Genomic DNA, 70,893 nt, shown 5'->3' with positions numbered 1-70,893 from the left:
GCTACGGGTCCTCCCACTCGCTAGACCTCGTCGGATCCGCTCCGACAAATGATGCACCGGCACGTGAAATAGGGTGCGCTCGTCCCAATCAGGCATGAGACCCAGCCTGGAAGTAGAAGGCACGTCCTCGCCCTCGCTGGTGGGCTCGTCCTCTCGACGCGTGTCCCTCGACCGAGAACCAGAACCACGTCGTCTAGCCATGCTAAAGTATGTAAAAGTAATTAAGCTTAAGTTTCTACAGTATCTAAAGTTCGCCTAGGCCGCATGATACTATGTTCGCAAAAAACAGAGTACGTAGTACTAAAACAGAGCAAAATTTCAAACAAGCATGGAAGTGTTCTTTAAGCAAATAAACAATTTCTTGCAAACATATGATGAATATTGTGACAAATTGTACAAGTAAAAGCAGTAAAAATGCAAAGAAAGACCCACATTGTTCTTCACGACCTTAAGAGGTCCAACAATGGTGAATCCTTCATTTCTTCACCAAATTGAGTCAAACAAGTCTCAAAATACTCCCAAGGCAATATAAAAGCATAATTAAACAAATTCAAGGCATAAAGTTCAACGAAAAAAGCAAATTAAGCAAGAACATTTTCGAATTTTCGGAAAAAACGCGAACAAGAACGGACAATTCATCAAAAACCGAGTAGAGTTTGAGCAAAACTTACATAGATCCGGAAATAAGGTGAGAAAAGCTTCGATTTGCAACAAGTTTGAACGAATTTGGTTGAAAGACGAGCAAGAACGAGATTTTTGAAGTTTTTTGCGAAAAACTGAAGTAGAGCAGCGAAATGAGAAAGAAGAGGAAGACGGGTTTAAAACCCCGATTCTGTCGCCAAACGACAGAATTGTCGCGAGGCGACAGACTCTGTCGCGCGGCGACAGAACTGAAACATCGCGACAAGCGTTTCTGGTCAACGCTGGAGTGGCGACAGAGTGCTGGGCCCCTCCTTATAATTTTGTGAGTCCAGTTTAGTAATTTGGGTTCCTTGGTACGCCAGTTAGCCCCGTTAAGTAATTGACATGATTTAGTCAGCTTGGTCAAAATGCACTAAGTGATCGACTCGATGAAAGATCGTCTCACTTTAGCTTAAAGCGCCTAAGCATTGGCTCGTAATAAGGCACCGAAATAATGGTTCAACAAATAAGGCACCCAAATAATGGTTCAACAAATAAGGCACCCAAATAATGGTTCAACAAATAAGGCACCGAAATATTGGTTCAATAGATACACCAAAGTAATGGTTTACAAAGGCAAAAGCACCAAAGTACTGGCACAAATATAAAAGCAATGATGAATAATGGTATTAAGAGTCAATAGGTAAAATGATTCTTTGGCAATGTCTCAACATAAAGAGGAGTTGTTTTAGCGGCGAAGTACGGTCGTGACGAGGTAGTGTCACAAATAGTGGAGATGGCGAAGCAAGGCCACCTTCGGCGGTCCCTCAAGGTAAAGAAGAGATTGTCTATAGCGGCGACATACTGCCGTGGTGACATATGGCCACACCCAGAAGATGACGACATACAGTTATTTTCGACGATGTTCCCGAAATACTGTGGAGGATTGTCACCAAGAATATTGAAGACGACGACATATGGTCATTTTCAATGATGGCGTTCACGAGATACTGTGGAGGTTGTCACAAACAACAAAAGCAACAGCAAAACGGTTACTTTCAGAGACGTGTGCTCGACGGTGCAAGATACGCGTTTCTCAACTCTTTTACTTGTTTTAACTAATGATTAGTTTGCAGTTATCGGCGTTATAAGAATGATTTGGAATTGCAGAACATTTTGAATTATTCTCCGTCCCTATCGATACTTTGACTCTCGTTTTTCGAAACATAAGTTTCTTCAAACTCAGTCAAAGTGGGGGCTTCTATAGACACCCATTTGTGTCTCCCCAAAACCAAACCCAGTGATGAATGCCTTGCACGTTGTGTTATTATCGAAATAGGTGAAAGTGATTTGAAAGCCAAGTGTTGCGGTTTAGTTTTAATTAAATTCTTTTCTCTTTGTTTTTTAAAATGACTTTATTTATTTGAAAATAGCCGAACCAGTTTAGTTTGGTCCATAATTAGGGTCCAATAATAGTATAGATGGATGGGGCCCGAAGAGACCTTTCCAACGATATATTATAAGCCCAATTCCGATGAATATTGAGGAGGTTATGGCCAAAACGCTAAACTGGGCCTGGTTAATTATTTTAATACGGCCCAATGATCTAGAGGAGGGCCCAATATTAATTATTATTCCTAAAATTATTAGGATTAATTATAGTTTTCTAGAAGTTTCTAGAAAGTTCCTTTTAATTCTAATATTGTTAGATTTAATAATTAATTACCTTTAAAAGATTTTTATTTGGGATAAAATATTGTTTTGTTATCTTAAAAATATATATTTTATCTTCTGTACGGATTCCGTAGATCAAGTTGATTAAAGATCGGATTCCGCATGAAGAAAAACGCGCTAATACAGGCTGTCGCCTCGCGACAGAGTTGATTCCTGGCGACAGCGTGGAGTTTTATTCCTTATCAAATTCTATGATTTTCCGGACTATTTTCATTATAAATAGAGTCCGAATCCCTGTTTTCAGAATTATCAATTCTCATTAACTCTTCCTTAATTCTCTCTTTTCTCTCTTGAGCAATATATACTTTCTTTCTCCCTCTTTTTCTAAACTAGCTTTTTTACAAACAATATTCCGCATTCACTAGACTTAGAATCATCTAGCCAAGTTCGAAGTTGCCTTCGCCCTAGACGTGCAAGGTTTGATATTTTCTAAGGGTTTGGTCCAAAACTAGTCAAAACTTTATTTAATTTGATTTCAATTTAATTCTTAAATTGTTCTTTATTATTTTCATTGAAGTTTACTAACTTGTGTATTTTGTTATTAGAAAGAGGCACGAGGCTTCAAAGTATGTAATCTTATTACTCTCTTTCAATGTAGAAAGCATGCTTATTATTGTTTTATGCTTTCTAGTATCATGTTAGGATGTTATTTTATGCTTTCTAGTATCATGTTTAGAGTGCCTTTATTCTTTCTAATATCATGTTAGTACCATGTTAGGTTTAAAGCTTTGATCTTTATTGTTTAGTGACATGCTAGGATTTGTTATTAATCTTGTTAGTATCATGCCTAGGATCTTGCTATTATATTCAAGCTTTATTATGCCTTATCATGCTATTATCATCATTATTCTTTAATATTGTTTATTATTTATGTTGCTGGATATTATTTTATTGTTATTGCTTGATCACGCCTTTTATGCAGGTTTAAAGGGAATTTGTACTTGAAATCACGCTTAATAAGATAATTAATAATTTGTTTTAGGCTAATGTGATTTTAATTCAAGTGATCGCCAATAATAGTATTATTTGTGCATTAATATTCAACCAACATAGATAAAAAGGGTAGGTTTAACATAATGTTTGTATGTTATTCGAAAAGCGCACATGAATACGAGCAGAACAAAGTAGAGGCCTATTTTATAGGGCGGGTCCTTTCTTTTGTAGATTGGATTCGTACCCTCATCCCCGGACCCTGTTTGGTTCAAGACCTTATGGAGTAGTTGATGGTCCTTTTGGATTGTCTTTTGGGTTTATAAGTTCCTAAAACTTGTTGGCGACTCTTTTTGCTCTTTGTCTTTCCCTTTGGAACGCCACCATACTTTAGTGTATGATTACAGTGGGGTTCAAGTTTGGGGTTATCGTAATGCTTGAAATATTCCCTACATAAGGGTATCCTAAGAGTTTGACCCATAATTCTCCACCAAACATCAATGAGGCAAACCATAAAAAGAAGGGAAAATAAAATGAAAACAAACCTTTGCGAAATGAACTAACATAAAGACAATAATGCAAATGAATGACAATCTTTCTCAAGTAGTTAAGGTATGCACGTTTCAAGATATCCAAGGTTGATTGAAACATAGGGTATGCTAGGCATAGGAACTAGTCATCACAATCCACGTTCATCCCAAACAATCTTACCGCGTCTCCCCACTAGTCTCAAATCTCCCCTTAGTGAGTGTCCCAATGATTCCTCGAAGGAACCGGAAAAAGAGATTTTATTTAGGCTACTCGACAATCTTGACTATGCATCCCCTTTCCTTAGGCAATGACCCATGATGCCCTCCCCCGAATAGTGACTCAACTATCTAGGTCGAAAGGTCTTTCCCCAAGGTTGTAACGTAAGGCAATAAGGGTGAAGGTAGGCTAAAATTTAAAATTTGGTGGTTTTCCTAAAAGTGAAGCAAAGATTGCGCATTTCTTTACACCAAAACTAAGTTATCACCAAACAAAAACAACATCCCCAAGCTTACTTGAAGCTATACTCACAAAGATATATACAAAAAGCGTACACGCTTCTCCCCCAAGCTAAAATGAAGCATTGTCCTCAATGCTTAGAAGGAGAAAAGAATACATCAAAATATTTTTGAATTTTTCACTTTTTCAATTTTTTCTTTTTTTATATTGAATGTGCAATGTCCTTGCCTTTTACTTAATTCGGACGGCTTTTTCTATAAGCAACTTATTTGTCCACGCCTTTTAGAAGTAGGATGGCTTTTTCTCAAATATTTGCCATTATTCACAAAGAAAATGATATCACAAACTTGCATTCATAAAAACCAAAACTCCCATTCATCCACCATAAACTCCATCACAAATGATCATTTTGCTTCACAAAAACCAAGAAAAGAAAGAAAATGAAACAAAAGGTCAAATAACTAAAGATGTGGCTTGAAAATAAGGGATAAGGCTCAAATGGTTGCAAGAAGGCAAATGTAAACCCAAAAATAACAAAAATGAGTATAGCTATCCTAAAAATGAAAAATACCACCCCGAAAAAGGTGCCTTTTTCCTTCCTAGATAGTTCGGTGTCTGGTTTGAGAATCATACATCAAGCTTTTTTAGATTAGCTTTGCATAATCAAGGATCCACGCCGCTCATACAAGAAATGTTGAAGGCTAGAAAAACAAGTAACCTTACAAGGTTGTGGCAATAACTCACTAGTGGTGTCAAATTGACTATAGGGAACAACTACCAACATGCCACAAACAAGTAGATTCCGGCTTCATGATCCTCCTCGTTCAAACTAACTAACCTAGCATACACCTATCCTAGAGTCAACCAAACATAGTCTCAAACCGTGCATACCATTAAAACCTAGGAAGAAAATCATGCAAAAGACAAGTCCAATGTACAAAGTTCATTCCAAAAGAAAATTGAAAAATAATGCCTCAAAATTACATCAAAAATGAAAAGAAAAATAAAGGAAAGTAAAAGAAAAGGAAAATAATAGAAAACAAAGCAAAAGAAAGAGAGACATAGAAAAGTAAATATAGGAGAAATAATATGAAATGGACTAGAAGGAAAGTTAAACACATAAAAATCCCAATCGTCAAACAAGTGATCGATCGACATCAACGTCATCGATCCCAAACACATTATGTGTTAACAAGCATCCATCCTCGACCCATTCAACTTCCCCTAAACTAATCCTATTCTATGCAACCAAGAAAAATAAAGAGAAAAATAAGAAAGATCTCACCAGACTTCCAAGCTTAGCAAAAATAAACGAAGTGAGTAGAAACCACCTCGTTGCATCCCATAAACAAAAGCTTCTTCAAGAAACCAAGTGAGAAAAAGAAAATAAAAGAATCTATATACAAAGAAAATTGTCAGTAACTTCCAAATGAAATCGGCCAAAAATTCGGCAGCATAACGACAGGAAATGAAAAATATATATCAGATACAGTGAAACATCAGGAAACATCATCAGCAACAAGAATCGTCAGAATAACAGCAGAGCAGATAGATAAGGAACAGAGTAAGTCGTCATCAAAGAAATCAACAGATAAAACATCACAGAGACATCAGAGCAGACAGAGGACATGGAGGCTAAGAAGGAAAATGCGAAATGAACTACTAGCAAAGAGGAAGACATGCAAACCACAACCAACCTAAACCAACTCCCCCAAGCTAGAAATGAGCTACCCCTCCCCCAAGCTAAACCCAACCATAGGGCAAACATGAAACACAATCATAAAACATGCATACGGAGAGGGGTAGCCAACATGGCTCACTCGGCACTAAAGTAGGGGGTAGAACTAGGACTCCCCCCACCCATAGAAACAACCTCCTTCCCTTTAGCCCTACCTAACCTCCTAAGGGCATCAGCAGCAAAATACTCAAACCAATCATCCAAAACAGGGGGACCCGAACGACCCCACCTCCCCTCAGTCTCAGGGGAAGGGAAAAGAGCAGGGTTTGCTGGATTATAAGTCCAGTCACACCCTCCCGGCCTCTTGTAATCATAATCCCCTCTAGAGGTCCCACGAATGGCACTATGTGCCACATGTGGGCCCTCCCAATAGGGATAGCAGAGACGGGGCCCCACCACCTTGTCAAAAGGCTCCCACTGTGGGATAGGGCCCTCTTGGACCGGGAGGTACGGGTAGTTCACATAAGGTTCAATATCCCCCTAGAAACATGATAGTCATACACCCTCCTTGCATGATAATCATAGCTACCCTCAAAACAACCATTCCCCATAGAAGAGGAAGAAGACAAGGCAAAAGTAAGGGCATCAATCTTTTCATGCAAGCTAGACAAGTCATGCAAGGAAGGAAATGAAGGAGAAAGAGGAGTAGGAGAAGAAGTACTAGGGTTACCTCCCTTAGATGATGAGGCCTTAGACCTTGGATGAGCATTACCCGAAGAAGGCATGGAAACCCGACGAAAAGAACTTGGAATATCTCTCTTGGGCGGCTTCCAAGGGTAGGATGAATTTTTGTCTCTCACCATCGACCCTTCGTAGGGGATAAGGCACCAATCGGTAGTCCTCGACACTTTCCAAATAAACAAATCATCCATGATGGTGCGCTCAATGAACTTTTCGTTGATCAAGGAAAACGTGTCCAACAAGCAAGATGAAGACTTCTCTCTAGGGTCCTTAATCTCCTTAAGATCCCCAATCTTGGATGCATACTTTTTGTTAAGTGACAACACAATGATGGTAATCATACCCCCTATTTGTATGCTTCCCGAGAGAAAGAAGCCGTCCCTAATGTCGATGATCGGTCGAGCAAATGCCTTGCAAAGTCGATCACCTCCACTTCATCATCCTTGGGTCGACTAGCCAACCATAGCCAACTTAATTGTTCTTGAGACATGGCTCCAAGAGATTCCTTGGAGAAAAATGCATAAGGATGCGGCTAAAATAGCGCATCGCTCCATGGACTATTGAGGCCGACTTTGAAGATTAAGCACAATAAGCGTCTTCAATAGAAATGTCATCCCACCAATCATTCTCATCGTACCTATGGTCGCGATGAAGAGTTTCATAGGCCGGATAAATCAAAGGCACACCCTCGATGGGCTCCGAAAAATTGAACATCTTGTTTAGGAATGAAAGGGGAATAGAATAATCGTCATTGAATACTTGGAAAGATAGTGTTGGACATTCATTGTCGTTGTTACTCTTTTGCACATCGAGCGATGATAGAAATTCATATGTGAGCCTTGCAAAGGTGGAAGCACTAAGATCAATGAATTGCTCAAGGCCCAAATTCCGAGCTAACATCCGTACATCATCGTCGATCCCTAGAAGAGTAGTGGTGTCACGATCATAAAATCTCGTAGAATATAATTTCCTTGATGAAAGACTCTCGAATCGGTCCCAATGCTTTTGAACCGTGAACTTGATGCCGTATGTTTCTTTGATGGTGGAAGGTGGATCAATAGTTCTTCTTGAATTTGTAACCTTGGTGCGCTTAGCTTGCCTTGAACCACCCATCTACAAAATAATGGACAAAGAGAATAGTTTCAAAAATAGGAATAGTATGCCAAAAATCAATCATGAATATGGGGAAAAATAAAGTGTACAATATTCCATGAGTTAAGAAAAAATTCAATAGAGGTGAATAATGCATAATCAAAGCATCACAATTGACACAAATATTACCCCAAATCACAATTATGAAAAGCAACAATATACCATACTACCAACAACCATTATCTCCATTATCACCATCAACATCAACAAAATACCCTAAACTAATCATATGAAAATCTAACAAGATTCATGCCAAAATTCATAATATGCTCAAATAATATCATCATCATAATTAATTTTCACAAAACCAACATCAACATTTCCATAGTCATCAACATAAGAACAAGTAGTGGTAGTAATGGTGGTGAGAGTGAGGGTAGTACTAGTCATGCTCAAATTCTTATGAGGTATAAAAATTGAAACTTTATCACCTAAAACATGCAATTATACTCTCAATTGATAGGAAATCACAAGATTTAAGCAAGAAAAACACTACTACACAAAAAATCTCCAATAATCATACCAACAAGTTCCAATTGAAAAGTACCCAAAATTTTCAAACTATGAGTGAGAAAATTACCTTTAAAGATGTAGAGTGAAGACTTGGGTAACAAAGTAGTGAGAATTATGGAGATTTTGATGTAGAAAGATGAAAAACAATATGATGAAGATGAAGGATAAGAGCAACCCCAATAGATCTAAGAAGGAAGAGAATGAAGTAGGAGAGAGGGAAAGAAGGAAAATCGGGCTTAAAAGAGGAGGGAAAACAAGCCCTCGTACACCCAGCTAGGTGCGGCCGCACATTAGAGATGTGCGCCCGGACAGAGCTCGTGTGCGGCCGCACATTGCTGATGTGCGGCCGCACACATGCTGGAGCTAAATTCCGAGTTTCTTCCTCCCTCATCTTGTGCGCACACCCCTATGATGGTCATAGGGAACCATATAGGCAGTAGCTACACTTCATATTGGAGAGTGAAAAACATGAATATCATGAAAATAAACACAAGTACTCACCATCCTCCATACTTACCCACTTTTCTAACTTAAGAATTGGGACAAGTTTACCTCAAAATTGGCATCAAAATTGTTGGAAATCAACTCAAACCAACCTACAACATCAAACACAACAAGATTAAACCACAAAAACACCATCAAAACACAAAGAAAAACCAAAAGGAAAAGGAAGAAAAAGTTAGAAAACACGGGTTGCCTCCCGTGAAGCGCTTATTTTAGAGTCTTAAGCTAGACATCCTCCACCTCTTTCAAGGTGGATCATAGAGAGTCATGTCATGGATGACCCCCACAAATACTCCATCATAATACCGCTTGAGCCTATGTCCGTTGACCTTAAAAGTCCTCGAAAAATCCAAAGGAGAAATTTCAATGGAGCCATTTGAGAACACCTCTTGAACAACAAAAGGACCGGTCCAACGAGACATCAATTTTCCGGAGAAAAGCCTCATTTTGGAATTGAAAAGAAGCACCTTATCCCCCGGAACAAACTCTTTCTTCTCAATGAGCTTATCACGCACCTCCTTAGTTCTAGCTTTATACAAGCTAGCACAATCATACGCATCCAACCGAAGCTCTTCTAACTCATGTAAGTCCAACCAACGTTGCTCACCAGCACTAGCTAAATCAAAATTGATCTTCTTAATAGCCCAATGAGTGCGGTGCTCAAGCTCAACCGGAAGGTGACAAGACTTCCCATAAACCAAGCGATAAGTAGTGGTACCAATTGGAGTCTTGAAAGCCGTTCTATATGCCCACAAGGCATCATCAAGCTTCTTTGCCCAATCTTTCCTACTCCTTGCAACCGTCTTCTCAAGAATCAACTTAATTTGACAATTAGATACCTCAACTGGCCCATTGGTTTGAGGATGATAAGGAAGACCAAATCTTTGGTTCACTCCATGCTTCTTCAACATCTTTCGGAAAGCATAGTGCACAAAATGGGAGCCATTATCACTTATAACCGCTTTGGGGATGCCAAACCTAGGAAATATTATCTTTTTGAACAATTTCATCACCACTTTATGGTCATTAGTTGGAGAAGCAATGGCTTCCACCCACTTTGACACATAATCAACGGCAACAAGAATATATTGATTCCCATAAGAAGATGGAAAAGGACCCATGAAATCTATACCCCAAACATCAAATATTTCCAACTCAAGTATTGGTTGTTGGGGCATCTCATTCCTTCTTGAAATATTCCCGGTCCTTTGGCATTGATCACAACTTTTGACATACTCCCAAGCATTCTTGAAGAGGTTAGGCCACCATAATCCACATTGAAGCACCTTAGAGGCCGTTCTTGAAACACCCATATGACTACCACTAGGGTCCGAGTGGCACATCTTCAAAATATTTGGTATTTCCTCATTTGGCACACACCGGCGCAACAATCCATCCACACCTCTTTTGTACAAGATTGGTTCATCCCAAACATAGTGCCTAGCTTCTCTCTTGAGCTTCCTCCTTTGATTGTGGGAAAAGGAAGGAGGGAACTCCCTACAAGCAAGAAAATTCACCAAATCGGCAAACCAAGGGAGCTCCTTCACATTGATAACATATAATGAATCATCCAACATCCGGTCCTCTATAGGAGACCCATCATCTTGAACTTGAAAATCCTCAAGTCTAGACAAATGATCCGCAACAACATTTTCCGCAACTTTTTTATCCCGGATCTCAAGATCAAAAGATTGAAGCTCAAGGACCCAACGAATCAACCTCGGTTTGGATTCCTTTTTTCCAAAGAGATACTTCAAAGCCGCATGATCGGTGAAGACTATAGTCTTAGACCCCAACAAATAACAACGGAATTTCTCAAAAGAATGAACAATAGCCAAGAATTCCTTTTCCGTTGTTGTGTAATTTCTTTGAGCACCATTGAGGGTCTTTGACATAAAATAGATGACATGGAGCTTTTTGTCGATTCTTTGACCCAACACACCTCCTATGGCCATATCACTTGCATCACACATAAGCTCAAATGGCAAATCCCATCTAGGGGCTTGGACAATAGGAGTAGAAGTCAAAACTTTTTTCAATCTATTAAAAGCTTCCAAACAAGCATCATCAAAGACAAAATCAACATCTTTTTGGAGAAGATCATTCAAGGGCTTAGCAATGAGAGAAAAGTCTTTGATAAACCTTCTATAAAATCCGGCATGACCCAAAAACGATCTTTCCCCTTTCACATTGATCGGAGGGGGCAACTTCTCTATCACCTCAATCTTAGCTTTGTCAACTTCAATGCCTTTATGAGAAATTTTATGGCCTAGAACAATCCCTTCTTCCACTATGAAGTGGCATTTTTCCCAATTAAGCACCAAATTGACCTTTTCACATCTCTCAAGGCATTTTTTAAGACTTTTGAGGCAATCCTAAAATGAAACACCTCCCACGGAAAAATCATCCATGAAGACTTCCATTTCCTCTTCAAGCATGTCCCCAAAAATGCTCATCATACACCTTTGAAAGGTTGCCAGAGCATTACACAATCCAAAGGGCATTCTTCTATATGCAAAAGTACCATAGGGAAAGGTTGTCTTTTCTTGATCCTCGGGATGAATAGGAATTTGAAAGAATCCCGAATTTCCATCAAGGAAGCAATAGAATTTGTGCCTAGTCAACCTTTCAAGCATTTGGTCAATAAAAGGGAGAGGGAAGTGATCCTTTTTGGTTGATGTGTTTAGACGTCTATAGTCTATACACATCCTCCAACCGGTGACCGTTCTAGTTGGAATGAGCTCACCTTTCTCATTCTCAACTGCGGTCATACCCCCCTTTTTAGGAATGACATGCACGGGGGAGACCCACCTTGAGCTTGAGATGGGGAATATGATTCCCGCATCCAAAAGCTTGGTGATCTCTTTCTTGACTACTTCTCCCATTTGGGGATGTAGTTTCCTTTGTCGTTCGATAGAAGGTAGGGTGCCCTCCTCAAGTGTTATGTGGTGTGTACACAAGGCGGGGCTTATGCCTTTAAGATCATCAATTGTGTACCCCAAAGCACCTTGGTGCTTTCTCAAAACACCACATAACACTTGAGCTTGGCTCTCACTCAAGGATGCACTAACAATAACGGGATATGTAGAATTAGGGCCTAAGAATTCATACCTAAGGTGTGATGGTAGAGGTTTTAGCTCTACCATGGGAACACCTTTACCTTCTTTGGTCGAGGCCACTTGCAAAGCATCTTGACTTGATATCCCCATACAAGTTTCTTCTCCACTCCCTATATCGCCTCCATTAAGCAAATCTTTGTAGAATTGCTCTTCCTATTGGTTGGGATACCTATCTTTTCCTTATTCAACAAGACACACTCAAGAGGATCATTGGATGTGAGCAAGTGCTCATGCATGGAATTCACAATATTATCAAGCACTTCAACTCTCATGCAATTTTCTAAAGAAGAAGAGGGATATTTCAATCCTTCATTCAAGTCAAATTCAACTACTACCTCTCCAATCTTAAGAGAAATCTTAGCACTTTTAACATCTATCATAGCCCCCGATGTAGCAAGGAAAGGTCTACCTAAGATGATAGGTATTGTAGCATCTTCATCCATATCCAACACTACAAAATCAACCGGAGTAACAAATTTCCCAACCCTTAAAGGCACATCTTCTATCTTTCCCTTAGGAATCTTGATCGACCTATCGGCTAATTGCAAATTAATCTTGGAAGGTAGAAGTTCTCCTAGACCTAATCTTTGATAAACCGAATATGGCATAAGGCTAACACTAGCTCCTAAGTCACATAAGGCATTATCAATTTGGGTCTTGTTGATGGCACAAGGGATGGAAAAATTTTCGGGATCCTTCAACTTAGGAGGCATCTTGTTCATGATGATTTCACTACAATGCTCGGTGAGGCTCATGGTCTCCACCATATCACAAGTCCTTTTTCCACTCAAAATCTCCTTAAGGAACTTAGCATAGTTTGGCATTTGTTCAACAACATCGGTGAAAGGAAGAGTTAGATGAAGTTGCTTAAGCATCTCTAAAAATTTCCCAAATTGCTCATCCAACTTATATCTATTATATCTTTGGGGATAGGGAAGCCTTGGTTTGCAAACCTCTTTCTCTTTCTCTATCACCTTCTCTACTTGTTCCTCATCAACATTTTCACTCAAAGGACATTCACCACCTTCAACTTCAATGGGATTCTTACTAGTGCTCTCACTAGCAACACTCTTCTTAGGCACACCTCCCTCAAGGACCTTACCACTTCTAGTAACAATGGCATCCATAGGGTTCCTAGAATCTAGGCTAGGTGGAGTCAAAGAAGAAGAGTTTGCATATTCCTTGAACACACTAGTCAATTGAGAAAGTTTTTCACTCAAATCCTTGTTTTATGCCAACATGTAATTAAAATCTCTTCATTAAAAACCATACACATTTCCAAAGTTTTGGCTTGTTTCTCAATGACACTTTCCAAAAATTCCCTAGAAGAAAATGATTGATCATAGGAATTATCATTTGAACTTTGAGCATTTGGAACTAAATCAATTGGGGAACCATCTTGAAAACTTGCTTGAAAATATCCCCTAGTTTGATTATTCCAATTACCCCTAGTTTGATTTTGGCTCCTTTGTTGACCATGGTTATCATAACCTTGATTATGATCCATGACCATGTCTATGGCCATGACCATGACCATTACAACCATGATGGTTATAGTTACCATGAATCCCTTGGTATCCATGATTTCTACAACCTCTATTTTGGTTATAGTCATCATGATTCATATGATAATTCCTATTTCCAACATTCCTTTGAACATCAATTCTAGGTTCACAAGCATGATTATTGACATAATTCACATGTTCCATTTCACTTCCATCACATTCACTACAAGGAACATTTGGGCACATAGAAGCATTGTAATCATTCATTCCACATAATTCACATGGCCAACATTCCACAATCATGCAACAAGAAGAAAGATTGGAGTTAGAGTGAGAAGATGTACCTCTCCCCTTAATTTGGGAGGGAAGAATTGGAGCTTGGGAAGGGGGCTTCTCAAGCTTTTCTTTGAGAGACATAACTTCTTTCCCCAAATCCGCAATCAAAGTAGTCAAATCATTGATGGCACTAAGTTGTTCGATTGAGTAACCCTTGCTTGTTGGTTCTCTCTCCACTTCTTGCCAATTCATGTAATGACGAACCACTTCATCAATTACATCAACCACTTCTTCTTCCGTTTTGTTCATGATTGGGCCTCCGGCTCCGGCATCCAAACTTGCTCTCGCATGAGAACTCAACCCACCATAGAAGATATGTATGATTTGATAGGTAGGAATCCCATGGTGTGGACACTCCCTTTGATAATCCTTAAATCTTTCCCATGCTTCATAGAGACTTTCATTTGGCTTTTGCTTGAACCCTTGAATCAAAGCTCTTGCCTCCGCCGTCTTCTTTTGAGGATGGAAACGGAACAAGAAAGCTTTGGTGACATCATCCCAAGTTCTCAAAGAATTGGGCTTCACTTCCTTATCTAGCCATTCCAAAGATCTTCCTATTAGAGAGAAAGGGAACAACTTAAGGCGGATAATCTCTTGAGATACTCCATTGACCTTGATTGTGTTACGATATTTTTCAAACTCCTTAAGATGTTTCAATGGGCTCTCGTTCTTTGCCCCACTATATTGTCTCCTCTCAATTAGGGTGACCATTGCCGGGCGAATTTCAAAGTCGTTTGCCGGTGTTGTAGGTGGAGCTATGCCGCTCTCATACCTATATGCACCGGGCACTCCAAGTTCCTTCAAGGCAACTCTTGAATTACCTCCCATGGCTTGGGATCTATGCACACAAAACTCAAAGAAAATATTAGTAGCACGGCTACAAGTGTAGCCTAAAGTGTAAAATCTTTTTATATTTTGCAAATAGAGTGGAATAGACTCAACAACAACATGCACTCAAAGCACCACTCCCCGGCAACGGCGCCATTTTGATGGGAAGGAGAACGGTAGGTCGTTGGGCTACCACCCCACCCAATCAAACAAAATTTGTAACTTAACAAACCCCTATAAAGTGTAGCGGTAAGTCAAGGTCGAACCCAAAGGAATGGAGGTCGAATGCACGATGCCTAAGTCAAGATATTCCGAAATCTAGTAGGAGTTAATGGTAGAAGCTAGAACTAAGCTAGGCAACGCAAAAGGCTAGTACTAAATGAATGCTAAAGCACTAGGGGAATGGATCCACATGCATCAACGATGAAGTTCAATCAACTTGGGGAATTAACCAATCAAGTCAAGCAATGTGAGGGATAACCGAAATTGCACCCAAGAGAGTTCATCAAGCTATTCTCCTAGAGGTCTAATTAGCGTCAACTACATCAAACACTAGCTAGGAAACATCACAAGATATCTCAATCGAGTAAATGTAAGCCACAAATCAATGGTCCGTATCAATGTGAACTCACAATGCAATCTAGTGTGAATAACAAGGGTGATCAAGCCTAATCAAGCACACACATGCACAAAATCAATCAACCAATTTAATCATATTATCAACTCAATCAATTTCCCCCAAATTAATCTCAATTCATCATTAATACATGCTTCACCCCTACCCTAGCAAATAAACTACTCACAATCCATGAAGAACATCAAAATCAAAGCTGAACTAATCATCATTCCCAAATTCATCAATTGAAATCAAATTGAAACCAACAAATTCAATCAAAATCAATCAAACTATCAATTAACCAAATCAAACAACAATACTAATGAAATCAAACATTGAATTGCATTAAAGAGTAAAGAATCCTTACAAACTTGATAGAAATCAAATCAAATGTAGCAATCTTCAATCATCAATCATCAATCATCAAACCCACACTTTCTCTCTCTAAAAATGCTAAGAACTAGTGTTTTCTCTCTCTAGAATCTAATCTAATCTAATCTAATTCTTTTTTTTTTTGAAGATCTCCTTCTCTCCCTATAAAAGGAAAGAAATAACTATCAAATACAAAGAGGAAGTTGGGAAAGTCGTCCAAAAATAGACCCACGCCGGTGCGGGCGCTCGGAGGAGAGAGAATGGTGCGCACGGGAGCACACCCAGACAGGTGCGCCCGCACGCACCTGGTGTACGGCCGCACTCGACAGATGTGCCGCCGCACACTCCCCGAGTGCGCCCGCACATCTCTGCTGCTTCCTTCTCTTCTTCTTCGTCCTAGCTCATGCGGTGCACACATCCTAGATGATGGTGATGAAGGACAAAGTAGGCAGGAACTTTCTTGAATTTCTTGAAGGGTATAAGCCATGAGGAAGGCATATACAAGACCTTGAAGCATGCTCCTTGGACCTCCCTTTGACTTGAGACTTCTTGCACAAGCTTTAGGCATGAAAATCAATGGAAAACTATGGAGAGGAAGCTCGGGAATCCTTGGACAATCAATCACAACCTATAATCAAAGGATAAAAAGCAAGTAAAAGGGAAAAATAGCAAGTAAACTAGAAAATGCATAAAATAGAGAAACTAACTACAAAAAGCATAAAATGAAGAAAACTAGAATAAAACTAAGGAAAACTAAAGAAAAGAGAGATAAAATGAAATAGAATTCATCCAAAAAAGGACCAAATGAGTGCCATAAATGTCACTCATCACACCCCACCATAATTGCCCTTGAGATGAGCTCCATCCACTCCAATTAAGCTTCTGCAGCCAACATTCAACCCATTGATGCCTTAAAGGCAGTGAATATACTACTAAACACCATTGGCCTATCAGGACCTACACTCTTCCATGTACGGTTTGCTAAAGAACCTTGATTAAAATGCTTGATCACATCACAGTACATAGTCACTGCCTTGTAAGAGACATCATGCCCACCATGAATTTCAACTAAGGCCTTTGTCCTCACTCTATACAGTGTGCTTTGTGCCATTGTCACTCCATACCTTTTCCACAGCAACTCATTCAAAGCCTTGGCAGGAACATCATTGTTTTCCCTTATATCTTCAAGTAAAACTCTCATAGCCCACTTGACATTCACCAAACTGTTCCTTGTCTCCAGTCATGCACATGCATGTTCTGGGTTTTGCATACTTTTGATTACCCAAGTGCACCCATCTAGAAGGACAAAAGCAGCTAATCTCCAGCCACAGTTCACATCAGAGCATCTACAACAATATCTCTTGTTGCTAGCCCACTCAACAACAACTGCAAATCCACACTAGATGCAGTATTCCCTCACAACATCCCTTATACACCTCTCCAGTATTATATAGCTTTGTCAAATAGTTGTCATGTTCATTCTCACACTCAAATTCTTCATCCTCAAAGGGATCATAACTATCTTCAATCATTGGCCCATATTCATCCCTAGGCAAGTCATCTTCATCTTCTAAACTCACATACTCTGACTCATCACTCATGTCTTCACCAGAATCCCCTCTACTAGGACTGTACCCATCATCTTCACTGTCACCCTCCTCACCAACTAAAGCCAGACTAGCAGTATCATCGTCTTCACCTAAGCTAACAGTAACCTCCCTATTCCTATTCTGATCCCCATTTTGTTGTTCACTATCCCCCCCCCCCCACTTGTACTTGTGCTAATCACAATCCCTTTTCTCTTAGCAGTTGTTTTAGGCACTCTCTTTTGAAAAAAGGAAGAGACTCTAGATGAATTTGATGATTGATTCTCACTTGAGTTACCCTTTGGTCAAAACTTACCAATGTTTTGCAAAGGAGGTATAAGGGACTGTGTAGATGGTTGGGCTTGGGTATTTTGAGTGATGATATCATGAGGCACTTGGTATTGATCTTCAGTTGGTTCATCAGTTTGGTCATTTTGTTGGGGTTGAATTTCTTGCTCGGTTGGCCATGGTGTAGGGGAAATATTGATCCAATTTTCCAAGGCATTACCTCTCCTTCTCCCTCTCACTCTACTCCTACCTCTGCCTCTCCCTCTCTCAAATGCTCTCCCTCTCCCTCTCCCTCTCCCTCTGTCATTCCCTCTCCCCCTCCCTCTCTCCTTAGGTATAGGGTTTGCTTCCAGTTAAGGTTCTAACTCAGCCCATGTTTGATCTGGGTCATAATTTAAAATCACAGGTTCATTCTCACATGTTCACTCACCTTCTTTGAATGTCCTAAACTCTTTACATGTCTATCAAAGTCAGCCTTGCTTATTACTACAGCTTCCACATTCTCAAGTTGCTTATTCTTCCTAGGTGTGAGTTTTTTCCTAGTTACAGCTACTACTTTAGCTACTGGATCAACCACTAAGTTAGCTTTAGGTTCAACAACTGGATTAGCTACAAGTTCACTCACTTTTTGCTTTCCACTCATTAAAGCTCTTGCAGCTGCAACAACTTTACTATCTTTAGCACCACACCCAACCCATATGTATATTTTAGTTTTTTCAGGTAAATTCCTAAACATCTTCATCAAATCAGCATCACTAAGTAGAGATACATGCTTCATTTTGAACATATACTGAAAGGTGGGGTGTTCTGGTGTTTCTATATTTTTCTCCTTAGCAATTTCCCAGTACTCTACAATGAGGTCTATCAAATTAACCTCATCAACATCATCAACCACAACAGACACATCAATACCATTGTACTGACATTGTAGTACAATTTTATCAACCATTCGGCATCATCAAACCAAACAACATCCAAAAAATAATTGTATAAGAATCTGGCCTAAATCACATACCAATACAACATATTACCACATAATTTAACCCTAAACAAACAAAAAAAGTTCACTTTAACCCTAGGCAAACAAATTAAACCAATACCATCAAACACATTTCATATATAACCCCATTAACCTAAAAAAACAGAGCATGCATAAACCTTATATGCAAAAAAAAAAACACATACCTTGCTTCAATTAAGGACAAATGGTGAGATTCTCTAAAAAAAATTCAAACTTTGCTGCAGATCGTCTTGCACAAACCAATTTCCACTCCACGCAATTCACGAACAAAAACCCTCAAACCTTCCTCAATTTTCCCTCAAAATGTGTTTAATCCCCACTAAAAATTGCAAAAAAATACCCAGAACAATTGTTTTATAAAGCCCAAAATTTTAAAGCTCGAAAAAATTGACACTCAACCTTCGATTTTCTTCAGAACGTTCATCAATGTCGCGCAAGTAATGAAAAAAGAAGGCTGATCGTTTGGAGTCAAGGAAACAAAATGATTTGACATTTGTGGTTGGGGGTAATTAAATGGGGGTATTTTAATTAGGAACTTCCAGCTTTCTTTTTATTAGAATGATTAACCATGGTTAACCAAATGCTAATTACATTGATTAAGGTTACCATTGACTTAACTTTTTAAAACATAGTCTACCAAGGATATTAACGATTTTTTAATTTTACCAATGAGAATTTTCATTAATACAAGTCTATCAAAGAGAATTTCCAAAAAAAAAAAAAAAAAAAAAAAAAAAAACTTATTAGTTGGCATTATAAATGCATGAACCATATATAAGACAAAGGCTAATCATTATCAATGCATAAAGTATATCAATCTTTGTACAAACAGCATATATTCCTTTGACATTGAGATCGATTGTAACCATTAATTGATATTCTTCATCTTTTAACAATTCCCTACCTTTTTTTCCCTTCATTTTTCTCTTTTTTCAATCTACAAATAGTCAAGTACTCTCATTTATGTTATGACCCTCTCACCCAAACTAAACAAGCGTAGTGTCTAGGAAGATAATCATGAAGATTCACCCAACTCCTACAAACTCCGGCAACCCCTACATCAAAAGCAGTCCGGCCTCGCCGCCTATAACAGCAGCAAACACCCTAACCTCCCTAGGCCAAATGCTCGAGTCCGGAACCAAAAAGGTCGAGAGTTTAGCTGGGAACCTGTTCACCCACTTTCGAACCGGGCCTGGTATTACAACCGTTGCTGCATCCCACTTAGATCATGCAGCACGGTTTTTAGTCAGGGGCGGGTCTGAGCATGTTTTTCAGAAGGAATTCGGACATATTCCTGGTGAAAAGCTTAAGAACTCACACGCTTGTTATTTATCCATAACCGGAGGACCCATATTGGGGACTCTATTCGTCTCGAATATACGGGTCGGGTTCAAGAGTGACAGTCCGGTTTGGACTGGCCCGGGTTGTGGACCGGGCCACTGGGTGTACTACAAAATTGTCATATTTGTCAATCAAATTGAGGCAGTTAATTCGGTTACAAACCATACTAATACGATCGAGAAATATATTGAAATTGTTACAAAAGATGGGCATGAGTTTTGGTTCATGGGATTTATTTTGTATGATAAGGCTATTAGCAATTTGAACGAGGTCTTACAAGACTGTAACAATGAATTTGTTAGAGTTTGTTGAATGATTGTTGCAGTTTGAAGAGGAAAACATTTGAGCAATTCATAATATAATCTCCATGTTCTTTATTTATCAAAAAATTAAACATTTGATTTATATTCAAATCAGCTCACACTAGAAAAATAATCTCTCGCCTCTCCTCTCCTCTTCTTTCCTCCTCTCTTCTAGGCTTTCTCCAAAACTTTGGTCGTTTAGGCCCTTTTCCCTTAATTATATTTAGTTTTGCTATTTAGGTTTCAATAAATCTACACAAGTAGTGTAGACTGTCTCCCTATGCTGCAGTCGTTAGTTGTTTGTTTATGTTCGTTTAAGGTTTGTTTCTGTATTAGGGTTTATCAAAAGGTTATATCTTTTTCCCTATAATCAGTTCTTTGGTAAAGATTTGTTCGGGATCGCAACAGTTGTCAAGTTTTCAAATGCGTTCAGGCGAATCAGATGAGAATCATCCTTACGACTACAACAAATCGTTAGACCGTCTCTCCAAAAAGGTTGTATATTCCAGCGATGTGTGTGTGAGATTTACCACCGTGGAAGATCATTTCAACAATCACCCTAATTTGATTCGATTTTATGTATTTGTTAATTTAGATTTTATATGTAAATGCCGGATGGCTTTTTATTAATGAATTGATCAGTTTCAAAAACAAAAAAAAAAAACAAAAAAAAAAACAAAAAAAAAAAAAAAATCAACTCACACTATACCAGCTTCCCTTGTGGAGTTGTGGACTAGTGTTAAGAGAATGAATCTTCTGAAGACTAGATCAGGGATCAAGTATTGGTACCATCCTCTCTTTCTCTCTTCTCTAAAATTAGCTCACACTATTATCATTGTAAGTTTACTTTATATTATACCACTTTTGTGCTCGGGTGCTGCCCAAATGGTTGATAAAATTTGTAGTTTAATTTGTCAATATCATCTATGTTATTATTGACTTGAAATTATTTTTATGGACCTTAAATTATTTTTATTGAACTAAAAGTATTTTTATAAAATTAAATTATTTTTTTCGATTTTCTATTATTTTTTAAAATAAATTAAATATACTATAAATGAATCTTATTTTAAAGAATTTTTAAATCAAATTTTATGATGGAAATAGAACTGAGTTATAGGATATTTATTAAAAGTTATGATTAATTTTGTATATATGAAATATTAGAAATATATCAATAATAAAACTCTATATATACAACATTTTTATCTCAAAACATCTATCAAAATTTTTGCTTACTTAGCATCCTACGTGTCACAATTAAATCTATTTGTCGCTTACTTGGCATGACACTTGGAAAAAAAGTTGGAATGTCAAGTGTCATTGTCTCCTAACCTGGCTGCAAGACCAACTTTATGTATTAGTGATATGATATATACTACATGCAATTAATGATCATTTTAGTAACTTTTCTTCTGCACCACACTGTTTATATAAAATCCTTAGATATTATTTAATCAAAATACAACACTTTAACACGTACTTAAAAGAAAATACTCCTTGATGTTTAAAAAATGTACCAGATTCCCTTGAAAACTTTAAATGCACTGTGTACCCCTGAGTTTTGTAAAATATATACATTAAATACCCCTAAATTCGTAACAAGTGTTAATTTTGTTAAATTGAGATTCCCAAGCATCAAATCTATCAATTATTATAGTTTAATGCTGCTGTAATTGATATGAAATAACCAAGAAAAAAGGGGAAAAATTAAGTAACAACAATTTTAAATCAACAAAACAAGATAAACCTATCTCAACAATCACCAAGATATATGTAATAGGGGTTCTTAATGAAAGCTAACACAAAGTAAAAGCTACGATTAAGGTTTAACCACAAAGATTACAAAGTAGCAATTACAAAGAAAGCAAATAATCACAAAGATTATGGGTAGATAGAGAAAATCTCATTGATTTCAAAATTAAGCAAAGTTCCCCCTCAAAAGAAAGTTTAGCCCTATTTAAAGGCTTTACAAATAACCCTAAAGTTCTTAAATTACACCCCTTGGCCTGGATTACAAATGAAAGGCGAAGATTAAAAGATAGTAAAAAGTAGTACAAAAGAAAGGAAATCGTTCGCTCGAAACAGGGCTTCGGGAGGAGCCGCTCCAAAGGGTAGGAGCGAGCGCTCCTCACTTCTGAGATTTCAGATGACACCTATGGGAACGGAAGCTCCTTTGTGAGGCGCGGGCGCTCCTCCTGGGGGGAGCGGGCACTCCTCGTGACTGCCTGGACAGCTCAACTTTAAACATTCATAACTTCTTTGTTTCTTGCTCAAATTTGGCATGTGACTTGTCGTTGGAAAGCTCTTATTAAACTTTACTTTCACCTCCAACTTTAATCACCTAAAAATTCCTTGTAATGAAGAAGATATGGCTGAATGAAGTAGTTGTATCATACATTGATAAGTTTCTTTCTTAGCTAACACACGAAATCCTTGGAGCTTTATTCTAAGAAAACAAAACTTACTCAAGTTTGATAACAGTCAACCACGAGAGGTGAGCAGGCCAACAAGGAGTTTAGCTCGACTACGTGTCACAACACGTGGCATGCTTCAACTTCCTCCACCAAGTTCCATGCACCCGCGTCAGTAATGTTAAAACATTTAATTATCAAGTAAACTGAATTAAAAATTAAATTCTAAAACCCCGAAGTTTAGCATTTATAATGATCGATAGAGTTCAAATTTTGATGTAATTTATGTTTTTAGAAGGTTTGATAGCATAGATACAATGGACTAATAGGAAGTCGACGTGTGAGCATGATTTTAGTTTGATAAGTCAATGATGTGTGCATTTGTTAGATGATTAGGGTATTTGGTGCATTTTTTTTTTACAAACATCAAGGGCACATGATGTATTTGAAAGTTTTAAGTAGTACATGGTTTATTTTTCTATATCTCATGGGTACATGGAACTAATTTCCTTTTTAAAAAGTGCTAAATTTTGACTTTCGCACTATTTATGCACTCCACTTTGACCTATACTCATATTTGTTAAAATCTCGATCCGGATCTTACGATTCTATGATCCAAAATTGTGATCGATCCGGATCTTTGGTAGGATCTTAAAGTTTGCAGATCTTACGATCCCACTCTAATATTAATTATGAGTGGTAGGATCGCAACATGATCCTACGATTTTATTACGATCTGATCCAACATTTCACTATAATATGAGATTATAATTTATTTTGATATACTTTTTAATACTCATTAGGTTATATGCACCTCAAGTTAATGTGATTAGCGAATCCGAGACATTAATATGATTTTATCAATTGACAAGTTGCAATTGTTATAATTAAGGTCTCATTCTTGACAAATTAAATTTGCTCGTAATTTATCACTTTAAATTTGTGTTACTAATATTCTAACTCTCATACGACAAAGCTAAATGAAGATCGACTTTTCTTCTTAAGCAAACCAACGTCTTATAGCATTAATACCCCTTAAAGGAAATGTTTGTAAGTCAATTTATAGCATAATATATAATATTATTCGTTATTAAGTAGGAATGTAGGATCCTACGATCTTACAATCCGATTTTATCGATTCGATCCCATCCCCCTCATTGATCCAAGGTAGGATCCCGATCCTAACAACTTTGACATGCTTATGCTTTATTAATCTAATAAATATCTAATCATATCTTATCACTAATATATAAATCCGGTCTCGTAGCCTAGCCACGAGACAGTTGTCACGAGACAGCGACACTTGACATTTCAGTTTTTCGCCAAGTTTCGTGCCACGTAGATCACAAATAGGTATTTTTACGACACGTAAGCGAATTTTAGATAATTTTTTTTAAAATAAGATTAAAAAGTTATTGACAAAAAAAAAATTTACATCCTCCTAAATCACATCATAATAATATCAGATATTTTCCCCTATAACACCTCCCATGTAACGTGTGTTTTATTTTTCATTGTGGATGATGTTGTATTTTGCTTTTTTTTTTTTTTTTTTTAAATAAGGGCATAGCTTATCTTATTTAATTTGTTACTTTGAATTATTGCCATATATACAACTATATGCACATAAAGAATAGGAAAAAATTAGGGAAATTCTCAATGGTAACACTATGTTTCTTAATTTTTTTAATGGTAAATTGTGAAAATTTTTATTATCTTTGGTAAACTTTAATTAGATACAATATTCAATGGTGACGTTAATGAGAAAATTTAGCAAATGGTTAACCATGGTTAGTGTTTATTTTAAATAAAAACTAAAATTTCTAAAGTGCCCTTACACTACTACATAAATGAGCAAATGCAACCCCTAAAAACCGTTGCAATAGGGCAAAAAACCGTTGCTATAGACCTACTGCAACGGTTATTGGACCGTTGCTTTTGCGGCCATTGCACTAGGTCTAATGCAACGGTTCTTTTGACCTAATGCAACGATCATATACTTCTCTCATGGACCGTTGCATTAGGACCTAATGCAACAGCGTTATATAACTAATGCAACGGTCATTATACAATCTTATAGACCGTTGCAGTAGTGCTGATGCAATGCTTATATAGATCAGATGCAACGCCTATTTCCCTTTGTTAGGACCGTTGCATCAGCTTATTATTATTATTATTATTATTATTATTATTATGCTCATTACAACTTCAATAATATACAAATGAGGTAAAAAAAATTTGAATGACAATCCTTTCAACTTGATAAAATTTTTTTTTATTTAATTATTTTTACATTGCATGATTATGCAATTAATGCTTCACGGAAATAATTCCTGTACTGCTATACATAAAACTTATATATTTTCTCTAATAACTGTAATTACACACTTTAAAAGAAACAAAAAAAATAAATAAATTCAGTTCAAGTAGTAGCAGCTCCAGCAGAATAGCAGCAACAGCTCCGGGCCACCGGCACAACAAAAATATCAGCAATAACAACTCCGGGCAGCAGCAACAACAGCTACGGCAGAGCAGAAATAGTAGCAGCAGCAATGGCTTAGTTTTGAGACCTGAAACAATGGCATCCACCATTTATAAGCCATCAATAGAACTAATTGCAGCAAATTCCTATGCATACGGCAAAGTTGGTCATATTTCACGTATTTAATTGGCAAGTGCCAAGTGCAGACAAAAATATCAAAGAATCCACCTTATGCAAGCTTTAAATAAAACATAAATGTCATGTAACTCTACACCACGCATTAAAAAATAAATACATCCTTCTTAATTATAGGATTTTCAATTGCTAACCTAAGCTACTCGTGGGATAATTTGTAAACAACAACATAAAACACATTTTATAAACACACAAGAGAAGACTTTAAAGACAACTTGTACAACAAAATGCCAATCAAATCCACTCTTCCCATCAGGTTCTACTCACACGCATAAGAGCAAAACTGAAAAAGAAAGTTCAAGCAAGTAATTTATAGCTCACATAACATGCATGAAACCTCACATAATACAAGAAACATAGGAAGCTTATAGAGCATCACAACTATACTTGTAAAAGAAAATGTTTCCATACAAAGCAACAGTGTCTTCCTTACAGATGTCAAAGCAAATGGAACAACATAAGTTAAAATAAAGGGAACAAACCTCAGGTGCTATGGCACATAGCACCTTACAAATCCAGAGTAAATAAGTACTTCTCTTCTTGTGGCCTAGTGGCTTAAAACATAAACAGTCCCTCAGGGTCACTCTTCACTACGATATCCTTAGCTTCAGACAATGAAACTGTCAAATAGATCTTATCAGAGCGCTGAGCCCTGAGAATCTATGGGGTGCGAGTGAAAATAGAGAGAAACAATTTTGCTCCATATTAATACATGCCAGATATAGCTTCTACAAAACACTAATTTAAACTTAAGAGGAAAACCAGTCATCAAACACTAATTCAGACTGAACAGAAAAACTAATCAACTGTGGGGGCGTTTAGTATGTGGGAATTGGGGTTGGGAATGGGACTTTTAATCCCACTTGTAATAAAATCCCTTGTTTGTTAGGTGGGAATGGGATTAGAATATGGGAAGGGAATGGGAATATATACCTTCTATTCCTATCAAAATAATACCAAGGGGGGCTGGTATTATGAGATGGGAATAGGGAGGGGTGGTAAAATGACTATCTTACCATCGATGAAAAGAAAGAAGGAAAGGTTTTGGTAAGGAGATTTTTGTAATATTGTTATTTAATCCCTACATATTCTCACTCAACAACCAAGCAAAGACTTGGCTTATTTTTATGAATTCCCATCAACTTTTTCCCAATCCCCATCCCACCCTCTAACCCCCAAACTCCCATTCCTACATGCCAAACGCCCTGTATATGCCAGCAAATAGTATCATTACCTACTACCAGCAAAAATCCATGGCCTTCTCTGATCATACAACCAATTTCTCCGCCCAAATGAACATCACGAACTGACTGTAACAGGCAACAATGTACGATAGATCTCTCCACCCCATCACAAGCTAATAAAACAGAAGTAAAATCAAAATACAACGCAAACCACAAAATCCAATTCTTCATCCACATGGATGATTCATCAGCATGTCACACGCAAATAACAATTTAATTAATTAATTACAAACCAAAAAAGCTAACAATTCAATAATATTAACAAGCACCATTTATCCCAATTATATTTAGACTACTATTAATTGGAAACTAATCACAACATACTATAATTTATAAATAAAACTGAAATAAATTTTCAAGTACACACAAAATAGCAATTCACAAGCAATAACAACGAAATATGAAATCTAAACCCTTAATAATCTAACAAAAATCGATAATTAAACGAGATACTACGAAAATCAGCACAAATATTTGAAATTTAAACTAGATTGTACGAAATTTATAAGTTTGGAACTTCAGATCTAGAAATTACCCTTTTCAAGAGGTATCGACGACGAAGCAAGAGGACTAGAGGAGAGCTGAGACTCTTGGGAGTGACACAGTGTGGCCTGGTGAAGGAGGCGAGAAGGACAAGGAGCGAGGAGCGAGACCCGATAAAAGCTTCTCCAATCTTAGGCAACTTCAAAACCCTAAGAATCGAAGAAAAGATATATGTGTTTGAGAATTAAGAGATGAGAGATTGAGGATGAAGATTGAGGGATGAGAATGGAGGAGAGAGAGAGAACGAGTTTCAATGGAGGAGAAAGAGAGATAATGAGTATCAATGGAGGAGAGAGATTCGAGTTTCAATGGAGGAGAAATGGGTTTTATTGGAATTCCGTATTTGGGTTTCTCGAGTTATATCTGGGTACTCTTTATTTTACTACTACTCCGTAATTTTGCTCGATCAAGAAAGACACGCACTTGATAATTTAATATGGAGCAACTAATGCAACGGTCATTTTAAAGCCGTTGCAGAAGGCAAAAAATTTGTTGCATATGAAGAGCTACTACAACGGTTATGTTAAAACTGTTACAATAGGCAAAAATTCCATTGCATTAGCTTTACCCGTTGCATTAGACCGTTGTACTAGCTATGATCGTTGCATTAAACCGTTGCATTAGATTTAACCGTTGCATTTGACCGTTGCTTTTGCTCATTTATGTAGTAGTGTTACTTAATACACTCAACTAATTAAATATTAAATTTTTTAACAATATAATAATTTTATATATGATATTTTTTATAAAAAAAAAACCACTTCTTCTCTTCTCTAACCCCGACACCCCCTCCCCTACCAGCCCTGCTCCTTGGCCACCCTTTTCGTCGGTGGCCAACCTTTCACTCCAATTCCTCCTCCTGATCCACGCACCTCCTAAATATTAAGCCATGATTTGCTCCAAAAGGCCTAATTGTAATCAATCAAAATTAAGTTAATCGATCAATCTCCAATATCCCGTGATGAAACTAAATTGAATTTGGGTCCTTTGAAGGGTCGAATGGTGGTTGCTTGATACCACTGCTGTTGCGGGTAACTGCGATGACCAGTTACAATTGGTGGTGGCCGTAATTGATTTGTGGAATTTATGAGGGAATACGAGGGCAAATGACTGTTCGGTGGAGTCGATTAATGGTGGTTTCGGACTGAATCGAAAGCAGGACTGCACAATTGTAATGCGCTACTAGTGGATGCTGGGGCTACGCGGAGTGTGTGGGTGAGCTGGGTGGTGGTGCAAAGGTACGGGAAATAGGGGAGTGCAGGTGGTTGATTGTTTAGCAGAAGATATGCGGGCTACTGTAAAACTAGGGAAGAGAAAAATTTGGAGCTGATATTTTAGGATAGTGGGCTAGACGATGCTGGTATAGGGAATGGGTTGTGACATGGCGCCGATGATTGGGAGCCGACAGTGGAGGGGTAGGGCATAGGGTGGTTAGGTGGTTGTGGGGGAGAAGGTGTTTTTTTTTTAATTATTATAAACTTAACCATGGCTAAGTTTACAATTGTACATAATGATTTAAACATCATTAATATCACCATTGGATAATTATAACTGATAACTTTTTATTTAATATGATTTTAGGGTGATTTTGAACCTTGTTTACTTGTTATATTAGCATTTTGGTTCGCTTCTATCCTATTTTCATTCGATTTTTGTATACCCCTTGCTTCACAGGTTGTTAGTGTTTTTGTTGAGTTTTTAGGTCCAAAAACGATCATTTGAAGCACATGGATGATAAACCGAGGTTAGAAGCCGTGACAAAGGAGCAAAACCGAAAAAAATGTGAAGAGAAGGGCCTAGAAGACCCTGCACGACTGTGCAGGAGTGTCCCAGCCAAGCCACTGCCTGATTTGGCACGGGCGTGCAAGGCTTCAGCACGTCCGTGCAAGTCAGCCAACACGTCCGTGCCATAAGCTGCACGAACGTGCATCTCACTTGGCTCAGTTTGATGCTACTGTCCAAATCTGCACGGCCGTGCTTAGGGTGGCACGTCCGTGCCACTCAGGCTGCACGTTCGTGCCACCCCTGGCACGTCCGTGCGCACTTGTAGCCGTACCCGACTCTTGTTTTCTCCGTCCTTTTTATTTGAGGGTCGTATTTATACCCCCTTTTGCTCAATTGTACGGCATCCAAGTTTTTAGTGCTTCCTCTTAGTTTGTAATTGTAGAAACACAAATACTCTCAAATCATTAGTTAGATTTTAATTATTAGCTTGAAATTTTCAATCTCAATCATTGTAGAAGACAAGTTCCACCATTGCTATTCAAGTTCAAGCTTCTAGTAATATTTTTCTCACTCTTTTCCCCTATTTCTTGTTGCTTTGTTGTTAATTATTTGCTTGATTCTTGTGTGTTTAGATTGTTAATTAGCTTAATTCTTAGTTTAATTATGCTCATGAGTTGATTGAAATCCTTAATTGCTTTAATCTCCATGGATTGTGAGTAGTCTAATTTTCTAGGGTTTGGGTAAAGCCCTCAATGTAGTCACTAATTACTTGTTGCATGTGCTAATTTGGTACTTGTTGGGTGTTAATTAGTTGAGCTTAAGTGGTTCAATTGCTTAGTTCTTGTATATGGCCATTGCTAGAACTATTATCCAAGCTTTCTCAACGAAGGATCGAGAGATGAAGTTGAGCTAGCTCCCTTATGCTTGATTGACTTGAAATGCCATGAGAATAGGGATTTCTAGTCAAGGGAATGTTTATGTCATCGTGATTAAGCTTTAACACTTGTTTTATTCTTTGTAACCACGAGAGTAGGTTGTATTCGTGATTCAAGTAATCCCTCTAGCTTGAGAAAGTAGTTGGGTGCTTTAGATGATTTCCCCTATTATATCCCTTATTTTACCTTGTTTGTGCATGCTAATCGTGATTTGTGATGAAGTTGAGTGGTATAACCCGAGCCCTAGAATCCTCTAAATATTGTTAATCTCCCCTAGCTTTAGTCGACTTGAACTAGTACTTGTTACACAAAACCAAACCAACTTCGACTTCATTTAGCTTATTTATGCGGTAGTATTTCGGTGGTTGATTCAACGCCTCTCTTGGGTTCGACCCTTTCTTACCCTTGCTATTACCTAGTGAGACCAAGATAGGACTTATTCTTTGGTAGGCTCGACGACGGCCTATCAATAACAAATTAGAGTTTACCAAGGATAATAAAAATTTTCATAATTTACCACAGAGAAAATTAAGAAATATAGTGTTACCATTGAGAATTTCCCTTTTTGATAGAAAATTTTTTAATTATACTTATTATAAGTTGACATCATGTCCAACTGATAATAGAATTTTTACTTAATGCAACCCACCACATATCATAATTAATATGAATATCCAATTAACAATAGAATTTAACTCATATGCGAATATCACATATTGATCAGAATTATAAATATGGTCATGTACCATTAATTTTTATTTGTCTACATTGAATTATCATCATACCTTTTCAATCAGGTATTATTCATATATTAATTTTGTATATGTTTGTGATTTCTAATCTCGGTTTTAATAAATTTTTTATGATAGTGTAGGCGTCGTTTGAAGCGCGCCTACGTTAAAGCATAGTGTGAATATGCTTGGCACTCATAGGAAGTGGGAATCGACATATACGATTAGGGACAAGGAAAGTAGGGAGCCGCCAACAAGTTTTTAAGGAACTTGTAAACCGTTCACGGATCATAAAAGGCAACCACGATTAAGGGACAACGATAGGCAACAACGATTGACCCGTGAAGGTTACACCCCATTCATAATCCATGAGATTACTAACTCCATATGGTTCGGAACCACGAAAGGAGGATCGGGGATGATGGTACGAAGTGAGTCATGGAGTCACATTCGCCCGTATTGGCCTCTACTCGATTCTTATTATGAAAAGTATTCATGCGTTCTCAAAGGCATACAAACAAAATATTTAATTCGCTCCAAACTATTAATTATGCTAAATTGGTTGAATATTAATGCACACATTATTCTAAAATATTGGTGATCACTTGATTAAACAACAAGATTAAAAAGGAACCTAAACCGGTCGTCCAAATTATCTTATTAGGCGTGATTTTCAATTACATATTCCCTTTAAACATGCAATATGGTGATCAATAACAATAGAATAAACATTAATATTGGAAGCAATTTAACAATAATAACATTAGTCAAATTAAATAATAACCCTAATCATGATAATAGCAACAAGAAATAATAACAAGAGTAATTAAGTGATTAATTACTCACTTTCCACGTTTCCTTGAATTGCTACATCATGAATAAACCGTTAGTAACTTCAATAAAATTAAATCAAATGGAAATTAAATTAAATAAAAAGTAGAGTTGATTTGGTCCAAACCCTCAGTTAATTCTACCTTTCACGCCTTAGTTTAAGTATAGAACTTCGGGTATTGTATGGACTCCTTAGAGTGCTTAAGGGAAGAATAGTGTTTAAGAATATAGGTTTAAGGCTTAGAATATGAGAGAGAGGAGAGAATATTTTTGGTGTAGGGAGAGAGGAAGAGAGAAGGATTTGATGATCAAGCTTGTTGATGATTGAAAAAGGGGAGATATGACCTATATTTATAGGGAAAAAAGAGGGGTCGAATCAAGAAAAGATAAGAATTCGAATCGGATAAAACTCTTGCGATAGACAGCAGTTTTTGCGGTTTTTGTTTTTATCATATCTTTTGATCCATAAATTGGAATAAGATGAATAAGATGTCGTTGGAAAGCTCTTGAAGTCTAATTTCTAACACAATTAGAATCAGATTAAAATATTTTGTATAATAAAAGATATGGCCGAAATAGTGGGACGGTGTCAGTTTTGGATAGAGTTTCGTATTTCTTTTATATCTTTTTCGTTATAGCTCGGAATTATTATTATAATATATCATTGGAAAGATAATTTCAAGAGCTATCCAACCATTTAAGAATCAGATAAAAACACTGAGGAACGGAAATAATATCTGTCAATCTTTGAACGTCTTTCAATTCGAATAGAATTAGGACTTTCAAAAAGAAAAGTTTTATTCAATTTCAAACTCTTTAATCTTATCTTTTCAAAAAGGATAATTAAGATATTTTAGAAACTTATAGAAGCTTCTAATTAATCCTAATTGGATTAGGAATGAGATTAAAACCTTTGGACCCTCCACATGATCATTGGGCCGTAGGTAAGATGGGCTTAGGTTCGGTTTGGACTCAGTTTAGTGTTTTGGCCATAACTTATTCGTTATAACTCGTATTTGGGCTTATAATATATCGTTGGAAAGCTCTTTTCAAGCCCCATCCAACCATTTAACAATTGGTGCCAGATTATGGACCAAAATAAACTGGTATAAACGTTTTTTTAAAAAGGACACGAAATGAATGATTTTAATGGACACGAAATGAATTATTTTGGGTTAAAGGCACAAAATTAGAAAAATAAGTTATGGTTCTGCGAAATGGGCTAGGAATTGGGTTGGTTTGTAAAATGTATTGAATGGAACATGGATTTAAGCACTACAAAGATTACATACTCAACCCGACCAATAATGGCGGTGAAAGGTTGTTCATCTTCGGGTTTGGTTTTGGGGAGACATTTTTAGGTGTCTACAGATAGTCATATTATTATTATTTTATTCATCTTATTTTAAGATGAATGGAAGCAAGTATACCTACATATTAAAAAACTTTCTCAAAAGAAAGGGTCGTGCTCTCTAGGTTTTAGGGTTTTCCTGCCGCTTGCTTCGGCTCGAGTGCTCTGTTTTGCTCTCTGTTTCTCGACTATGGCCGACGAAATTGCAGAACGCTATGCTAATCTTAATATTGATGAAGAGGACGGTGGAGTGGTGGACTTAGGGGCGGTGAATTCCGCTTCGATGACTGATAATTTTTTATTGTTGTTGATTGGTAGACTTGTGACGGAAAGACCCTATAATGTAGAGGTTTTTAAATCGACTATGACGAATTCCTGGGCTCTAAACGATAAATTGGTGATTAGGGTGTTGGGGCCGAACCTTTATGCTTTCCAATTCTTTCATTGGATGGACAAGGAGAAGGTCTTGAATGGTCGACCATAGTGTTTCGATAATTTACTGTTGGTGTTGAGGGAGGTAGAAGGGGATGAGCAACCAGAGAAGGTCCCTTTGTATCATTGCCCTTTCTGGGTCAGAATCAAACACTTACCGCTAAATTGTCGATCAGACGAGGATGTGAAAGAAGTTGTTGCGAATTGGGGTGAAATCCTACAGGTGGAAGAGGACACATTTGGTCTGGACAGATTTCGAAGAGTGAAAGTAATGCTCAATATCACTAAACCCCTCCGTCGAGTTCAGAGGATCCGTGACAAGTCTAGCAAAGAAGGTTATGTTTAATTTGTGTACAAGCGGCTTTCGTTTTTCTGTTTTGCGTGTGGTGTCATTGGGCAATCGGAACGGGATTGTTGTATGGTTTGGGAAGAAAGCAAGAAGAAAAAGCTTGGTTGGGGAAGATGGCTTAAAGCTTCTCCTAGAATGGGGAAAATGAAGGAGAAGGAGGAGCTTGAAGCTGTGTTAGAGTCGAGAAAAAAGCTGTTTGTTTTACGCGAGGATGAGGTTGAGAATTTTATTTCTAATGATGGTGAGGATGTGTCGAAAGGGAGAAACTCCTTGGCTTAGGGGGGTCAATTGATTATTTAGCTTTGACTAGTAGTTGTGTTAAAGATGTTAGTGGGGGCAGTGAGATAGATGTTTCGATTGGGAGGGTGGAGGGGAATGCAACTATTTCTGATGAACTTGATAATAATGTGGAGCATAATGGAGCTAATGGTCTAGGCGTGGGGTCTGTTGCAGCAGTTGGATGGGATTCATCTTTTGTGTTTGGGGTGGGTAGTAGTTAGAATAGTGTTAAAGGTAATAGTAAGAAGTATAAGAAGTTGGTTCGAGATACTATTCAGTTTGATACTCATATGGAGGAGGGGGGAGGGAGCTTTGGGAAAGAGAGGTCGATCTGTTGATGGTGATGTTTTGGAGGCAGGGAATTTAATTAAGAAGGTCGGATTGGTTGATCTACAAACTGGATTGCAGTTGGCGGCGGCTGTTGAACAGCCTGCCTAGCTCAATGAGTATTTTGAGCCTTAACTGTAGAGGGTTGGGCAATCCCTCTGCAGTGAGTGGTCTTTGGGATCTTGTCCGAAGAGGCCCCGTCTTTGATTTTTTTATCAGAGACGAAATTGAGTAGTGTGGAGTTTAGAAGGGTTCATGATCGTTTGGGGGAGTTTGAGGGGGTGGTGGTTGACTCTATGGGTAGGTCCGGTGGTTTGGATTTACTTTAGAGGAAGGGTTTACACATTTCTTTGCATACAATGTCAGTACATCATATTGATGTAGAGGTTCAGAGCGGTATTGGAGATGTCCTTTGGAGACTTACTGGTTTCTACGGGTGGCCCGAAGTAGTAAATAGACAACTTTCTTGGAGTTTATTGACCGATCTTACGTCTTAGTCTCAGCTTCCTTGGACTTGTATTGGGGATTTCAACGAGATTCTATTTACTTCAGAGAAGAATGGAGGTGAGGACCGTGCAGAATGGCATAATTTTAGAGAGGCTGTTGATAGTTGTAAATTTCATCACATTCCTTTTTCGGGGTATGAGTTCACATATGATAATGGTAGAGAGGGCGTGCATAATATTCAATGTCGTTTGGATTGTGCCCTAGCAACCGATATGTGGATGTCTTTGTTCCCGATGGCTAGTTTGGTGCATATGGATCGTGATTGGTCAGACCATGCTCCCATAAAGTTGGTACTTGGTGATACTCCGAGAGTGGCTACGAAGGATAAACCGTTTCGTTTTGAGCATCTTTGGCAGCTTGAGGATGGTTGTGAGGATGTGGTGGAGAATGCGTGGGTTGGAGGAGCTTCTCTTGATGCTAAGTTGGCGTTGTGTTCAAGTGAACTCAAGGTGTGGAGTGATAAAAAAATTTGGGCAGTGTTTCGTGAACTTAGGAAAAAAAGAAAAAAAAAATTTCAAAGTTGAATAAGGGTGGTTTGACGGTTGATCAACTTGAGAGTCGAAGAAAATTGGTTCGAGATATTTCGGGGTTGGTGCAACATGAAGAAGTGTATTGGAGGCAGTGTTCCCGGGTTCTTTGGTTGAAGGAGGGGGATAAGAACACGAAATTCTTTCATCAACGTGCTTCTAGTAGGAGGAGGAAAAATACCATAAGCAAGATTAAGGATGATGATGGGGAATTACATTTTGGGGACGAAAAAATTGGGGAGGTGGCTAATAATTACTTCAGGCAGATTTTCACCTCTTCGAACCCGCCGCTCATTGACCATGCTTTGCAGAATTTTCAGTGACGAGTCACTGATGATATTAACCTTGTTTTAAGGGCCGAATATACTCAAGTTGAGGTTGAGAAAGCGTTGAGTCAAATGCACCCTATTAAGGTCCCGGGACCGGATGGTATGTGTCCTCTTTTCTAACAATATTGGCATATTGTGGCTCCTTCGGTGTAATGTAGTTCTCGGTTTTTAAATCGTACTTTACCCTTATTCCGATATAAAGCGATGTTGATAGTATGGTGGATTTTTAGGCCTATATCTTTATGTAATGTAGTTTACAAGCTAGTCTCGAATGTTCTTGCTAATAGATTAAAAAAAAATTTAGACAAGATTATATTTGCAAATCAGAGTGCTTTTACCCCTGGTAGATTAATTACAGATAAAATTCTTGTTGCTTTCGAGATTTTCCATTACATGAAAAATTTGCCAAATAAGGGTGGTTGTATGGATCTGAAGCAGGATATGTCAAAGGCTTATGATAGAATAAGGAATTTTGGCTTTGATGAGTCTTGGTCTCGTTGTGTCATGGATTGTGTGAGGTCAGTTTCTTTCTCTGTGCTTGTAAATGGTTTTCCTTCCGATGATTTTTCCCCGGGTAAGGGTATTAGACAAGGTGATCCTATTTCTCCTTATCTATTCATCTTATGTGCGGAGGTTTTCTCCCATTACTCCGTTAAGTGGAGGAACGAGGTAGTCTCCATGGTGTGCGGATTGCTCAATCGGCTCCCTCTATTAATCACTTATTATTTGCGGATGACTGTATTATTTTTGCTAAGGCTACAAGTGGTGCGGTGGATTCGATTAAGGAGGTTCTAAATGTGTATGAGTTGTCTTCTGGTCAAAAAATTAATGTTGATAAGACCACTCTCTCATTTAGTAAACGGGTATCTGATGATAGACGTGATAATCTTGCTTCTAGTTTGGGTGTTCGTATTGTGGACATCCATGACAGATATCTGGGTTTGCCTACGGTTGTTTGGAGGTCGAAATAGGTGATTACTAGAGGTGCTAAGGAGAAACTCTGGAAAAAGCTTCAAGGGTGGAAGAGGATGGTTTTATCTAAGGCGGGTAGGGAGGTTATGATAAAGGCGGTGGCCCAATCTCTTCCTACTTATGCAATGAGCGTGTTTAAATTTCCGTCCTCTTTTTGTGATGAATTTAGATCTCTTGTTGCTCAGTTTTGGTGGGGTCAAAAACAAGGTGAGGGAAAGATACAATGGATGGCATGGAAGAAGCTTTGTAAGCCGCAGAGCGAAGGTGGTTTAGGCTTTAGGGATTTTAAGTTGTTTAATTGGTCGCTATTGGGGAAACAAGCTTGGCATTTGATCTCGAAGCCGGGCACTCTAGTGGAGCAGGTTCTCAAGGCCAAGTATTACCCGAATACTACTTTTTTGGAGGCTAGTGTGGGTAATAATGCAAGCTACACGTGGCGTGGTATTGCCAAGGCTAGGTGGGTTGTAAGGCGTGGTATGAGATGAAGAGTGGGGGACGGTGAGTCGATTCGTGTTTGGTCTGATCCGTGGATTCCAAAAACTCAAACTCACATGATAATTTCCCCTCGGAATGGTGCTAGCGAGGACTTAACTGTTGCTGATCTTATGGTGCCTAATACTAGCTGCTGGGATGTTGAAAAGTTGTCACATTTATTTCTGCCTTTTGAATGTGATAGAATATTGAGTATTCCCATCAGTGTTAGACGGCTTGTCGATTTTCTCTGCTGGGATTTGGAACGCAGTGGTGAGTTCTTTGTGAAGTCAGCTTATCGAGCAATGTTTGATGATAGCTGGGCAAGGTCTGAGAGTGCGACTTCGGATGCTCGCAATATTTGGAGAAAGCTTTGGAATTTGCAGGTGCTTCCCTGAGGAAAAAATTTCGCTTGGAGGGCTTGTAATAATGCCTTGCCAACGAGGTGTGGTATTGGCATTCGTATCAAGGATTATGATCCTGAATACGGGGTGTGTAATCGGGGGCATGAGTCTACAATTCATGCTCTGCGGGACTGCAGACTTGCTCGTGAGGTCTGGAGATGTAGCCCTCTTGATTATGTGGCTGATTCTAATACGAGTAGTGTGGTGGACTGGTGGGAAAGCTGCTTTCTCGAGCTTGATGATAGGGATGTGGCGATGGTGGTTACTGTCTGTTGGGCGATTTGGGGAGTTTGAAATTCGGTAAAAATGGAGAATGAGCTACAAAATCCAAGTCAGGATGTTAGCTATGCCTTGAAGCTTCTCGCGGAACTTGAGGATGAAAGCGCTAAGTGCAAGCCAACTGGAGGTGCTGGGAGGAATACGTGGCCTTCTGTGTGGACGCCGCCAGCTAGGAATGCTGTCAAGATTAATGTGGACGCTGGGCAGGTTGGCAGTTTGGGCTGGGGGATGGGGCTTTCATATGGGATGAGAATGGAGGTGTGCGTACTTGTGCCGTTGCTCAATCAAACGACCAATGGGACCCTACTATAGCTGAAGCTAAAGCAGTTTTGTGTGGGATGGAGCTCGCAAGGAGCATGGGTTTGCAGGAGATAATAGTTGAGAGCGATTGCTTGACTGTTATAAGATCTTTGCGTGATCAGACGAAAGGAGCTAGTCATTTTCATTTAATTCTTGAAGATATTTTAGATTTTTGTAGTAGTTTTACTTTTGTTTCTTAGGAGTTTGTTAAATAAGGAGGCAATAAGGTGGCTCACTCCTTAGCCCACTATCAGCCTTGGGTGGTTGGCTATCGTTGTTGGGATGTTATGATCCCTCCTTGTATTGTTGAACTAGCTTCGTCTGATTTATCTAATTAGTTGTGCCCCGAGTGGGTTTTTTTTTTAAAAATAAAAAAATAAAAAAAGATGAATGGAAGAAACAAACGATAAAAGTAACTACTAAATTTAATACTATAATTAGTTTCAGTAAATTATAATTTGATCAAGGACCTAAAAATCAATAACGACAAACAACACTGGACTTTAAAAGTAAGGACCACTAGACTATGGGAAGTATTAAACCCAAAGAGGAACAATCAGTTTATGAGAATTGACATGATCCTAGCTTAGCTGATGAAGAAGTAAGTCTCTACAATACATAGTTTGCTATATTTCCAAGTTTAGGGCCTGTTCATATTTACTTAATTACAGTTCAGTTCAGTTCAGTTCAACTCCAATCACTTCAGTTCAATTCAGTTCAGCTCCAATCAGTTCATTTCAGCTCCTAATTTTCCTCTCTCATAAAATATTCATATCAGTTCAGTTTAGTTCAGTTCTGTTCAGCTCTAATCAAATCCGTTCAGTTCAGTTCAGCTCCAATCAGTTTAGTTCAGTTCAGCTTAGTTCAGTAAATGTGAACAGGCCCTTAACGTTGAACTTATTTTTTTTAATGTTAGTTTAAATTGTTGGCATATTTAATACAATTTTGCCATAGTGGGTAAGACTCTACAAACTACAATACTGTTATTTTGCTATATTTCAAAGTTTATGTTGACATTATTGCTAAAAATGTCTCCCCAAATCCAAACCCGATGATGAACAACCTTTCACCGCCATTAATTGTCGGGTTGAGTATTTAATCTTTGGAGTGCTTTAATCCATATTCAATCCCACTACATTTCATAAATCAACCCAATTCCTAACCCATTTCACCAAACCATAACTTATTTTCCTCTTTTTGTGCCTTTAAACCCAAAATAATTCATTTCGTGTCCATTAAAATCATTCTTTTTGTGTCCTTTTTAGAAAAACGTTTAGATCAGTTTATTTTGGTCCATAATCTGGGTCCAATTATTGAATATTTGGATGGGGTTTGAAAAGATCTTTCCGACGATATATTATAAGCCCAAATCCGAGTTATAACGAGCAAGTTATGGCCAAAATACTAAACTGATTCTAAATCGAACCTAATCCCACCTTACCTAGGACCCAAAGATCATGTGGAGGGTCCAAAGGCTTAAATCCCACTACTAGTCCAATAAGGATTAATTAGAAGCTTCTATAAGTTTCTAAAATATCTTAACTATCCTTTTGAAAAGATAAGATTAAAGCATTTGAAATTGAATAAAACTTTTCTTTTTTAAAGTCCTAATTCTATTCGAATTGAAAGACGTTCAAAGATAGTCAGATATTATTTTCGTGCTTCATTTTTTTTATCTAAATCTTATATGGTTGGATATCTCTTGAAATTATCTTTCCAATGATATATTATAATATTAATTCCAAGCTATAACGAAAAAGATATGAGCGAAATACGAAACTTTATCCAAGACTGACACCGTCCCACTATTTCGGCCATATCTTTTGTTCTACACAATATTTTAATCTGATTCTAATTGTATTAGAAATTAGACTTCAAGAGCTTTCCAACGACATATTATTTATTTTATTCCAATATTTGGATCAAAAGATATGATAAAAACAAAAACCGCAAAAATTGTTGTCTATCGCAAGAGTTTTATTCCAATTTGAACTCGATCTTTCTTGATTCTTCGATCCTCTTTTTTCCCTATTAATAGAGGTCATATCACTCTTATTTAATCATCAACAACCTTGATCACCAAATCATTCTCTCTTCTTCTCTTTTACACCAAAAATCATTCTTTTTTCTCTCTCATATCCTAAGCCTTAAACCTATATTCTTAAACACTATTCTTCCCTTAAGCACTCCAAGGAATCCATATTTAACCCGAGGTTCCGTCCTTAAACCAAGGCGTGAAAGGTATGAATAACTGAGGGTTTGGACCAAATCAACTCTCCTTTTATTTAATTTAATTTCAATTTGATTAATTTTTATTGAAGTTACTAACAATTTATTCACGATGTAACAATTTAAAGGAACGCGCGGAATGTGAGTAATTAATTTAATTACTTATTTTATTTTATATTGCTATTATCATGATTAGGGTTATTATTTGATTTGACTAACGCTATTATTGTTGAACTGCTTCCAATATTAATGTTGATTTCTATTATATTGATCACCATATTACATGTTTTAAGGGAATATGTAATTGAAAATCACGCCTAATAAGATAATTTGGACGACCGGTTTAGGTTCCTTTTTAATCTTGCTTTTTAATCAAGTGATCACAATATATTAGAATTATATGTTGCATTAATATTCAACCAATTTAGTATAATAATAGTTTGAAGCAAATTGAATCTTTGTTTGTATGCCTTTGAGATCACAGGAATACTTTTCACAATAAGAATCGAGTAGAGGCCAATACGGGCGAATGTGACTCCATGACTCACTTCGTACCATCATCCCCGATCCTCTTTTCGTGGTTCCGAATCATATAGAGTTAGTAATCTCATGGATTATGAATAGGGTGTAACCTTCACGGGTCAATCGCTGTTGCCTATCGTTGTCCCTTAATCGTGGTTGCCTTAAATGATCCGTGAACGGTTTACAAGTTCCTCAAAATCTTGTTGGCAGCTCCCTACTTTGCTTTGTCCCTAATTGTATTATGTCAATTCCCACTTCGTAAGAGTGCCGAGCATATTCACACATGCTTTAACGTAGGCGCACTTCGAATGACGCCTACAATTATCTATTTTTAATGTTAGTTTAAATTACCACTAATAAATAAAGCCGGTCTCGCAGCCAGGCCACAAGACAACGACACTTGGCATTCCAGTTTTTTGCCAAGTGTCAAGCCACGTAGGCGACAAATAGATATTATTGTCATTAAATTTTTTTTTAGGGGATATTATTGTCATTAGATTAGATGTCACGTTAAATTAGCTAGATTGAATAATTTTGTTTAGGATTTAAAAGTATAAATAAAATAATTTATAATTCTCTAATATCTTTTTATTGACAAAAGAATTTGACTTATAACAAAACACCACATAATACAATTAATATGAAAATCCAATTAACCACGTAATTATAATTTTAAATATGGCTATGTATCATTAATTTTTTTTAGTCTACCATTGATCGATTTACCATCAAAGCTTTTGAATAGTGTATTCTTCATATTCGATTTTAAATATTTTTTTCCACTTAAAAAGTGTTTCAATAATTTTTTTTCTTTAAAAGGTACTACTAAATTTAATGCTACAATTATTTTTATTATTAAACATGCCACAAATAAGTACACTTTTTAAATAGGTATTCAGGGCAACGCCCTGGGGCACATATATACTAGTATATATATAAATGTTGTGTTTCGGGATGTCCGACACTATCCCCCGAAACTAAAACACATCTGCAAGACCCGCCCATAAACTATTACATGCATTTCAAAATAACAACATAATTAATTTAACTAAGAGATAAACTAATTATACCTTTGACGCATACTTCACTCACCCGAGCTCTTACTTGAACGAACACGAACTCAAGAACGGCAAAGGGCCCCAAGCGTGACCCCTCCAACAAAGTCCACCCACGCGCTTAAACTTGGTCGGAATTACCGGCTAGGGTAATTCCACCACTACTAAATAAGAGGATCTCCTTATAAGGTTTTCTCAATATGAGATGCCTTTTACCGAGTTCTTTCTCTTGCAAAGAATTCCCAAGGGAGGCCTTAGGTATTTATAGGAGAAGGATCTCCACCCCCTTTGATTTCCAATCAGTGTAGGACTTTGCAAAGTTGAGAAAATCTAGTATTTAATTTAATTCCATAATAAATTAAATAGCTAGAACAAATAGTCAAGAAACAAGTGACAATCACTTGGGAGTGGTTAGGTGAGGACCACAAGGTAGGACCACGAGGAAGTGGAAATGGAGGAATGTTATGTATTTATAAATACATAACATTGATTAAAAAAATTTAAAAACACATGGTAGAGAGATAAAAGAGGAGAGATAGGAAGAAAGAGGTATATAGGTGGACCCCACCTATTGATTGGTCGGATTGTATCACGTGATGGAGGACCACATGCTGATTGTTCCATTGAAAATTAATATAGCACCATTGAATTCTCAGTACAACTAAATTTATGCATAAATTTAGTACAACTGATTGCATATATAATACCATTATATGCATATATAATATCACTGCATATTCAGTGCTACCATTTGATCATCCAATAATACCAGAATATGCATTCGTTTGTACATATGTATAATTACATGAATACCCCTTGTTATGCATTTCTACATGTCTAACATTCCTCCCTTTAAAATTGATAAGTGACATTTATGTCACTCCTAGGGGTAGTGTTTAGGTAATTTTCGTGTTTATTTTCCCTTATTTTACCTTTTATTCTCTTGTTTTCTCTTTAATAAAGCTTCTAGTCATTTTGGTAATTTTGGAGTGTTTTAGTTTATTTTCTTTATTTTATTAGTTTTAGTCTATTTTCCTATTTTATTTGATTTTATTTTACTTTATTTATTTTATTTTATTTGTCTTGGTTTTATTTTATTTCGTCCTTTTTCTATTTTCATTTTTATTTATTTCTATTTTATTTATTTTATTTTATGATCCTCTCCTCGGTTTTCTTTGGGTGTGTAGGTTTGCGTTCGGATTGAGGTTCGAGTGTCAAGTTATTCTTGTCCGAGGTTTGAATTCAATGTCCGGGGTTCGAGGCACAAGAATTTGAGCCAACCTTCTTGCTGCCCTCTTATCCATCACCCCACCTTTCCCTTATCCTCCACCACACACACAACCTCCCACAAACCACCACACATACCTCTGTTCGCAACCCACAGAAACAACCACCATCAATCTCCACCACGCACATCAACAGCAACAATAAACACAACACCACCGCAACCAAAACGCACCTCCCCTGCTGCTCCCTGCTTCCCTCACCTCACAATACCACACCAGCCATCACAAACACCAATTCCCCTGCTCCATCTCCCCTGCTCCTTCGCCACACACATCACCACTCAGCAGCACCACCAACCGCAACAGCCGCGCCACCGTTCTCACTCACCAACCCCACAACCACCAACAACACCAGCAGCAACAATTCACACCCACCAACAGCAGCCTCCCCTGTTCCAATTCGAGCAACAACCAACCACCGTCCAACCCGCAACATCTCTGCGCACTCCCTCTTCCCTGCAATTCGCAACCACCACACATCACCACACTCACAGCACCGCAGCCACCAATCAAAGCCTCCACACACAGCAGCGCAACCAACACCACAGCCATTACCTCCAATCACCACCACCGAACCACCATCAACAACCTCTAACAGTAGCAGCAAGAAAATCGCAGCAATTCGCCCCCAATTTCGATACCCTTTGGAGCGGGCACTGTGAATTTCGAAGCGGCCGCTCCATTTTAACTCATTTCCACCAATTCGAGGCAGAAGGCATGAGCGGGCGCTCCGAAAGCACCATCAGCTGCTCCATTTTAACGCTAATTTCTGTACGGATTAATGAGCTTCAACGGTTGGGATTAATTCGATTTTATCCAAGGGCCACGATTTGATGATGATTGAGGGTGAAGCTTTACAGCCGTTGATGATTGCTGATGATGATTGATGATGAACGGTGAAGATGATGGTTGATGATGCTTGATGGTTGGTGATTGAAATTCAGAGCAGCCACGAAAGGAGAAGGATGATGATGGTTTTGGGTGGGATTTGTTTTCTTTTTCTTTTCCTTTTATTTTTATTTATTTATTTATTTATTTATTTTTACTTTTCCTTTTCCTTTTCCTTTCCTTTTTCCTTTCTCCTTTCTTATTTCTTTTTATTTTCTTTATTTATTTTTCTTATTTTCTTAGCTTAGTATTTATACCCATTTTTGGGGTAATTAGAAAGACTTTTCAATCATCCATCTATTATTCTACTCTCTAATTAGTTTTTAGGAGAGTTTCTCTCTCTAGGTTTAGCTTAGGGTTAGGGTAGTTTAGAGAGAGAAAGTGAGGGTTTCACCATTATTGAACTTGGATTTTGAAGAAGAAATTGATCATCTTTTCTATTGATTTACATCTTCAATCAATGAGAATCTCTAACTCTCTCTCCTCTATTTTTATTGCTTTATTTTTATTATGGTTTTAGTTGTTCGTATTACTTGTTAATCATGTTGATTCTTGGTTATTTGTTAATTAATCTTGTTATTATCATGATTAGTGAGTAATTTCCCCATTAAGGGGATGATTGTGGTGTAGTTGGATCTTGAGCATGTTCTAGGTTTAGAGTTGATTTATTTGTGATTAAAGTCTTTATATGCTTGATATTCTTTAATCTTCTTGCAAGTGCACATTGTTGGTTGATTAAAGGTGAATCTTTGCTAACAAGGAACGGAAGTTGACTTAGTTAAGGTTCATTATTATCGATTGTTATTTGATAGTACCTCCTAGTATATGGTTCTAATGTGGAAACATAGAGGCTATGTTAGGAGAAGCCGATTAACCCCGGAAGGCGGTTAGATTGGACTTTACTTCGATATTCGAGCATGTTTAGTTCATAATTAATTCAACTTCTATGCTTTTGTTTATATTCAAGTGAATGCTATACCTAAACCATTTTCCTTAATGTTTTATTTCTTGTTTTAGCATTTTTAGACTTTAGTTTATTTATCTCCTATTCCGGACTAGCTTAATTGTCGATAACATTTGGTGGTGTTTATCCGTTCTCTGTGGTTCGACCCCTATGCTTGCCTTATACTCGTATTAGGTTTGTTTAGGTTGTATAAATTGTATTTGATCTAGGGATAGACAATTGACGACGCGTTTATTCCCTTGTCAAAAATCCTCGTAGAACCACATGGCCTCCTTGTTCCCAAACCACCTAACCCACTAATCACCATACCCTATGAACGGTCAACATCCTTGGGCACCAAGGAATGGCCTGGTCAAGGCCATGTCGACTCGGTTAGGGCCTCCAACCAAAACTGCAAGACCACGGCTGGGCCGCAAGCGCACACCACTCGCCATGGGCATGCCAACACGCATTGCAGGTCCACGCACGCTGCTGGGTTGCTATGCATGCTTGGTTGCCTTGGCAGGCTTACGAGCATGCCGTGCAAGCCACAGCTTGGTGCGGGCTTGCTGGTGTGCCTTGCCAGTAGGCTTAGCTTGGTGTGAGCTGCTTGCATGCAAGCTTGCTAGCCGCGCCATGCTAGTGCTCGTTGATGCTGCACTCGCAGGCTTGCACACCCTTGCGGGCTACTAGTGCTTGTGGCTTGCTTGCGGCAGCATGTGCTAGCCTATCCCACGTACGGCTTGGCCAATGCGAGGCTATGGCTATGCACTTTGACTTTAATATTGTTGTTTGACTTTATTTGTACGCCTCGTTAATTCGACGTTCGCCCTCAATGCTCTAAGCTCGGAATCCGACGTCAAAATACGAATCCTCTTGTTTGACGTATTAAGGCCTTCGGCTTAATTCGTCGCCTTAATTAGTTTGGTTGCACGCTTGGGTGCGACCCGGAGGGTTTAGTTAGGTAAAGCTGTGATCGGAGATGGCCTCTAACCCGACTTTTCGATCACTTAACTTCACTGAATAATTAACTCCGTAATTGACTCCAAACCCTCTATCGGAATAATACACTTGTTCGAAGGACACCATTCCTTTCAATATATAGGGGTGTTTTTTTCCGAGTTTATGTAGAGCCACGTAGGATTTAATTTTCTTAACGCGCCATGTAGGATTATAAATGTTAGTTATAACCAAGTAGATAAGAGATTTGTAAAATATTTTAGAATTAAATAATTCAAATGTCATATATAAGCAAAATTTGTCGATTACATCAAAAATGTCAATTTTACCCGTTTTATATTGTAAACTTTGCTCGATTACTCTCATTCATCTCATTTCGTGCCCTTTGAGAAAGAGGTTGACTGAGCCTTTGCTTTTGAGTAGCATCAACAATTCAACAAACATTTATGGAAAACATGACCCTTAACCTTAAGGCTAAATATAAGCATTTAATACACACTAGAAAATCTTCTAATAACTTGGTTTATTAGCCTCTTAATGACTCAAAATGAAATTAATGTTAATGATCTAGATACTTCACGAATCACAACTCACGACGCACAAAGTCACAAGTGATAAATAGCAACGGTAAAATGCACCCATAACTTTCAAATTGCAACATGAAAGTGAGCCCCTTCTTGTCCACCTATTCAAGTACACGATTCCACACATCTTATTCCCATTTATGTAGCACGCAATATTTACGCAAAAGTGCCAAACCCACAAAATTCTTGATTCTTACTCCACTAATTCAACCGTTGTTTAAACATTCCTACTTTCAACGATCAACTCTTTCATACAATCATGAACAGCACTACGACCATGACCGTCCCCGGGAACCCCTACCTCCACGCTTCCCCCGCACCACCGCCATCATCATCTTCCGATACGTTTAACAATCTTGGACGTAAACTCGAAACCGCCACCAAAAAAGCCGAAACCTTCGCTGGTAACCTCTACAACCACCTCAGAACTGGACCCGGGTTAGTCGATGTTGCCATGACACGGATCGAGCAGGCAGGTCGTGTTATCGCTGATGGCGGTTGCGACAATGTTTTCCGCCGAGAATTTGGGGGTGTCAATGGTGAGAAGCTTAAGAAGACTTATGCTTGTTATCTGTCCACCACTACCGGGCCGGTTATGGGTACGCTTTATATATCGAATAAGCGAATCGGATTTCGGAGTGATTCGCAGGTTTGGAGTGGACCGGTCAGCGGGCCGGGTCAGTGGGTGTATTATAAGGTGATGGTTATGTTGGATCAGGTGTTGGCTGTGAACCCATCATCGAACCCGAATAAGCCGGCTGAGAAGTATATAGAGATATTGACCAAGGATGGACATGAGTTTTGGTTTATGGGGTTTATCTCATATGATCAGGCTCTTAAGAATTTGTACAAGGCTCTTCAACATTGTAATTGATTGTAATTTTTCAATCTGTTGTACTGTAATTGATTTACTTGATATATGAACATTGTCAACTTTTTCTGCAGAAAATAATAGTCCTCTGCTAGTAATTTGTCAAATACTCTTTGTTATACAACAGTGTGATATTCTGGTTGAGTCGAATGGAAAAGTTTTATCTGTGAACACCACGAATAGATCTTAAAGACACTGATCCAGGCAATCTGCATAACAGCTTACAGATAAAGAAAATGAATAGGTTCTTCGTGCTCTGTTCAAATTTTTGGATAGCTGAGACTTCTGATTATGAAACCAGTGAAGATTGCAGAGCAATTAAAACGAAGTTAAGCCTTGAAATAAAATGGAAAAACATATGCAAAACAAACAAGGTCATCTGTACATGAGCTTTATACCGAAAACAAGACTCAAAAGGGCGGCAGCAGACTAGCTGACACTATAACATTAAGATGGCTGCAAAAAGATTGATAAATTTCACCGGAAATGAGAAGAATAAATGTTAGCCATATATCTATTCATGTCCTTTACATTTCATTTGGTGTACAACACAACTATTTCACAACAAAACAGGAACCAGCACAAACCTTCTACAACATGTAACTCTCTCCAGAAATCAGCCCAGAATCATGAAGAAACCAGACTCTATCCCATAATTTTAATCATTACGAATGAATCATGAATTTGGCTTTTCTTCTGAAAACCTAGGAAGCTGAACAAGTGAATTGACGCGAGTTACCCCTTCCAAACCAGACCAATTCTGATCTTCAGTTAAAACAGATCCCACAGTAGGTACTACTTCAACAGGTAATCTTCGGAAAGAATCGTTCTCTTCTGATGATCTAACAGTCATGTTTCTCTGGAAAGATGGTTCAGAATTCTGACCATCATCAGATTCCAATGCTGCACCAGAATGGTTGCTTTGGATTGTCACAGAGGAGAAGCCTTGTTCGTCATAATCTGATTCTGTATCCATTTTACCATCTAAAAATAAACAAACAACAGCACAGTCATCCATCTTTGAGGTTGGATATTTGAGCTTCCATTCACGAGCAGCTGCTTCAACCAGTACACGTGCTGCTGATGCTCTGGAGGGAGCTGTGGATACTATTTCTACCACTTCCTCATTACTCAATACATCCCAAACCTGGAAAAAAAAAACAGAGAGAAGAAACGATATAAGTAAACCTATTTTTCTTCATCCCACAATGTAAAGAGAGTGACTCATGACTTGAGAGCAATATTTCAGGAGACCTAAACATGTCATGGCATGTTGCAAGCAAGTTACCCGTATGTATTTTTCCCAATAAGATCAGATAAACATCTCTCACTTATCTTTTCTTCTTCCAGAAAAATAGATACAATGAAACATAATTTATATCTGGCAATCAAACAAAAGTTGAATAAATCTCAAAAACTACAAAAACTATCTTCTTTAAATGAAGTTCCCATTACCTCGAGCAACAATAAAAGATACGATTACTCGTGGAAGAAACCTTAGGTATTATACAATTTCACTGTATGTAGGCAACTGTGCCAGTGTTTGATTAGAAGAAAAAAAACTGTCCTTATATTGCCGAGTGGGTACAGTTAATGGAAGGGCTGAGCAAACTGTAAAAATCAACAACTTCAATTTGTTCTACATTCATGATAAACCAAAAGGCAAAAGCTTATGTTATCCACTTATACCAAAGGTGATCATGCCAAATAAATGCACACCAAAGGCCCAAGCCCCTTTTCCTGTTTGATGCTTAAGCAGAATATTTCTAGCAAATTGTGCTCATGTTTGAAAAAGAGTTGGGTCTTGAACCATGTACCACCATGTGGCTTACTAACCAGGATTACAACCAATCAGTTCTTCAAGTTACTATATACGAAGGGACCAGCATACAAGGTAGTCTAAGTGATACACCGATAACGTATTAGAAATAATTAAATAAAAAAAAAAAAAAAAGCTATCTAAAAGCACCGGTCTATGTGGGGCTTCCAAAACCCAACCTCAAAATCCACAAAGTACACATTCAGCACTACTCTCAAACTACAAGCTTACACAATCAGCAAAATATGTGTTAATCTGGTCTCCGCAGGACGAATCAGACCACCACTTCCATCCACATTTTCATTGCATCACAGTAGGGCCAAAAAGCAACCATACAGCACATCACCTGTCCCCTCTTCTTAATATTTTGGATCTTGGGTGGTCATGAGAAATTGACACAATTAGGCTTTGATTCAATAATATTAAATATTTTAGGAAGATTGGGCTTATTTCCATGACAAAACAAGTCTTAACTTATAAAAATGCCACCAACTTGGTACAGCACAACAAGGGCATGCAACCACAATATGTAGGTTTGATCACTTTCTGAGAAACTAAATAATCATCAATCCCATCTTTGTTCCAATCATATCCAAGTTGTACAGTCTTCTACTAGTTACAAGTTATGAGAGAATTGCACAAAAGCAGACTGAAAAACTAATCCCATCTAAGATATTTAGCCTATTTTTAGTAATTTCATCTATGTAACAAAGTGCATTATATTGTGATTACACAATAAAAGGAGCAAACAAGATCAAACTTTCCTAGTTTATTGTAGACAGAATGAATTGAAATAAGTTTTTTTTAAAATATTCGTCCAAGGCTTGGAATGGCTCTCCAAAGTGATTTCAAGATCACTCGAACGAAAAATTCAGACCAAGCAAGGAAGGATTAAGCTTAGAAAAATATGATTTGTGATGAACTTCATGACTTTCAACAAACCTAAGTTTTGAATGGACCTAGTGAGAATCTTGCTTTCTAAAAAGAGATCCCAACCTGCAACTGCTTGATCAAAATAGGAATGAACTCGAGGACCAGCAAAACTATATTTCCATATTAACAAATTCCACCAGTCTAGCGCATTAACATTCACCCATATATTTGTTTACATTGACAAGATGCCAATTACTATTTTCAAAAACAAGTCTCAAAATCTATTCTAAAGATGGAACAACAAAAAGTAGACAATAGTTAGTCAAATCAGTGCCATTGAAGAGATTTAACAGGTAGTACATTAGTTGTATTGTGAATTCCAGGAAACAACAAATGGACAAAACCACACTTACCCCATCAGATGCCATTACGATGAACTGATCTTTATCTGTCAAAATTACATGAGAAAATTCTGGTACAGAGATAACCCCGTATTCCTTTAGACAAAAGTCACCAAATGCTCGTGCCATTGCTAGCCCAGGAGCATCATCAAATGGCAACCAAACTCTAGGAACTTCAGGTTCATCTTGCAATGCAAACACCCTACCCTTGCACCGTTTTATCCTTTCGGCTTCCCCTACAATGAAGCTTTCACAACTAATTAGATTTGCTCCAGAAGGACAAAACCAGAATTTTACATTAATACACACTTACTCGGTAAATCTGGCTTCAGATCAACAGTTAATTGGACTGCTATCAAAGCATCATTGCTGTCCTTAGACCCCATAATTGCTCGTGAATCACCAATGTTTCCCAAGAACAGATTTGAACCCTGCAAACTCAAAAAGATTTAAATTTGGGGATAAAATCCAAAAGTATCAATAAAATAAAAGATTATAGACAATGACTCACTTGTTTCACAATAGAAACAGCTGTGCTACCACTGCAAAAGCAATCCACATTAGGATGCGATCTCAACTCTTTATCCATAGCCTTGTAGGACTTAAGAAAAACATCCCTCCACACTGAGCTAATACTATCTTCAATTGAACCATCTTTCTCAGCTTCTACACCCTCAGATTTAATATCGCCATTACAACAAGCACCACTTGGCCCAACTTCCTTCGTCTGGCAAGCATTTATAAATGACAACAACTTTAACGGCAAAGCATCCCTCACTCTGCGAGCAACAAGATGGCCATGAGGCCCATGCCCATCAAATACACCACAAAATGTCACATCATCTGCCATGAAATCCTGCAACACAAATGATTCAATATTTCAAATGTTAGCTGTTGAACAAAGTTCCATATGTATAACAAGAGAAAAAAAAAATTTAAAAAATAAAAAAATAAAAATGTTGAAAGAATACTCACCTCCCACACTATCATGGCATCCTGGTTTATCCCCTTGCGACCCTGCTGGGTGAATATACATGAACTACGACTCTTCCCATTCATAAAAATCCGATTAGGTATTGATGACAGATGTTGCAGTGTGGCAACATGGTCAGAGAAAGTTCTCTTATTCCTCTTCCGACCACACAATCCCATCCCTAAGCAAGACGATGATGACACTGCTTCTCCATTGCTCCCACTACTACAAGTGCTCTGACTACTAGTTGAAACACAACCACCCATTTGCTCAAACCCAGGAAACCCAACACATTGGATCAAGTTCAACCAAGGAAGATTCCTCCTTTAATTTCCTCCTACAACGGATCGAACCACAAATAAGTATATTAACATATAAACTAAAGTTCAAGATTACTCCTACATAAAGAGTATCCACATTCTACCAAATCCTCGAATACGGAAATACCAACACACCACGCGTCAAACCATGTACACTAATAGAAAAACTACGACTTCTCACTATTCAATCTTAAGTCAAAACTGTTGATCCATTGGACGATACGTTTACTGGTGACCATACCAACCAAACAAACATCGATCACAATGCCAGCATTAAACAAATAAAACCCGAATAAGTTATTCAATATATACCAATAACGACACATACAATCAAGTAAATATAAACAAATCTCCCCTACTAATTAAACAACAGTATCAGTATTATATTACTAAGCCATGTGACCAAGCATTTAGAATATCAACCAGAGTGTCCTCATCATCTTGTCCTTCATGCAATTAGCTAATTCGATACGAATAAAATTTTCCCCAATTGTTTTTGCCAACAAGTAGCAGTCAAAATTCCTAATTTAAAGCAAACCCAAAACCCCAAAATTTGGAAAATTAAAACAAATACAATTATATACTACTCCGTACTAATGCCAGCAAAGATTCAACGGATAATTCCATAAATAATTAAACAAACAATAAATCTAGGGAAATCAACTAACTTGCTAATGTTCTTCAACTCCTAGTCCAAAAAATTATAATTAAATATTCATAGCAAAGAAATTAAGCAAATAATATTAATAATAATTAAGAAATTGATAAGAAATCATACCAGTTAACTAGTGCAGGATATTCAGAACCCTAAGAAGGGTAGATTCAAAATTGGAAACTGAAGATAAGAAAATATTGAAAAGTTAGAGAGAGAAAAAAGGCGCAAAAAATGAAAAAAATAAAAGTAAGAAAAAGACGAATAAAGTTGGGATTTATTGTCAAACAAAAACCACTAAAACCGAGAAAAAATTATATAATTAAATTTAAAAAACAAAAAGAGGAGAAAAGACACAAGAGATCCACCATTTGAAAAACAAACACCCAGAAAAGTTGAGAAAATAAAAAAAAGGAGTCAAAAAATGTGAATATTCAGAGAAATTCAACAGTTTGATAAATAAATGAATAAATAAATAATAAATGGATGAGATAAGAAAGGAAGAAGAAGAAGGAGAAGGTTGGGAGGTAATAAAGAGAGAGAGGTGGAGGAAGGTGGTGAGCATTGATTGTGAAAGCAAAGCAGAAAGAAAGTGTGAAGAGAGAGTGAATGAAGAAAGAAAAGGGGTAGTTACTGTTAGGCTGGACGAGAGAGGGGATTCATCATGTTTTGATGGATGGATGGGTGCGATACATTATGTAATAGACAGATATCCAACCTTTTTTGGAATTTAATTTTGTTGTACTTCATTGATATGGTCCCTAGCTTGGGGTGTTAAAACCTGACTCGTTCAATTTATACCTGATTAATTAACTTTGTGTTAAAAGAGATTTGGTTTGAGATATTTTCTTATGATGATTTATGCATGATTCAAATTTGAAATACACTCCACTTAATTTGAGTATTAGACACTAGAGTTATTAACTAAAAGCTAACTCGTCTTGACTAGAGCTGATCAATTAACTTAAGTGTTAAAAATAATTCGATTTGAGATACTTTCTTGTAATAATATAAATATGATTCAAGCTTGAAATGCACTCGACTTGATTAGGCACTGAATAATTGAACAGTGACTCGAATTTACATTGTTATTCGTCCATTTTTGTTTGCACCATTCAAACACGAAGTTGTGCTATTACTTTACTTCATTTTTGTAAAGTGACACATTAACTATATTGAGTTTTAGGAAAATAAGCCCCTTCACTTTTTAAAATTACAAAGTTGACATTCTCATGCTTGTCAATGTACATTTACGATTTTACACCAAGATTATATTTTATTACACTTTAGTAAAATTATAAAAAGCTACTCCATTCGTTTTCTTTTGGTTGTCGTACTTGGAATCTTGAGAGATTCTAATGGAGATGGAATTTAGTAATTAAGTAATTTTTTTATACTTCAAAATATAGTTACTCCCTCCGTGTTTTTTTAAGTGATACATTTCCATTTCCGGCTGTATTTTTTTAAGTGATACATTTCCTTTTTTGGCAAAACAATACATTAAAATATTATATCTCTCTCCTCTCATGGTCCCCACCCAAACCCACTACTACTTTTTTTATTATATCTTTCCTCTCACATTCATTGCTCTTCAATAAACTATTAACCCCACTATCTTTCTTTAACAATTTTTTAATGCTCCACTACCCCACTTACCTCTTATTTTATTTAAGTCAATTAAATTGCCTAAAACTATGTGCCGGTCAATATGTATCACTTAAAAAAACACGGAGGGAGTACATGAGATTTTGTTATATTAGATTCGTCTTGATATTCAGTTTTTAAATATACTATTTCTACAATTTTTATTTTAAATAATACATAGCTTAAGACATTTTAATTACAATCTATATCTATACCTTATATTAAAAGGCGTTTCTAAGAACGTCGATGTGCCACGTAGGCTCTTTTTAGTTACGCCACGTCAGCTTCCCAACATCTCATGATGCCACATTACCTTTAACCATCTCAACTATTACGCCACGTCACCGAAGAAATCAGCATTAATGTTTATAAAAAGACAAGGTTAAGGAGATTCGAACCCCCAATCTCTTATGAGAAAGATTACTACTTAACTTTCTAAGCCAATTACTAACCACGTTATCAATATGTAAGAAAAAGAAAAGTATATGACTGAAAGGCACAAGGTTTAATATTTTTGTTAAAAAAAAAAAAAAGATACTTAGAAAATATATTTAATAAGTATTCAATATGACTATTATCTCATACCACCTAGGGATGAAAGGCTCAGACAAATTCATCTTTATGAGTATGATACATGAAAACTATTTTACAATTATATATAACGTATGTTTCGAGGCATCGCCCGAGCTAAACACTAGTATTGTATTGAAAACCATGTAGATACCAAATGGGACAAAGATTTAAAAGCAAAAGGAGTAAAATTTTGAATAAAGACAAATCTAGCAAAATCTCACATTGTTATACTTTTTCTCGACGTATAAAGTGTAAAACACGGTTAAAGGCTTATGTATAAACAGGGTAAAAACTCAAATGTTGCAATTAAAAAACTAATTGGAGTAAGTATACAGCGTGTATAGAGAAATTGGTATGTTGTACAATTACTTAGGGCCTGTTCACATTTACTGAACTAAGCTGAACTGAACTGAACTGAACTGATTGGAGCTGAAATGAACTAAACTGAACTGATTGGAGCTGAACTGAACTGAAAACTGAAATGAATATTTTATGAGAGAGGGAAATTAGGAGCTGAACTGAACTGAACTGATTGGAGCTGAACTGAACTGAATTGAAATTAATTAAGTAAATGTGAACAGGCCCTTAGTCCCTCCGTTTCAAATTTATGTTCCTGTTTACGAAAATCGATGCAAGTTTTGACCCATCTTTGACCGTAGATATCTTTAATTTCACACTAGCAATAATCTATTCATCAAGATGAATCAAACCAGATCCCACATGACTATATTTGTTTTTATAGATTAAGAGAAATTTAGAAGATTCTCTTAGTTTAAAAAAGTCAAAGATTCCAAACATAAACATTTTTGTGGAACGGAGGGAGTAATATTCATGCTTTATGTAAAAGTCAGTTAATCGCCTAATTCCTCCATTTTTTTTAAAATTGGTTAGTACAACATATCAATCTCTCTGTTGAAACAAATGTAAATCATGTAATATCAGTTGGAAATTCAAAGAGGGAGAGGAGTTTGACCACGCGCTAATAAAAAGGTAGAAAAAGAGAGGGGGAATGAAAGTTGAAGTGGATCAGTGACTTCCCCAACACACAATAAACTATTCAAAGAAACTTCAACTAGTTCAACAAACACCAAGCGTCATATTAACTTTTTATGGGTTTTGGAAGGTAAAGGTCATGTTTTTCGGGATAGTGGTAGCAAAATTATTACCAAGTATTTATTAGGCCCAAAATGTGCGTCTAGTTTGGATTGGACATGCTAAGACTAAGAAAAATTGCACATATAGAAAGATGATAATGGGCTAAGAAGGATTTCGTGATCATAGCATATGGGCTAACAATTTGGGTTGTATTTTGATCGAACTAAATTTTTTAACAGCTTTCGTTTCATTTTATTTGGAACGATATGACATAAAGTGTGACTAGAAAATGTTTAATCATTGCAAATAATATGGAACGGAGGTAGGAGAAAGTTGTAAGGATAATAATGTAATATGAGGTACATTCTTGAGTCTAAGATATCATTATAAGATTTTTACTAAGTGTACATATATTGTATCAATTAAAATGTGATGATAAAAATAAAATTTTCATTGTTATAAATCTATAAGCTCTGTTTGGTGGTAGCATTTGAGGTAGCTGATTTGAGTATTTCTACCCCGCTAACTAGCCCAATAAGAGCGCGCCAAGTGTCACTGGAAGAGAGGTCCAACTGGACCTCCCAGACGCCGACACGTGTCACGCAGATATTTCTCCCTGGAAATGGCAGCTTTCAATGCCCAAATCCCAAGGAGCCCCAAAAACGGCGCTGCCCTTATTCCTAGGTCATCAAACCCTGGGAGAGGGCGCACTTTTCTAGGACCTTATAAATAGGGAGATTCCTCCATTTATTGGGGGACGTTCCAATCATTACACCATCTGTCACTCTTAAGAAACATACAGACACCTGATCTCGGAATCCGAGAAGATACTTTATTTTTCGCATCTTATATTCCGATTCGATACTAACTTAATCTGCGGAGGCGGACCTCCGAACATTCGGAGTTCCGTTGTTTTGCAGGTATAGGCGGCTTCGTTGGAACCAGTCTCTGAGCTGTAACTCTCCCGAGGGACAAAACACCCAAAACAGTAGCAGTTATCGTTTTCTGATTAGTGCTGAATTTGTCCGAATGTTTTCTGACTTGTTTTTGTCTTGTGTTGATGTAGGGTACCTCCACCAAGTCCCCATCAAAACCATCCGACCCTAAGCTCCAAAATACTAGGACGGGTGATGTGAACGCATCCGGCAAGGGCGGCCGAAAGCACGTGGCTCATAAGCCCAAGAGAGGCCCAGACGCCTCTACTCACGAAGCTGATAGGGAGATCAGCAAGCCGAATGTCCAGAGGACATCGAAGGGTGGGTTCAAGCAACCTACTACTGCTGTCGGCTCAGCAGGTGAGAAGAGGTTTCTGGGGAAGGAACCTTCCTCTTCTGCTGGTGAGAAGAGGTTTCTGGGGGAGGAGAAGGAGGAGGAAGAAGAAGAGGACGACGGTAAAAACCATTCGTCTTTCTTAGTCTTCAAATTAGACATACTTGAGTATTTTTCTAACTTTCTTCTCTTTTCAGTTCTCGTGCAAAGGCCGACTGTTGTCCAAATGGCCAAGTCCATGCTGAGGGCGGTCGATCCTGACGACAAGGCGTCTGTCAGGGGAGTCGGTACCCTGGACTTAGATAGCATCCTGGGGAACGTCTGCGAGGTATGAGTTTAGACTTAAACAATTTTTCATTCTCTTTTTTTTTTTTTTTTTTTTTTGTTTTTTGCTCAAGTCTTTATCCACCTGGTTTTAACCATTCGGCTTCTTTTTGCAGGCCATGCTGCGCGTCCAAGGGCTCAGGCAACCCCTCAAGGACAAGTCCAAAGAGGTAACAGCCGCCAAGGCTCGGGCCGAGTCCGCCTTGGATAGAGCTCAGTTTGATATTGCTTAGAATGAATTTCTGACGCTTGATATGATGTATTCGCAGGCGGAAGCCAACCTGCAGGTGAAGAAGGACCTGGACTTGGCCCGCCTGCACATCACTTCCCTTAAGAAAGAGATCAAAACTCTTAAGGGGCAGCTCGAGCCTCTTCAAGATGCCAAGGAAGAGGCCGAGAGAGCCCAGAAGAGGGTGGGCCGCCTGGAGCAGCGCCTCAGCAACCAGGAGCACCAACTGAAGGCCAAGTTTGAGTCCGTTGCTGAGCAAGAGAGAGAAAATCTTGTTAAGCAGATGATGAGTGATTATGACTCCATCATGCGGAACACTTGGGCGGCTGTGCAGCCGGGCTCGGACTATCAGACTTGGAAATCCAAGTTTGACGAAGCCAGCAAAGCGTTTGACAATCGCCTCCTCGAGGAGATGGAGAATGCTACTAAGGCTGAGGCCGAGGAAGGCTCTGGGTCCGACTCTTCTGGGGAGTCGTCCTCTGGTGAGGAGGAAGATCAGGCGGAGGAGTGAGAGAAACAAGATGAAGAGCAGCCGAAGGACAACAGGCCGGCTGCCAATGAAGAAACTCTCCCCTGATCATTAAGCTTTTTATTTTTTCTGTTTCTGCGGCCGAATGGCCAAGTACTTTGTTTTTCCGGCCTGCGTGCCGAGTATTTGTATCTTTACCGACCGGAGGGGTCGGGTGATTTGACAATTTCTCTGGCTTTGCCAGATTACAATTTTAACCAATCGTCGGTGGCGATTGGTCTTTTTAATTTGAATCCTTCAGCCATTTGGCTGAAGTTATCCATATTATTGTCCTTTGAATTTTTTGAATTTTTGCATATTTTTGGCTAAGTGTTATAACCTGTATACCATGCGAATGTTCTTGCCCCTGGATGGATGTCGAGTGGTTTCGGATTATTGGATTGATTGACTTAGAAATTATTGATACTTAGAAGAGTATTCATGGTTTCTTAGTCAATCAATCACTATGGTGATTGCCCCAAACCACGCGGCAGACGTCCATCCAGAATTGGCAAATAAATGTGTTCATTCGGCCATTGGCTCGAACTAAACTCAAATTTCTAACTTAGCTAATTTGCTTTTGCTAAGGGAAAACCTCCGCCTGTTTTTCCCCAAGAGCAAAAACAGGCGCATTCGGCCATCAGCCTCTTTGAGATAAAATGCTAAGTTTATAACTTAGCCAATTTTCTTTAAAAATAATTGTCCGCCTGTCTTGCCCCATAGGCAAAGATCAGGCGTCATTCGGCCAGAAGCCTCAATAGGTGCTAAGTAGTTAACTTAACTCGTATGTTAGCAAGAATGTTCCACCAGTTTTGCCCCTGAGCAAAAACAGGCGCATCCGGCTTAATGCCTCATTTAGCCTCTACTTATGAAACAGTGGCATACTCATGTTGGAGTAGACAGTGACCGTTCGGTCTCTTTTTGTTTATTAATATCCGGCCATGGGCCTCATCATGATTTTATCTGGCCTTAGGCCTCTTAAATGATTAAGTAAATATTTGTCAAGTGTTGGTATCAACTTAATGAATTTCGTAGGAACGACTTTTCTAAAACAATCGGCTCCTTTAGAGGGATTGGGGCGTCTGCTGTTGGGACAGACACTTTCCAAACGTATTGGCTGTCTATATTTTGTACAGGCGACGCTGAAAAACTTTAAATAAAAAGACAAATTAGAAAATGAAGGCATATTCTCATTAACAAAACTTGAGATAACAAAATTGAGGTATTTACATCCGTACTTAGAAGTAGTACTTTTTCAAGTTGTCTACGTTCCAAGTTCTAGGCAGCTGCCTGCCGTCTGGATCTTCCAGGCGGTAGGTGCCGTCTCTTACTTCCTCATAGATTTGGTAGGGGCCTTCCCAATTTGGGGTTAGCTTTCCTTGCTCATTCGCCCTACCGACTGCTTCCATTTTCCGTAGCACAAAGTCCCCTTCTTTGAGAGGACGCTTGTGTACTCTTTTGTTGTAAGCCCTAGTCATTCTCAGACGGTATATCTCATGGCGCAAGATAGCATTGCCCCTACGCTCTGGTAGTGAGTCCAATGCTAGGCGCATGGCCTCCCAGTTCGCCTCTTCATCATACAACATGATTCGAAGAGTCGGCTCATAGTGCTCAATGGGCAGGACAGCTTCTGCTCCATACACCATAAGGAATGGGGTTTCTCCAGTCGCCCCTTTAGCAATCGTTCTGATGGACCAGAGGACGTGTGGTAATTCATCCGCCCAAAGGCCACCAACCCGTTCAATTTTCTTCTTAATCCCGTCTGAGATTAACTTTTTAAAGGCTTCGACCTGGCCGTTTGCTTGAGGCTGACCGACTGATGCAAAGAAGCTAGAGATCCCTTGGTCTCCCAGCCAAGTCTTGAGTTGAGGTGTTTCAAATTGAGGACCGTTGTCAAAAACCATAGACATGGGCACCCCGAAACGAGTGATTATGTTCCTCCAGATGAAGGAAATGACATCTTTTGTCTTGATGTTTTTCACTGCCTCCGCCTCTACCCACTTGGTAAAGTAATCCACAGCCACCAGTATGTAGCGTTTGCCACCTGGTGCAGCTGTATATGGCCCCAGAATGTCCATGCCCCATTTGGCAAAGGGTATTGGGATGTGGATGGCCGTCAGGTCTGTAGCCGGACGATGGATGAGTTTGCTAAATTTTTGACACTTGTCACATTTTTTCACCATTTCCATTGCATCCGACTCCAGAGTTGGCCAGAAATAAAGCCGCTTGGCCTTGGCAGCGAGGGATCTGCCGCCTATATGGGAGGCGCAGAATCCTGAATGCAACTCTTCGAGGACTTCTTTACCCTTCTCGGGGGTAACACACTTCAACAGGGGTTTCAGAAAACCAGCCCTGAAGAGTTCTCCTTGTCGCAACTCGAAGTTAGCCGCTCGCTTTTTCAGAACAGCCGCCTCCTGTGGTGAGTCAGGGAGCGTGCCGTCTGCAAGATAGGCCCGGATGTTGTCCATCTAGGTTGAGCTTCGGTCAAGAACTCCAATGGAGTCTTCCTCAAATATACTTCTTTTTTCTATGACCTCCCAAAAGACTGACCAAGGCGTTTCACAAGAGGCGGATGATGCCGGTTTGGACATTGCATCCGCCTGATTGTTTGAAGACCTGGGCACTTGACTTAGATTGAATTCTTCAAGTGCCCCAACTTCATCTTTGACCGCCTGCAAGTATTTTATCATGGCCGGATGAGTGGCCTCGTACGTCCCATTGACTTGGAGTACGACCAGTTGTGAGTCCGAGCAGGCGTCAATTTTCTTTGCCCCTGCTGCCTTACAGTACCGAATGCCAGCAAGCAGGGCTTCATACTCGGCCTCATTGTTAGAGACCTGAAACTTAAACCGTAGTGCATATTCATATTTGTCTCCTTCAGGAGACTGACAGATAATTCCTGCACCACAGCCGTTCGCAGTGGAGCTCCCGTCCACATACACTTTCCAAACCTGACTAGTATCATCCGGAGCAACCGGCCTTGTCATTTCCACATTAAAGTTGGTGAATGCTTGCCCCTTTATTGCTTTCCTTGGTTCGTAAGTGATTTCCAATCCTTGCATTTCAATCGCCCATTTGAGCTTTTGTCTAGAAGACTCCAAGGTTGTCAGAGGCCGTTTGATCGGTTGGTCAGTGTAGACCACTACCGCATGTGCCTAGAAATAGGGTTTCAGTTTCTTGATGGCCATGTAAAGAGCGAGACCAAAAATTTCAACCATGGGATACCGAAGCTCAGCGTTCCTGAGAACATGGCTGATTAAATAGACCAGGAGCTGGGTGCCGTCTCTTTCAGCTAAGAGAACAGCACTGAGGGCATGATCGGAGATGACCAAGTACATGAAGAGTTTCTCTTTGGGCAGAGGGCTAACAAGCCTCGGCAAAGAGTGCAGATGAGTTTTTAACTTTTGGGTAAAAATAACCTAGGCCAGTTGGCCCAATCAGAGTCCGCCACGTGTCACTAGAAGGGGCGCCAACTTGGACCTCCCAAAGAACGACACGTGGCAAACAGATAAAAGGACGTGGGATTGGCGGCTTTCAGGCCCAAATCCCGAGGTCTGCAAAAAGCTGCGTGAATATTCCCTAGGGCACGAAACCCTAGGGAGTGCACACTTTTCGAGGAGCCTATAAATAGGAGATGACCTCCTTATTTATGACGACGCGTTAAATACATTTAATACCTTTACACGCCTTACGAGGAATATTCACTGATTACCAATCATTGTTAGAACTGTCACTCTCAAGAGAACGGTACACCTGAGCTCGGAATCCGAGTAGATAACCTTTTCGTTCCGCACCTTACTCTTCGGACCTTTACTAACTTAGGCTTCGGAGGCGGACCAACGACCACCCGGTGCTCCGTTGTTTTGCAGGTACATGCGTCCAAGTGAGCATCCAGTCTTAGTGTTGTAACTCTCCCCACAGACGGAAGCTGGGATACCGAAGCGTTCCTGAGAACATGGCTGATGAAATAGACCGGGAGCTGGGTGCCGTCTCTTTCAGCTAAGAGAACGGCGCTGAGGGCATGATCGGAGACGGCCAAGTACATGAAGAGTTTCTCTTTGGGAAGAGGGCTAACAAGCCTCGGCAAAGAGTGCAGATGAGTTTTTAACTTTTGAAAGGCCGCCTCTGCATCATCTCCCCATTCAAAATTAGTCTTCTTCCTGATTGCCTAAAAGAAGTAGAGACACTTGTCGCCTAACCGACTGAGGAATCTCCCCAGGGCCGCCAGACAACCTGTTAGCTTTTGTACTTCTTTAACAGTGCGGGGCGACTACATGTTGATAACCGCTTGTATTTTCTCAGGGTTAGCCTCTATTCCCCTTTGGTCAATCAGGAATCCGAGAAACTTCCCAGACTCAACACCAAAGACACACTTTTTTGGATTTAGCATGACCTTGTGCCACCTGAGTGTGGCGAATTTTTCTCGGAGATCAACAAGGTGACCCGCTTGTTGTTTGGATTTGACTATCATGTCATCAATGTATGCTTTTACATTCCTCCCAATTTGATTAATGTAGACCGTATTAATCATTCGTTGGAAAGTAGCAGACGCATTCTTCAAACCAAACGGCATCACAGTATAACAGAACAACCCCTGATCTGTGACGAATGCCGTCTTTTCTTGATCTTTTTTCCACAAGGGGATCTGATGAAAGCCTGAATAGGCGTCCATAAAACTCATCAGGGCATGTCCGGCTGTTGAATCGACCAGACTGTCGATCTTGGGCAATGGATAACTATCCTTCGGACATGCTCTGTTCAGGTCGGTGTAGTCAACATACATCCGCCAAGTTCCATTCGGCTTCTTTACTAACACAACGTTAGCTACCCAGTCGGGGAAATTGCATGGTCGAATGAACTTGGCGTCCAGCAGCTTTTTAACTTCGGCTGCTGCCGCCTAACTTCTTTCTTCGCCGTAGTTTCTTTTCTTTTGCCGAATGGGCTTCTTTTTGGGATCCACGGCGAGTTTGTGGACAGCGAGATCCAAACTGATACCAGGAATCTCTTCCACTTCAAAGGCAAAGATGCCTTTGAATTCTTTCAGAAGCTGGTGCAGACTGTCACCTAGCTTGGCAAATGCAACCGTCCCCACCTTAACAGTCCGCTCTGGCCGAGTGTCGTCCAGAGAGATATCAATGTGTTCACCAGTCGGCTGGGGACGGAGGTCGTCTGACCGCTCCCCGGTCAGTGATTGCTATTGCTTCTCTTTTTTGACCGCCACCAGTTGATCAATTTTTCTCTTTTTCTCGGCTGGTGGGGCCGCCTAGTCTTCCCTGATATCATCAAGGTCGACTGTTTGTTTGCCCCGGACGGTTGCTGCGACCGCGGGCTTGACGTCCGAGAGGTAACACTCCCGAGCCGTCTTTTGGTCCCCATTAAGGGAACCGACTGTGCCATCATCCCTCTCATACTTGAGAAGCATGAGGGCAGGAATGATGACGGCCTTACTCTCGTTCAGAGTGGGTCAGCCAAAGATGAGGTTGTAGGCAGTAAGCTCTTCAACCACAAGAAAACGGATGGTCATATGACGACCGTTTCCCTTTTGTCCCAGGCGGATGGGCAAGTCTATCCGTCCGACTGGGTGCACAAGTCCCCCCCCCAAACCCTACAAGGGTGTGGGAGACCTCCATCATGCTGTCTGGCTTGTATTTGAGATTGCACAAGAATTTGATGCTAATGAGATCGGAGGAGCTGCCTGTGTCTATCAAGATTCGACCAACCAGTTGGTTGGCCACTTTGCACTCAATGACCACAGGGTCATCATGCGGCCGACGAACTTTGCCTCTGTCCTTCTCGGTGATGATGACTTCGGGGAAGGTGGATGTGCTTGCCGCCTCTCCCTCTTCAACAGAATGAATTATCTTTTTCAGATGATCCTTGGTGCCCCGAATGGTCGGGCCACCCCCGGCGAATCCGCCTGCTATTGTATATACCGGATCTTCATTGGTTTCAGTACTAACAGTTGGCTGGGGAGTCTTCTTTTTGGACTGCCCCTGATTCGCTTTTGAAGTCACTTTGGTCTTCACATAGGACTTCAGCTGTCCTTTGTCGGCCACACGGTCAAGCTCTCGTTTGAGGCTGAAACAGTCGTTGGTGTCATGGCGGACATCCTCATGAAAATGGCAGTGTTTATTTTTGTTCTGATATTCAACGGAACCTCTCATTGGAGTCGGCTTCTCAAGAGTCAGCCGATCCTTTATTTCCATCAAGATGGAACAGCAGTCTTTGTGGAACTCAATCCTTGGTACGTATGGTTTCCACTCTTTCTTCTTTTTCTGTGCCGGCTGATCAGAGTTATCAACGGCCCAGACTTGCTTTTTCTTTTTGCTCTCTTCTGGCTTAGCAGCCGGCAGAGTAGGCCGACTCTCCTTCTGTCAGTCGGACCTCTTAGAGTCCGACTACCTATTGGAGGAGCAGAGCTCGGTCGCCTGTATATAGGCTTCCGTCTCTCGCAGCGCCCCCTGCAGGGTGAAGATTTGTTTACGGACGAGTTCATACTTGAAAGTAGAACCATCCTTCAGACCCTTGAAGAAGTCTGTGAAGGAGAGCTCATCAGACAGCCCATGGATCTGGATTCTCACCAGATTGAACCGCCTGACGTAGGAACGCAAGCCTTCTCTATCTCCCTGCTGCACATTGCCAAGATCAAGGCTTGTCTTTTTGGCAGGGATGTTCATAGAGAAGTTAGAAGCAAACAAGAACGCAAGCGTCTTGAAGCTATTGATACAACCAGCCGGCAGATTGCCGAACCACTGCTGGGCTATGCCCTTCAGGGTAGCTGAAAAACAACGACACCATGCGGCATCATCCAACCCTTGTAAATACATGAGGTAGGTGTATGCTAGCAGGTGATCTTCAGGGTTGGTGGTCCCATCATAGGTCCCAACCAACACATTTTTAACCTTGGCCGGCTGTTCGGCGTCTGTTATTTCCTTAGAGAAGGCAGAGGGTTGATCTCCAAGGTGTTGCAGCCTAAGCTGCTAATCCATGGGCTGGTAGCCGCATGCCGCCTGCCCTCCAAGGAAGGCAGGTTGAATATAAGGTTGAGCGGCCGACTGGTACAATGGCTGAGCCATGTACTGAGCCGACTGAATTACATGAGGTCCAGCTTGAACCCGAGGGCTGCTTGTTGGAGTCTCATGCACAGATTGTGAATACCTCAAGGAGGTAGTCTGGAAGCTGTCATGATAAGTCGACGTTGAGGCCGACTCTGAAAGCTCATTCTTCTTCTGCCTGATGTAATGTCGAGCGTCAGAGAATGTTTTCTTGCTACCATCCGGCTGAACATGCCGAATGGCTTTTCTTGTACCCGTTTCTGGGAAACGGAGTTTGGTAAGGTCAAACTGAGGCCGAGCCTTCTCCTTAGGGGCAGGATGTATAGTCGGCTGACGGTCCCGGACCGATTTGTGCTTGCCCACCTCGGCTGACTTCTTGGCCGACTGCTCCTTTCCAGGAGTAGCCGACTGCTTGTTGGTGAGTTGTTTAATCTCACCACGGAGACTGCTCACAAGCTTCATGAGCTCGTCTCTGGTTACTGGGGCTGATCCTTCCGCCTAGGTAGGATTAACCGTCTTCTTTGAATGTCCGGATGGTTTGCTCGGAACATTCTGAGTGTGAGGGCGCTCCCGCTTTTCCTTGCTGCGGATGCGCCTGGAGATGAGAGACCCATCTCTGGCAGTATAGGTTTCGACGTCACCGTCGTCACCTGAGTCATGGTCCGATTGGACTAACACTTCTTCGAGGGACCGATTGGTCTCTGGTGGCTGTCTGGTCTCTGGAGGCCGATTGGTTTCCAGAGGCCGATTGGTTTCAGGAATTGGTACAGTTTCCAAAGAGGCCATCTTAGAGGTACTCTCCCCACAAACGGCGCCAAATGTTTCGGGGTTTTTTGAGTCCCTTGGGAGAGTTACAACACTAAGACTGGATGCTCACTTGGACGCCTGTACCTGCAAAACAACGGAGCACCGAGTGGTTGATGGTCCGCCTCCGAAGCCTAAGTTAGTAAAGGTCCGAAGAGTAAGGTGCGAAACGAAAAGGTTATCTGCTCGGATTTCGAGCTCAGGTGTACCGTTCTCTTGAGAGTGACAGTTTTAACAATAATTGGTAATCACTGAATATTCCTCGTAAGGCGTGTAAAGGTATTAAATGTATTTAATGCGTCGTCATAAATGAGGAGGTCATCTCCTATTTATAGGTTCCTCGAAAAGTGTGCACTCCCTAGGGTTTCGTGCCCTAGGGAATATTCACGCAGCTTTTTGCAGACCTCGGGATTTGGGCCTGAAAGCCGCCAATCCCAGGTCCTTTTATCTGTCTGCCATGTGTCGTTCTTTGGGGGGTCCAAGTTGGTGCCCCTTCTAGTGACACGTGGCGGACTCTGATTGGGCCAACTAGCCTAGGGTATTTTTACCCAAATCAATTTCCAACAATATAATATGATGAAAAACTTATTAAAATAAAAAAAACATATTTATATGCTTAATTAACTTTAAACATAATTAATTTTATTAATCAAATTGAAGGATAAAATTTTAAGCATAAAAATACTTCGTTAAAAATGAAAAACTGCCCGATAATCATATTTAGAAGCAGAATTTGGCCACGAGAGGGTGGTAATAGAGCCTTTCTTAAAACATCGTTTCCACATGGAAAACACTACTTTTTTGTCAAAATCGCATGAGTTCAGAACCTGATCGGGATTAAAACGGGATTAATATTAATGAACCAAAATCTAAACATTAAAACACGAATTTACGAGTTCAAAATAATCTGGAATTAAGTTAAACTAATTAGTAGTTATAATCACCAAAATTTTAAAACATCATTACTATAAAAGCCCTAAATCAATTGTTCATAAAAACCCTAAAATCATGATTTTCAATAATTAAAAACCCTAGGTTATAAAATTTACAAAATCTGAAAATTATAACATTTATAAAATCTGAAATTATAAAGTTTAATCATCAAAATACAATTTGATACTAATTAAATTAATTTCAAACAATAAAATCAAAACCCATAATCAATAATTATAATTACACAAATTAATAAAACAAAGAAGAAAGAAAATAAGACTAACCTTTTGTGTGGGGAAATTTTTGGGGATATATGGGGTATTTATAGGAGAGAGGGTGGTAGGGTAAGTAGGGATATTGGACCTCATAAAATTAATGGGTCAATTAAGAAAATAAAGTGGGTTTGACTTTGTTTGTTGGACATAAATTATAGAAGAAAGGTTTATAAAAAGTTATTTGTAATAAAATCGTTTATCAACCCCAAAAATAATTTGAAACTTTTGAAATTAAATCCGGAAAAATACAAATAGTTATTATGAATAAAATATTATTTCATTAGTAATATATTTAAAAATACGGAAGATTACAGTTTATATGAATTTTGATATATTAAAGTATTGCAACCGCTACTTATGCCAAACACTCATACTATCAACCATTACTTTGACAGCTCATCTCTACACACTACTAATTAATCGCTACTCACTACCTTAACAGCTACCCGCTACTCGACCGCTAAAAGCTACCCGCTACCGCTACTTTTGCCAAATAGGATATCTATACTTCTATACTAGTAAATTAAAATAGGATTTTTCCAATTTTTATAAAGGATGTGAAAAAGAACAAAATATTGAATTTTTTTTTAACAAGTACGAGTAAACACACACAAATTAAATGTGTTTAATCAAAATACTACGTCCGCATGCAGGCGAGAGTAATACTCCTTCTATCCCAATATATAGTTTCCGTTTGTATTTTTTCACGGTATTTAAGAAATGGGAGGAGAAAGTGGATGAATTACATCTAAGGCTCCAAATGAGCCGATACGTTTGTAAACAACTCGAGAACAAGCTCGGTCAAAGCTTGTTTATTTATGTATTGAACGAGTCCGGCCAAAAATTTAAGGCTCATTAAGTAAACAAGCCTAACTAGGACACCTTTGTGCTCGACTTGTTAATGTTCACAAACACTATTCATATTTCATAACTCGTACATATGATCGTTCATATGCTCATTTATAACTCGTTCAAGCTTGAAACAATTCATTTCATTATTTTAATTATTTTTAAAATAGTACAATTTTAATATGGAACCAAATCAATTATAATCAATTATCTTAAATAATCAAATTAGCCATGTTAATAATATCATATAAAATTAAAATATATGAAATACTATTTTTAAGAAAGTGAATAGTATGTTTGCTCAAATTTCTCATTTTTAATATCAAAAACTCAATTACTGCCTATCTTGTTGCTACGATGAATATCATCAAACGACTTTTCTGATTAGAGTATACTTATAGTTTTTCAAAGTTGATTATATTAGCTTGATTGAGCTCGTTCACATTTGAACTTGTTCACATTAGAGCTTGTTTAAGCTCGAACTCGAATGACAAACAAACGAGCTCAAGCCGAGCTCAAACAAGGAAAAACCTTGAACAAAGCTCCAACACAAAATTATGAAGCTCGTTCAAGCTCGAGAATGTTCGAACACTTGAAATCTTTACCAAGCTTAGCTCGAACAAGTAAAAACTCTACTCGTCTCGGATCATTTGCAGCCCTACTTACATACTTTCGTATATAAAAAAAAGTGAAGAGTACAATTATTGACAAAATTTAGAAGAGAAAGTTCCTCCGTTTCTTTGTAGTTGTAACACATACTTTATCATGATATTTAAGAAAAGTGGACTTCACATGATAAAATATACTTAATATGGTGCTAAGAGGTTGTTATAAGTATAATCAAGTGGGCCATGTGCTTTAAATAAAGATAAAAGTACAAATTTCACCATAAAAATCTTCTATTTATAGTGTGTTGCAAATATTGTGACATTTCTATTTTAATGAAGTGTTGCAACTATAAAGAAATGGAGAAGTACAAAGCAAGTGGAAAATTCTAGGGTAATTTAAGAATTACAATGAATAAGGTTTAAAAAATAAGGGTATAATGGCCTTTACATAGTATTTAAAAATAGAAACAGGAACAAAATTTTGGATCTCTAAAATAGAAAAACAGGAATCATCTATAATGTGGGACGAAGGGAGTAGTTGTATTGATGTTGAGGAAAAACAGAATACAGGTTTAGTAAAATTGAAACCGATCACAAAAAACAGATTGATAGCCTCTTGGATTTTTATTGCTATTTCTCTTAGAACTCAAAGATGAGAAATACACCTAAGACTTTCATATTTCGATACTATGACTAAATTGTACTACATAATATCGTAGGTGTGAATATATTGAACACCGTAATAAACTAGAATGATTGCGCAGAAATGGAACCATTGGCAAAAAAACAACCACTTAATGGCAACTCTGGAAGTCACACTGATCATGCCGAGCGTAACTTTGGAAGTTGCGTTGCCAATTTAGTGAGCGCGCGGCAATAGCTCTTGCTTGACTAGTGGTACATTTGTCCCTTTGTGAGCTATAGATCACCCACCAAAGAGCCCTAACCTTAAATTTGTTGCAACCTTTATTTGCCTAAGAAATAATGATCTACCTACTCCAACACCAAAACAGATTTAAGGCATATTTCTTACAAATCTCCACTTTGACTTGAATCCCCTCATTATAAAATGGATGTACCAGATGCATTGATCATAATGCCAGATGTACTAGAACAAATAGATATATCAGATGCATCAAACACAATGCCAAGTGTACTAGATATAGACAAATATAATAGAAAATAGATAACCAAAAACTTACTCTCTTTGCCTCATATCTGCCTTTATTGAGCATCAAATTTGCCCAATAAGGTACGCGAGCATTTTGAGAAAAATAATCCCTAAAATGTGGATTATTTTCAATTAGTTGAAAGTTGAAACATTTAAAGAGACAACTACTCAAAGGTAGGATTATTGTCAATTTTTCGGGGGTCGTCATTTATAGAAAGTGTTGCAATTTAAGGGAAAAAACTTAATACTATAAAGAATATTAATATGACCTTGGCTGATCTTCTAAAAATAAAATTATCTTTTGATTATCCCAAGATGATATAACCTTTGTTAGTATATGAGCAAATTAAACTAAAAAATACTTATCTCAATGTTGTGTAGACCAATTGAAAATTGCCGCGTCGTGGTAAACCACTGACCTAAAAGACGATTCCGCGCTACCCCAGTGCAGTAGACATCAAGCGGTCTCCCTCCAGGATAAGCATGGCGCCGGAATTTGTCTGCACTCACAAACCCGACTGGAATTCAGAATACTTGCCCAAAAACCGAAGGGATATATTTTAAGAGAAGGTAAGAAGTTAAAGATGGATGGTTTTGTTGTCATATCTTTTGGAGGTGAATAAGGTTGATTTATAAGGCAATGGAGGGAGTAAAAACAACCAGCAATTAAGGGAAAAATGGTCATCAATCAAGTGGTGTAACATCCACCCATTAATCCCCAATAAGAGCTAGCTTTAATCAACATTAAAAGGGTAACGGCTAGTTTTAAGTAACAACATTAATCAGCAATAATGCCCATTAAATAAGCAATAAGAGGAAGCTAAAATTAAGGGATTCCAATAGCCATTAAATCTCAACAGTCAAAATAAACACCGTAACTTTCTTGGTTTTACTTCAAGAACTTCCAACAATCCCCCACAGGTTCGAAGAAGTGAAAAGAAAGAAAGAGAGAAAATTGGTTTCGGGCAAAACAAAACAATTGCATAAGTGTCAATGTCTCGCGACTTGAATTAACACATAGTGGACATCAAGCTATGATCCCTCACCTACCAAGTGACCTTCGTCTTGAACTTAATTGGGAGTTAGGGACCCGTCACTTTGAGCCACACAATTGAACATGTATAGTATTCTGAAATTCCGCGAATAAAGGTGACGCATTATACTGGCCATACGTCCAGCCTGGATGCTCATAGGTGCTCTAGAGTATTAGCCCACCCAATACTCATGGGAAGCGGCCACACTTCCACACCTAAGTAGGTGAATCCCATCAAGTGTGAGTATACTTTCTTAATGTACTTACATAATAAGCTATAACAGACTAAGAATAGTACCCAAGAAACATAGCAATACTAAATGGACACAATTGCTCCCATATAATC

At 38.7% G+C, this 70,893-nt stretch overlaps 3 protein-coding genes, 1 non-coding gene and 1 pseudogene across 5 annotated transcripts; 4 read left to right on the top strand and 1 right to left on the bottom strand.

Moving 5' to 3' along the window:
• Positions 1 to 14,157: 14,157 nt before the first annotated feature.
• On the top strand, positions 14,158 to 14,263 carry LOC145621650 (small nucleolar RNA R71). The gene has a single exon (XR_014108471.1). It is a non-coding gene; the product is annotated as a small nucleolar RNA R71 (small nucleolar RNA).
• A 19,278-nt stretch (positions 14,264 to 33,541) lies between these two features.
• Positions 33,542 to 36,832, top strand: LOC145619668 (uncharacterized). Its single transcript, XM_081674371.1, has 8 exons — positions 33,542 to 33,647; positions 33,731 to 33,891; positions 34,510 to 34,968; positions 35,166 to 35,308; positions 35,402 to 35,475; positions 35,629 to 36,044; positions 36,131 to 36,325; positions 36,533 to 36,832. The coding sequence occupies exons 1-8, from the start codon at positions 33,542 to 33,544 to the stop codon at positions 36,830 to 36,832; spliced, it is 1,854 nt and encodes a 617-aa protein (XP_081530497.1).
• A 66-nt stretch (positions 36,833 to 36,898) lies between these two features.
• LOC145619667 (uncharacterized) lies at positions 36,899 to 37,516 on the top strand. Its single transcript, XM_081674370.1, has 2 exons — positions 36,899 to 37,204; positions 37,289 to 37,516. Exons 1-2 carry the CDS (start codon positions 36,899 to 36,901, stop codon positions 37,514 to 37,516), a joined length of 534 nt encoding a protein of 177 aa, XP_081530496.1.
• Positions 37,517 to 46,545: 9,029 nt separating this feature from the next.
• On the top strand, positions 46,546 to 47,142 carry LOC145619665 (GEM-like protein 1 pseudogene; annotated as a pseudogene).
• Positions 47,143 to 47,592: 450 nt separating this feature from the next.
• LOC145619066 (putative protein phosphatase 2C 52) lies at positions 47,593 to 52,844 on the bottom strand. 2 transcript variants are annotated; one of them, XM_081673666.1, is made up of 7 exons: positions 52,546 to 52,844; positions 52,304 to 52,360; positions 51,208 to 51,542; positions 50,744 to 51,088; positions 50,546 to 50,663; positions 50,245 to 50,468; positions 47,593 to 48,286 (listed from the first exon to the last, which is right to left on the bottom strand). In XM_081673666.1, the coding sequence occupies exons 3-7, from the start codon at positions 51,469 to 51,471 to the stop codon at positions 47,816 to 47,818; spliced, it is 1,422 nt and encodes a 473-aa protein (XP_081529792.1). In that variant the 5' UTR covers positions 51,472 to 51,542; positions 52,304 to 52,360; positions 52,546 to 52,844; the 3' UTR covers positions 47,593 to 47,815. The 2 variants fall into 2 exon arrangements, with proteins under 2 accessions (XP_081529792.1, XP_081529791.1); XM_081673665.1 differs by lacking the exon at positions 52,546 to 52,844 and having other exon boundaries at positions 52,304 to 52,521.
• Between the last annotated feature and the right edge of the window lie 18,049 nt (positions 52,845 to 70,893).

This window comes from Chenopodium album, chromosome 27 (assembly GCF_948465745.1).
Source record: "Chenopodium album chromosome 27, dcCheAlbu1.1, whole genome shotgun sequence".
Classification (NCBI taxonomy): Eukaryota; Viridiplantae; Streptophyta; class Magnoliopsida; order Caryophyllales; family Amaranthaceae; genus Chenopodium; species Chenopodium album.
This window is presented reverse-complemented; position numbering and strand designations above follow the sequence as displayed.

Excerpts from the sequence above, each read along its gene's own strand:
- LOC145619668 (XM_081674371.1), top strand. The coding sequence starts at position 33,542 with ATGGGGAAAATGAAGGAGAAGGAGGAGCTTGAAGCTGTGTTAGAGTCG. Across the intron at positions 36,045-36,130 it reads CCGTTAAGTGGAGGAACGAG|GCTACAAGTGGTGCGGTGGA; the intron begins GTAGTCTCCATG and ends ATTTTTGCTAAG. Across the intron at positions 36,326-36,532 it reads GATATCTGGGTTTGCCTACG|TTTTGGTGGGGTCAAAAACA; the intron begins GTTGTTTGGAGG and ends CTTGTTGCTCAG.
- LOC145619066 (XM_081673666.1), bottom strand. The coding sequence starts at position 51,471 with ATGGGTGGTTGTGTTTCAACTAGTAGTCAGAGCACTTGTAGTAGTGGG. Across the intron at positions 51,089-51,207 it reads ATGCCATGATAGTGTGGGAG|GATTTCATGGCAGATGATGT; the intron begins GTGAGTATTCTT and ends TTTGTGTTGCAG. Across the intron at positions 50,664-50,743 it reads CTGTTTCTATTGTGAAACAA|GGTTCAAATCTGTTCTTGGG; the intron begins GTGAGTCATTGT and ends TTGAGTTTGCAG.
- LOC145619667 (XM_081674370.1), top strand. The coding sequence starts at position 36,899 with ATGATAATTTCCCCTCGGAATGGTGCTAGCGAGGACTTAACTGTTGCT. Across the intron at positions 37,205-37,288 it reads GAAAGCTTTGGAATTTGCAG|GATTATGATCCTGAATACGG; the intron begins GTGCTTCCCTGA and ends ATTCGTATCAAG.